Source organism: Solanum dulcamara, chromosome 12, assembly GCF_947179165.1.
Source record: "Solanum dulcamara chromosome 12, daSolDulc1.2, whole genome shotgun sequence".
Classification (NCBI taxonomy): Eukaryota; Viridiplantae; Streptophyta; class Magnoliopsida; order Solanales; family Solanaceae; genus Solanum; species Solanum dulcamara.
Genome location: NC_077248.1, coordinates 4280032 through 4335279, shown reverse-complemented (window position 1 = coordinate 4335279; position 55248 = coordinate 4280032). Strand labels below are relative to the sequence as shown.

Genomic DNA, 55248 nt, shown 5'->3' with positions numbered 1-55248 from the left:
CCTTTGATGGGAGGAAATACTTTTTTACTATTGTTGATGATCATACTAGATATGCTTGGATTCATATGTTGCAGCTTAAAACTGAAGTAATTGTAGTCTTGAAACAATTTCTTGCTTTTGTGAATACACAGTTCAACTGTAATGTGAAGACTCTTAGGTCTGACAATGGCACTGAATTCTTTAATCATCAGTGTTATGAGTTATTACAGGGTCTAGGAATAATTCATCAAAGTAGCTGTCCCCATACACCACAACAAAATGGAGTGGTTGAAAGAAAACACAGGCAGATTTTGGAAATGGCCAGAGCTATTAAGTTTCAGGCTTCCTTTCCAACAAAATATTGGGGTTTTTATGTCAAAACTGCAGTATATCTTATGAACAGGTTGCCATCCAGTGCACTGCAAGGCTGCACCCCTTATGAGTTGATGTACCACAGCAGAGCATCCCTTGATCACTTAAGGGTGCCTGGTTGTCTCTGTTTTGTTACTACCTTGCCCAGATCAGATAAGTTTGCATGCAGAGCTAAAGAAGCTATATTCATGGGTTTTTCAGAGACTCAAAAGGGCTATATTGTACTTGATTTATCTACTAACAAGTTCTTTGTTAGCAGGGATATAATATTCCATGAAGATGTCTTTCCTTTTTGCAGCTCTGCAGCTGAAGAAGATAACACATTTCTTCAACCAAGCCATGTTGAACCTTCTCCTATTCACATTTGCCAGTCACCACCTGCAGTAACAAGGGGGACACCTGACAATTCTGGTGCTGCTACAGCTACAGCTACCATAGATGCCATAGATGCAGTAGAAGATGTAGTAGAAACACCTATGGTTATTGCTGCACCTGCTGCTGCTGATGATGATCCTGATGTTGCACCTACTGATGATGATGATACTGCACCTGCACCTGCACCTGCTGATGATGATAAGGCTGCACAAGAGGAGGTTGCACCTGCTGTTAATGGAAATAGACCAGTTAGGCTGACCAAACAACCTGGGTGGCTGAATGACTATGTTGTCAACACTAGTCATGATCATGATCACATCTACCCTATAAGTAAATATTTGTCATATGCAGGAACATCAAAAAAGTACAGGAGTTATTTAGCAAAGTTCTCTACTTTAGCTGAGCCAAAAACTTTTAAGGAGGCTTCAAAAGATGCAAGATGGATAGATGCCATGCAGCAGGAAATCAAAGCCCTTGAGGATAATCATACTTGGAGGATTGTTGATCTTCCAAATGGAAAGAATGCAGTTGGCTCAAAATGGGTCTACAAGATCAAGTATAAGGCAGATGGAGAAGTAGAGAGATTCAAGGCAAGGTTGGTAGCAAAAGGATATAGTCAAAAGGAAGGTCTCGACTATCATGAAACCTTCTCTCCAGTGGCCAAAATGATCACTGTGAGATCAGTGATTGCACTAGCAGCATCAAAGGGCTGGAAACTCCACCAAATGGATGTGTATAATGCATTCCTACAAGGAGACTTGTATGAAGAAGTGTTTATGGAACTACCAGAAGGGTTCAAGAGGCAGGGGGAGACCAAGGTATGCAGATTATTAAAGTCTCTGTATGGCTTAAAACAGGCGTCAAGGCAATGGAATATCAAGTTAACTGATGCATTGCTAGCTGCAGGATTTACACAAAGTCTCCATGATTACTCACTTTTCACAAAGAAATCAGGTAACAACATTGTCATAATACTTGTATATGTGGATGATCTTCTCATTACTGGAGACAGCAACAATCTCATAGAGGCAGCCAAGCAGATCCTGCAACATGATTTTAGAGTAAAGGACTTGGGGGAACTCAAGTATTTCCTTGGTATAGAAGTTCTGAGATCACAATATGGTATCATTCTTAATCAAAGAAAGTACATATTGGAGCTTATATCAGAAATGGGCTTGGCAGGCACAAAGCCAACTGCCACACCTCTAGAACCTGGAATCAAACTGACTACAGTGGAGGATGACAAGGCAATTGGAGTCAGGAATGATAGGCCTTTAGAAGAAATCTCAAAATACCAAAGACTGATAGGAAGATTACTGTATGTCACCATCACTAGGCCAGACATCAGTTTTGCAGTCCAAACACTCAGTCAATTTATGCAGGAGCCTAAAGTTTCACATTGGGAAGCAGCTGTTAGAGTGGTTAAATATTTGAAGAATGCACCAGGTCAAGGCCTCAGTTTTAAATCACAGCCTACACAGGAGATAACATGTTGGTGTGATTCAGATTGGGCAGCATGTCCTAATACTAGAAGATCCATCACAGGTTATGCAGTGAAGTTCGGAGAGTCACTAATCTCCTGGAAATCTAAGAAGCAGCAAACAGTATCCAGGAGCTCAACGGAGGCAGAATATAGGAGCATGGCGGCTGTGGTAGCAGAAGCTACTTGGCTGCTGGGCTTATTCAGAGAACTTGGAGTGGAGATTCATAAGCCAATAACAGTGTGGAGCGATAGCAAGGCAGCAATTCAACTAGCAGTAAATCCAATCTATCATGAGAGAACGAAGCATATCGAGATTGATTGTCACTTCATAAGGGACAAGATAAAAGAAGGAACCATAAGGACTGAATTTGTGAAGACAAATAATCAACAAGCAGACTTGATGACGAAGGGATTAGGCAAGCAGCAACACATATATCTAATGGACAAGTTGGGAGTGTTAGATGTTATGCACCCTCCAACTTGAGGGGGAGTATTGAAGATAATTAGTTGTTAGTTATTAGTTGTTTGTTAGTTGTGATAATTGGTTGTTAGATTGGTTGTTAGTTAGCTTAATAGTTTGTTAATAGTTTGTTAAGATAGTGGGGCCCACACTAATTAAGGGTTGTATATGTACAGGAAAGAATGGATATTTTGTACACTGTTTTCATTTCCAATTGGAGTAAATCAGAGGAGCCCTAATTTTGCTCTCCGCCTCTCTCTTCATCTTCATCACTTCTCTTCATCTCCTTTCTTCTCATTCCTTCACGGTTCCATTGATCATCGAACAAGTACATTTTACATGATATACTTTTCTATATCTGAAAATAGAACTTTGAATTTTTTATTTTATCTCTATTGACATTCGCCTATAGTCACATAAATTGCATACCATGTTAAGGCCACAAATTCAAAATATATTTTATATGACAGGCTTTTTTATTTTTATTTTTTAAACGCTATACCTAATTAAACACATCATAAAAAGTGAAATAGAAGGAATATAGATGTTGAATGTGGAGATCTAAATTATAATGAGTTAAGAAAAGAGTACTATTACATACTCTCTTCATTTTATTTTATGAATCTTAGTTTGATTGTGTTAGTAGTTTTAAAAAGTAAAAAGTATTTTTAAAATTTTGTGGTTAATCTTTAATTAAAGATGTATTTAATGTACCTTTAATTTTTTGTGATTTTAATCATGCATGACAGTATGAGATATTAGAATTAAATACTAGTAATATGTAGTTAAATATAGAAAATAATTGTTTTTTAAAGACAAATTTGAAAAGAAAAGCAAAACACCATAGATTGAAAGGAGTAATATTCTCTCATTTGTAAAGATGGCTCAAACAAAGAGGAACAAGTGTTGGTGGTTGGAATTTGGAGACATTCCATACTCATGACGAAGGTCAATTTATGTCAAGTCATTTGAAATACAAACATTCTTCTAGGGACCCCAATATATACACAAACATTCTTTGGGTTTTCTTGAGATCCCACAAGTCGTTCTCAAAAGGTATGTAGCAAAAAGCCCACAAAAAAGGAAAAAAGAGAACTAGAAGAGTGGAGAGTATATTTTTCAAACAAAAAATAAAGGTAAAAAAATTGTGGATATCGTAATTTAATTTTACTAAATTTTTTGAATTTTTTTGCATGTCTAAATAATGTCATATATGCAGTGTCTGAAATTACATATGTGATATGACTGAAGTTCAGGCAAAGATGATTGAGCTTCAAGCAAAATATCTGAATTTCAGACAAAAATGACTAAATTCAATCACATATGATTGAAATTCATGTAAAAATGATTGAAGTTTAGCTAAAAATATCTGACTTCGATCATATGAAATTTTAGATATCTTGCCTGAAGTTAAGACTTCTAAAGTTATTCCAAAGTGGATAATTTTTTATTAATATGACTTAAATAGTACTATCAAAATCGAGTATCCGTGCACTTTGACCAGATAAAAGCTCCTTCTATAAATTACTTTAGGGTTTGAGAGACCAAAAGCATTCTACCTGAAATGATAAGTTAATTTAGGGATTTATATGAGGATCTCTCGTTAATTGTACTGTACAAAAAATGCATATATTACTATACATTTTATTAATTTGTTGATTTTGTTTCTCTATTGGTTTTAGCAAAGGTATATACGTTGGATTCGAAGTGGAATATAGCTCTCCTTTATATGGTATATCTCACGCTGAAAAAATGAAACCACTAACTTATGGCATGGTCCAAGATTAAAAGTGAAAATCACCCCTACTAACTTTCTTAATTTGTTTTTGTTTCACCCGATGTACTCGATTTACGGTTCAACTAATTTAAATTCACCTCGAAAAATTCTAATTTGGAGGCAAAGTATATGTATCCTTAATTAGCTCGAATCAAAATTTTTAATTAAGAATTGATGAATACATATTTATCCCTCAACTGCACGACCTTTAAAATTTACACACAACTTATCCATTGTTTGACTAATATCAAATTTAATACATATATGTTTCAGAAATAATTATGTGCTAAACATGAGTGGGTGCTGAATGTTACTGAAAAGATTGCATAAGTAAATAAACAAATTACTGAAAGATGAAAGTAAAGACAAACGTTTCATATGAAGCCATATTAATTAACGGTGAAGTGTTAAATATTTTTTCATTTTTAATCAGAAGCCTCAAATTCAAGTTCTTCTGAATATGGAGTCATCTTTATTAGGCAACACTTTATTCACTTTTCGATGCAAATCTAAAACTGGGAAGGATTAATTAATGAGTCTTAATTTATCAGTAGTATTTTTAATAGATAGATTAAAAATTTAAATTTGATAGGTTCTAAACTCAAAACGATGAATAAAAGGACTTCAATTAATAGTAATAGACTACTAATTATTACATGGACACATGTCTAATAATTTATGCATGGACACCCTTCCAATTACATCCCAAAAAACATCTATAGCTATACATTAACATTAGATATAATGTAGACCTAAATATCTACCAATTCAGCTTTTCACTTTATATGACATTTAAGAAAGTTTTTTTTAAAAAAAATAATATGTAATTTAAAATAATTTATAAATATTATATGGCTATATAAATTTATTTATTTTTTGAATATAAAAATATATTTTTAAAAAAATTAGACTAAAAAGTGTTATATAAATTAGAACAGAGTGACACAGAACAACTAATATTTTTCAAAACGTTAAACACAGATATATATTTTGTAAAGCATTTTTCTTTTTTGAAATTTTAATAATCTTTTTTGCCTTTTAGAAGGGAGAGGTTTGGAGGAATTTCCGTCTTTTGATTTAAAGTTATGTCTAGTCTAAGCTAGTTTCAATTTTAGTCCTCTTGCACCTTTTTCTCAAGATACATGTCAAAAATATCGTAAAAATTTATGAGTATCGAATACTTACTAAATCAATAAATACATATTCTACGTATGAACATACATAAGTTATATCAGTTTAATGTAACACTCTAAGCAGAGGAGTATTTGTTGAGTTATGATTAGAGATCAAGATTTTGTTGTTCCAAATGTAAAATAGATGCGTTGAGATATATCCAATAGTATAGTACTATATATCAGCTTTTATGAAATATAAAATAGGTAAAAGGGAGAGTTCCACTTCCACATTCCATATAGTCCTAAAAGTAGATTTAATTTGTTGCTATACATATATTCTACTAAATAAAAACAGTGGTAAAGCTGAATTGCCTTTAATACTGGTACAATATAATTCCTCCTCCTTGTCACCACATGCATTCCACTTTCCACTACATATTTTCCTTTCAACCCCAAAATTTTGCCCCACTTACAAGAAAAGAACACCCCCTAAAAAAAATTCCACTTTAAAAAAAAAAGAAACAAAAATACTTTTCGGTCTAATTTGTCTATTTCAAAAAGAATGTCATACTATTTTATTCAGAAATACTTTTATCCTCATTTTTTAATAGGATGATTTATAGCTATACAATTATTTTAATTTGCACCATTTGATTTAGAAGTCTTTATTTTTTCTATTAATTCAAACACCGCCATATAAATTGACATATAAATAAAACCCTACCCCCTTATACTAATTCCACTATGTTCTTCTTTCTCTCTCTCTCTCTTTATCTATACAATCCTAGAATAGATTTCATCTTTAGTATACACTTCCCAAAGGCTTGTTATTAGGGTTTTCTTGAGTTCTTGGATCTCTTCTTGATCAATTCCACTCAAACACCACATAAATTTTCTCTAGTTAATTTCTTTCTAACTTTGTACACATGAAACCAATATTATTTTCACTTTCTCAATCCTAATTTTTCTTATTCCTACTTCTTTCGAGTTGAATAATTCTTCATCATACAAAAACATGAGAACAGGAGGCTGTACAATACAACAAGCTCTAACAACAGAAGCAACAAATATTGTTAAACAAGCTGTTACACTAGCAAAACGTCGCGGCCATGCCCAAGTAACACCTCTTCATGTAGCAAACACCATGCTCTCATCATCAAATGGTATATTCAAAACAGCTTGTCTTCAATCTCATTCACATCCTCTCCAATGCAAAGCCCTAGAACTTTGCTTCAACGTGGCACTCAATCGTCTCCCTGCTTCATCTTCTAGTCCTATGTTATTGGGACATCAACATCAAAATCATCATCATTCTCAGTATCCTTCTATTTCTAACGCGCTTGTTGCTGCATTCAAGCGAGCCCAAGCTCATCAAAGGCGGGGCTCGCTTGAGAATCAGCAACAACCAGTTTTAGCTGTGAAGATAGAACTTGAACAACTTATCATATCTATATTAGATGATCCTAGTGTTAGTAGAGTCATGAGGGAAGCTGGCTTTGATAGTACTCAAGTTAAAACAAATGTTGAACAAGTTGTTTCTTTAGAACTTTGCTCTCAAAATCCTAAAGAAATAATTAACCATAACAAAGTGTCTCACAAAAAAGTTGTTTGTGTTAAAGATGAGGATGTGATGAGTGTAGTGGAAAGTTTAATGAACAAAAATAGGAAAAATATTGTTTTGGTTAGTGAAAGTATTGATAATTTAGAAGGTGTGATTAAAGGGGTGATGAGTAAAGTTGAAATAAAAGATGTGCCTGAAGATTTGAAGGAAATTAAGTTCATAAGTTTACCACTTTTGAGTTTTGGTAATATCCAAAGAGAAGAAGTTGACCAAAGAATAGGAGAGTTGACTTGTCTTATTAAGAGTTTAGTGAAAAAAGGAGTTGTTTTGTACTTAGGTGATCTTAAATGGGTTGCTGATTATAGAATTAATTATGGGGAAAGGAGAATTATTAGCTATTATTGTTCTGTGGAGCACATGATTATGGAAATTGGGAGATTGGTATGTAGTTTTTGTGAAAATGAGAAGTTTTGGCTTGTGGGAATTGCAACTTTTCAGAGTTATATGAGATGCAAAAGTGGTAATAATTCATTGGAATCTATTTGGAGTCTGCATCCTGTTACTGTACCTGGTGGAAGTTTGGGCCTCAGTCTCAACCCTGACAGGTAAAAATAATTTAATTCAGCACTGTTCAAGTTATCTTATTGGAAGGATAATCTTATCAGACATGATTTTAATATCATGCATATTGGAGAAAAAAAAATTGTTTTGACATTCTTTTCAATTGGAGTCTTGATTGTACATAGGTGTTTGAATAATATTTTGTTGAAGTTGAAGTTATGTTAGAATATGTTGAAAAATAAAAGTTGAATTTAAGTTTTGTGAATAAAAATCAATATTCCACTTGAATCCAAAGCTATATTGCTCATATTGTCAGATTTTTTGTGTCAGATCCTAAAAAAATGTATTATTTTTGAGAACTCAATGTGCATCCAACGATATTTTTAAAGAGTTCAAGAAACATAGATTCATAGACTGATAGAAGCTAGAGTTATTGGAATTCTTTTGATAAAGTGAGCAACTCAATGATTTTGTGGTGAAACAGAGAAAGAGAAAGAACAAAAGCAATATTCTCTTTAGTTCATTAGATTTATTTATCCAAGTGTTACTCAAAAGCTAGTTTTTCTTGCATGTATTTAATTTCTTAATAGCAATGTGTGTATCAACTTATATAATTCATTTTTTTTTGTTTTTTGTGAATTTTCTAAACAGTGATACACAAATTGAACTTAGAAGTAAGACATTTAAAGGTGAATTCTCATGTGGAGAGGAGAAGCTGCAATTGACTAGCTATTGTAATAGTGACTCTACATTGTCAAATCTACCTTCATGGCTTAAAGATGAGAGGCCAAAGAAATTCTATAGCACTTCTAATCATCATCATCATGATCAGGTTATTTTCCAATTTTGTACTCCATCCGCTTCAATTTATTTGTCTAATTTTAATTTGGCATAAAATTTAAGAAAGTAAAGAATAGTTTTGAATCTTGTAAAGATATGTAGAATGTACCAAAATATTTTTTAATGTTGTGGTCTTAAATATGTCATGTGGAAAATTTAAATTAAAAAGTTATCAAAAAAGAAAAAAAAAACATTCTTTTTGAAACAAAGGGAGAGTTACTCTTTAATTTTTCGAGCCGGTATATATAGCTTATACACTGATCATATGCATATTATCTATGAATTATATATATTATACATTTGCCTATTTTTAGTTTAATCGGTTAGGTGAACGACTATTTAAGTTAATTCTCTAATATTTTTATTAGTTTTTAACATATATTGCTTGAACTCTTTAAAAATGACAACGAAGGCTTGTCAAATCCTTCAAAAATAATTATTTTTAAAGGATTCTTGTACACAAATGTGACAACATTTTAGGAGAGAGTAAGCAACATATTACATACTAAAGCAATTCCTTCTTCTTTTCCTTTCTCTTTTTTCAAGAAAACTAACTTTTCTTTTCCCAATTCAGGACTGTGCATCAGTCAAAGATCTACACAAGAAGTGGAACACAACATGCCATTTGCCATTTTGGGCCAATAGAAAAACATGTGAGACAAATTCTAGTACACCTAATTCTGCTTCTAATTCAAGTGATGTGATCATGGAGATGGAGTACTCTGTTCCAAAATTTAAAGAATTCAATTCTGAAAACTTGAACATTTTGTCCAATGCATTAGAAGAAATTGTCCCATGGCAAAAGGGAATTATTATTCAAGAAATTGTTGCAACAATATTGCAATGCAGATCAAGAATGATAAGAAGAAAACAAAAGTCTTTAATCAATGAGGCAAAACAAGAAACTTGGTTATTTTTCCAAGGTCCTGATGTTCATGCCAAGGAGAAAATTGCTAGAGAATTGGCCAATGTTGTGTTTGGATCATACTCGAATTTCTTGTCGATTGGTCTAAGCAATCTTTGTTCTAATTTTAGGAACAAAAGGTCAAGAGATGAACAAAGTTGGTACATTGACGAATTTGGTCAGGCAGTTTCTTGTAATTCACATTGTGTTTTTTACTTGGAGGATTTGGAGGAAATTGATTATTGTTCACTAAGGGAAATCAAGAAAGCTATTGAAAGAGGAACAATTACTATTTCTTCAAGTGGTGAAGAAGTGAGTCTTGATGATGCTATTATTATTTTGAGTTGTGAGAATTTTGGTCCTAAGTCATCAATAGCTTGTTCACCTAATGTGAAGCAAAAAATTGAAGAAAAAACTACAAGTCCAAATTGTGTTTCTTTGGATTTGAATCTCTCTATTGATGATCAATTTGGAAGTGGTGATCAAGATTTGTCAATTGATCATGATGATGATATTGGGCTTCTTCAAAGTGTTGACAGATGTATTTTTTTCCAAAATTCAACAACTATAGTAGAATAGGATTTTTTACATTATTATATGTTGATGAGGTGATTTACTTAATTTCTTTCACTTTTTCTTTTCTTCTAATGTTAAAATAGTAGGTCAAAGAGTTCTAATATCTCTTTTTTTTTTTTATGTACTAAAGTTTTGTAAATAGAACTTCCAACACAATTCCTTAATGCTAGTTTTCTTCTTTTCATTTCAAGATCCTTTTTCTCCTCCATTTTTTTCTTCCTTTTTCTACTATGGCAACCTGAGAGATTTATATGTCACTAAAAAATATTTACAAAAATCAGTATTTCTTTTTATTTTGAATAATATTGATCTAAGATGAATTTATATGAAGTATACGATAAGTGAGGATTTCTATCAGGGATGGAGTTAGCATTCCTATTATAGGTTCGGCAACATTCAATAGCTTTGGCATGTGTATGCACTACATCAAAAATGATCTTTAGCGATAATTATTGAATGACAATAGCTTAATTGCCGCTAAATATGTTTTTTTACTGGCAATTAACACTATTTGTAAATGTCCATAAAACTTATAGCGACATTAGACCCAATGACAATTAACTATTACCGCTAAAAGTAATTTTTGTTATAATGAGGCTTTGCATTTGTGTTAAAAAGTTAACTTGATATGTATAAATAATTTGTCGAGAACCCAATAACTTTAATTTCTTTTATTTTTTTCAAATCTAGAATCTATAAATTCAAAATTCTAACTTCGTCTCTGATTCATATAACCGATCCAACTTATAATAAGTTTGATTTTTAATGTTCTTATCATTGAATTTATTGTACTTTTGAAAATTACAAGTTAAAATTTTAGTATTTAAAAATATTGAGTTTAGTTGAACGGTAAAATTCATATGTCATCCATCTCCAAAGTGCATGTACATAAGAATTAAAAGAAAATGACTATAGATATCACCACAATATAATGGTGGATATCATTATTATTGAATGATTTGAAAGATACAAACAATATTATAGCATCAACTCCTTTTTTCTATCTAGAACTGACTAGTGAACTTATGGAAGTGGACCCTCTCCATTACTGTTCTTGCCCTGAATGATTCAAGCATATCACAATGCACAGGAAAAAAAAAGTAATAAAAATGCTATGCTTCTAACTAGGTTGTATCTTTTTACAAAGACAATAATTATGAGACTTGAACCATACTCCTACTTACTTTGGGGGAACAATTAGCTAGTGTTTGGTGATGTACTTCAAGAATGGCATTATGACATTATCATGGTGAAGTCTATCATGTTTCACCTTTTAATATTGTACCAATTGAATTTTCAATAATAAGACTGACCATATATAGTTTTATTTTTAGTTTTTTTTTATAAGTCTATGATATTTGAGTAAAATTTATAAATAGTCATATTTAAGTCTCTATAATTAAAAAATAATCATTGTCATTAGTTTCAAATTTCAATAACCGGGATTGGTAGAAATGTCGCCACTAGCCATTTTACAACTCTTTTAATTGAAAAATAGTCACTATCACGAGATTTAAAATTTCAGTATCTGAAACCCTTAATCCAACTAATCCAAATTTATACAGATGAAGCCTTTATTGAAAAATGTCATCGTCATGGAGTTTTAAATTTCATTGATCGAACTCTATGATAATCGTTATTTTCTAATTATAGAAACTAAAAAGTTCGATAAATGAAATTATAGGCTCCCGATCGAAAAATGCTTTTAACCAGTCATTTCTCCATTTTCACGGCTCGAATTCTAAAGGAAAAAAGGTGCAAAAGTTAGGTTGCTGCTTCTAATTTAAGTTCTAACACTTCTAAAGCTGTACGTTTAAGATTCTTTTTAATTTTTTTTTTTCTTATTATGTTGAGCTGTGTGAGATGCTCTCTGTCTTTGTAATAATCATTGGCATCTGAGGATTGTAAACTCATTAAAAAAGTAAAAAAAAAGAGAAATTTAATTTCATTATGTCACCGACATTTTTTCTCATTTTTTCCCCCTTTTTCTAGACTTTGGAGAATAAAAGAAAAAGGGTAATAAGGTTTCCTTCTTTACATTGAAATACAAATTTTGTTCAAATACGTTTTTTTTACAGATCAAAAGTAAAAGTATTGCTATTTTCACCTTTGCTTTTTCCTCCCTCTTTTTTTTTCTTTTACCTTTTTTTAGTTTGCTTTATTTGCTTATATATATGGTAGAATAAATAAAAAGACAAGAGACTATAATTATGTTTTTTGTAAGATTCTAAAATGTAGTAGTCGTAATCATTTTCTTTTAGCATCTGACTTAGGGATTAAGGAAAATATTTCCTGAAAAATAAAGAATAGAGAAGCAATCGATCGAGTAATGTATATGCCAACGTAGAATTACTAATATTCACGGAAACTATTAAAATTCTCGAATTTCTACTAGATATCAGGACAAGGACTTTTAATGGACTCGTTGAGAATGATTCTGATTTAGTTCATATCCTATTAGAAGTAGCAAGTAGAGATGCAATGGAAATCTTGACGGAAAGAAAATAGTTACAGTCAATTTGATAATGATCGAGTGACATTGTTTTAGACATATTTGTTGTTATATTTTCTAGGAGATTATTTGTAATTTGAGTGACTTTATTGTGATAAAAAAATAGTTTAATAACTTTTATAGAGAAAAACTATAATTTTAATGATCATTTGAGGAATTAACTCAAAGTTTCATACGTGAATAATATTGTTTTTCAGTCGATTATTATTATTTATGTATATAAAAAAAACTACACCTAAAATAATCAGGAAGAACTTATTTATATGAATTTTAAAACTAACCAAGGAAAAGAATAGTCTTGATATAAATACTCGAATGTGGGTGACACACGATTAATATCGAAATTAGTTAATGACTTATGATGGATGGTCATGTGAACTTAATTTAACTATAAACAAAGCCCCACATAAAAAGGGGGGGGGGGTTACTTACAAGGTGTTATATACTCTTTATATAGAGTGAGTCCTTGAAGAAAAAATTGTATGACTTGATCCAAAAAGAATAAAAATATTATATTCAAAATATCTGTACTTAATTTTAACCTAACAAAAACTAAAATTATGTTATGATACGTAACATATGATGATATGAGATTGGTAAAGGAGGATTAACTTTTCCACTTTAATTTGTTAGAAAGCAAAATAAGAAAATGAATGAAAATCCAATAAATCTCAAAAGAATTAGCACTACTTTTCATGTTTTATTATTCGTTTTGGTAAAAAAAGAATCACTTTAATTTAACTTACTTTGATCTTCGTAAACCCAACATTCTTATCTCTAAAAAGCATTATGTAAAAAGTTAGTAGTAGAATATTAGCAACGTGTTATTCCCAAAAAAAATATCTAATTTAAAATAATCCAAATTGATTTAATTTGAATGAGAGTTTCGAAACAAAAAAGGAAGTAAAATTTTCTAAAGAAGAATCTCTTAACTTTAAGATGTGCTGTTTTTCTTTTTCTCTCTTTTCTTGTTTATTTTTCTCTTTTGAACTTTAAAATAAAATTTTTATTGCGCCAAAAGCATATTCTATATTACTTTAAATTAAATCTATTACTATAAGAATGGAATTTGTCGGATAATACCCGGCTTTTGAAAAGGGCTTACAGAGTCTCAATTATCACTTCACTTTTTTTTAAAAAATAAAAAATAAATTAAACTGATGTAAGAAAATAACATCAGTGTATCTTTTATTTCTTAAAAAAAAAAAACTGTTATAACTAGTTTCTAAAATTTGTTTAACATGATATTAGAAGTAGGACCCCTGATATAAGTTCCAGATAGATTGTCCACACTGATCTATAACAATGATAAAAGAGGTCTTGCACTTCCTTATATAGTACTTTTGATTGTCTTCTCCCGTTTTCATTAGGGCAAATTGGGCAATGAAAAAAAAAAGAGAAGGATTTTAGTCTTTTTTCCTCTTTGTTGATAGGGCATTTTTTTTTTTGAAAATTGAAAAAATTTATTATTAATAATATTAAAGTCATAGTATTCTAGAATAGTACTCATGATAAAAGTCGAAAGATACTCTAAGCAAGTTTGAATAATTAAGTATAGCAGCAAATTACTAAACCATCTAGAAGTCAGTGATGAAATTAAAACCTATAAAATTAAAATATAAAACCTATACTTTTCCAGTTTCTAGTTAATTTGAGAAGTTTTACACTATTGTAAATAGAGCTTCTTTTACCTATAATTAATAGTATCATAAGCAAAGAATTATAAAGATCATTCAAAGAAATAAACGATATTTTGAGTAAATTACTTTTCTTCATATCTACTTCACTTTTATTTTAATTCCCAAATTACTCAATCAATCATGACTAATTGTAGTGTTTATGTGGGAAATTTGGATGAAAGAGTAAGCGATCGCGTATTATATAACATTTTAATTCAAGCAGGATTTGTTATCGACTTATACGTTCCTCATGACAAAGAAACTAATAAGCTTAAAGGTTTTGCCATCGTTAAATATGAGTCACAGGAAATTGCAGATTATGCTGTGAAACTTTTTTCTGGGTTAGTGACACTCTACAAGAAAACATTAAAATTTGCAATTGCTGGGCCAATAGCAACAACACCTACGTGTTAGGGTTTGTTCTGATTTTCTTACTTAGTTTGAATTTTTATTTTCTAAATGAAATAATTACCATAATGCAATTAAGTGAACATTTTGTATTTTTCCGTGTTATTTTTTCTATTCAATAGAGGTCTTTTCAGCCATTTTTACTTTTCCTAAAAGGAGAATTAAAAGTTTTCCTACTTTAATAAATTGAGAATCTACAATTAGTCCATTAGGGTTACGAAGTTCACCTTCTTTATGAATGTTAGGTCAATTGATCAATTTATATTATAATATATATTTTTTTTAATACAGTTTTATTTTATTTTTAATTAATTTATCTCGTTTAAGATTTTCTTATTAACTTTCATATGATATGTTTTAGTTCTATTTCTTATCTAATATATTTTTCTTCCCCTCCCCTAATATATTTTTCTTCCCCTCCCCCTTACTTTTTAAAGTCAACAATTATAATAATTGTTTTCTTATTCTGGAAAATTCTTAACACTTCAAATAACCTATACAACAACAACAAATCCAGTATAGTCCCACTATGTGGGGTCTGGGGAGGGTAGAGTGTACACAGACTTAACCCACCTTGAAAGGTAGGGCGGCTGTTTCCGAAAGACCCTCGGCTTAAGAGAGAAGAACAAGGGAGGAGAAACAAGGAAAACAAGACATAGGTCAGTAGAGCCAAGCATATAGAAAACAATATAAAAATATAAATAATGAAAGCGATAAAGTCAGGGTAGGAAAGATCGGAGATAAAGGAGCATTAACTATTATAGATAAAATAGGATACCCAAAGTAAATTGGGCCAACAAATATAAGCAATAATCACATGCAAAAATCAAATGTTAATAAACAAATGAGCGCAACTTCGAATAACCTATAGATCGACAAATTATTTTGAGGCATAATGTCGATGCAATGATCTAAACTCAGAAGTTAGAAACGTTCTAATTATTGAAACAAAATATGTATATGTGCACCTCTTTCTTTAAAACTTTCCTAATCTAAAATCTATCGGTCTTTTTCTTTGACCTATTTTCATCAGCCTGCTTCTATCATGAAAAGGCATATATACCTTACCTTAAGGACTAAGCTTTGTCGAAATCTTTTAATAGATATGTTTATATAAATAATAAACAAAATAAAAACATTAAGTATATATAGACCAAAAAAAATGACACCATTTGTTATTGAAGTGTTTTATTTATTTAATTGATTTTTTAACTATTGTCATATTATATATGAAAAGTTCTACATATGTAATTGATCGTAAATGTTATCACTTGCAATCATATTTTCTATATATAACAATATTTCTTTATTATATATGTATTTTATAATAATATTTTGCTATAGCTTATAGTAACCAAAATAGATTTATCGTAAAAGAAAAAGGGGAAATGGTCAACATAAACTATACAAATAGAGAGCTAGCTGTTGTATCTTGCAAGGAAACATTATTGTTTAGTTGAGAACAAGTTATCTCAGAATTAGTTATTCTAGTGTAAAATAACTTATTCCATCATGTATATGGGATAACTTATTCCATCACTATGGTATAGACGGTGGAATAAATTATCCCAAATTTGCCAACAAAATAAGATATCAAAAATTTATCTCTAAACTATTTTTATTCCAAAACTATTTATGTTAATCCTTTACCCAAACGACCTATATATATATATATATATATATATATATATATATATATATATCCATTCAGATTTTTGAGATGTGAAAGAATTTATATGGAATCTTTAGATTATCCATTAAAAGTAGAGAAGCAAAGTGAGATCCTCCACCATGCATGAACTACATATATAAATATTAATGACTGAAATATTCTTTATAATAAAGTATTAATATTGCAGAAAGTGGACAGCCCTTTTAACACCAAAAAAAGTTGTTAGCTTTTTAAACTTTTCTTATCTCATGGCACAACTTTTATTTATGCACCTTTTCACGTACCTTTTAAGTGTTTCACCTTTTTTCAACTTTTCAGATCATCTTATCAAAATAATTATAATAATTAAAAAATAATATGATAATAATGATATTTATCAAAGAAAACAACATATACATATAATTTTTCTTAGCACATCGACATTTCAGACACATCTGCTTTTAGCCCAATGAAATTGAGAAACATGAAAAGCAATAGTAGGCAGAATCATTTTCGGTTTTCTTTAGTTGGCGTTTGGACATAAAAATTATTGTTGTATTTTGATTTGAATATAAATTAAAAAAAAATTTGAATTTTTGAGAGTAATTTAGAGAATTATGAAAACAATAATTGGCGTTTTTAGTTTCCGAAATTCAACTTTTTCTAAAAATTATAACAATTTTAATTTATGTCCAAATGGTTTTTGAAATGAAATTCCGAAAAAAGTGAAAATTATTGATCATCGTCAAATGAGCACTTAATTTTACGGAGAATCTATGAACGAATTTTTGAAAAAACTATAGTATAATTATTTATTTTTTGAATTAGGTAATTATCCAGTTTATAGTGAATCTCAAGTTCCTCGTTGAGAGAATATATTCCCTCACGTAAGAATATAGGAAAATATTTGATTCATATGTAGTATATATTCTCATGAGTAAAAATAATTTTGATGTATTTCAAATTAAAAGGAAATAATATTCTACTAGAAATTCATGGAGTAAAACTCTCTAGAATTGTCACGACTCAAGTCCATGTGAACTTTTATTATACATATGCCTTATAAGGTGTTATGCGTATCTTTTTAAAAGTTTATCGATCTAAAAATCTAATAGTTCTTTTCTTTGTGATCAACCAACCCTCCATCACGATCATCACAAAAATATACACATACTATTTGTTTATATAATTTTTAGGATTGAAACAAATTAAATCAACTTCTTATTTTCTTGAAAATATTCCTTAAATAAAAGATGAATTATTTTGTCTATAGAAACTTCTGTGTGAAGCCTAGATGGAGTATAAGACATCATCATTGTTAGGCAAAATCTTTTTGCTCTTTCTTTCTTTTAAAAATATATATTTTAATTTCATTTTTTAATTTTAGGAAGTTTCTCACCTTTTAACTTTTAGGAACCTTTTCAAAATTCCCTCCATTATATCTACATTGCTCAATAACTTTTTAATGAAGAGTCACTATAATATTTCCTTTTCAGAAATATATTATTAACATTCTTTTTTTAAAATATATTTAAAATAAGTAACTTTGGCAAGTAGATTTATGGTTTATATTTAAATGCTTTATAATGAAGTTTTTTTTTTAGTGTTTGATTAAAAAATTTATTTGTTACATAAATTAAAGACTAATGACCCCAATTTAGTGACTTGCAACAGTAATGGACTTAATAGTTAATGGGTTCTGTATTGAGCCCAACACATCAATTACAGTGTATTTACTCAGCCCAACAAAGTTCACAAATATGCACTTTCAGGATTCATATTTAAAAACGTAGCCACATTTATGTGGAAATTTAGACACTTCAAAAGAAATTCCTGACATACGAGTCTGAAGTTTCCAAGATATATGGGTCTGAATTTCAAACTAAATAGCCAATGTATCGATATTGTATAAAGAGTGTATATTCATATATAGATTATGTATAATTATATATCGAAGATGTATATACATTATTGATATAATAAAGTATACATTGCAGATTAATATTTTTTTTTTCTTCAATTCCAACCAACTAAAATCTTCTCTAAACAATTCCAAAATTTAGATATGAACTCCTCTCAATATTTTGAGTCTTTTTATATATTATTCACTAAAAATGATTCACGTTTGCGGCACGTTGATTTTAAAATTTGAGCTTTTGAACATGAAGAAGAAGAAGGAGGAGGAGGAAAACAACGAAGAAATAAAGAGGAAGAAGAAGAGAAAAAAAAAGGAAGGAAGGAAGAAGAAGTCATTAATGGATGGAAGAAGAAGATCAAAGTAGATGAACAAGAAAGCGTGAATAGATATCTATGGAAAAAATAACGATGTAGAGGGCGACTGAAAAGGAGGCTCGACCTACAAGAAATTCGAAAGAGAGAGGAATCGGTCAACTCATCAGGCTCATGACCTGAAGATTGGCATGTCCTTGAACGCTGGCCCTTAGTAGTCTAGTCCATTTTTACTCATGCTAGTGCCCCTAGAAATTCTTGAATTTCTTGCAATATGAGATTGTTCTCAATTTCTCTCTGGGATTTTGGTTTTTAGTGTCGGGGGAGAAAGATGAATCAACGTCAAAAGTGCAGTTACAATTGCTTCAACTAGAGCTGCGATAATTGCTTTAGTTGCCCCACCCGTAAGTTCCTTTGTCATTAGGGAAAAAAAAATCACTTACAATTGAATATTGTCTAGTGATATTTTTGGTAAAAATTGATAATTGGGCTATTACAACACATGTGAGCACCTAAATGTTGTCTACTTCTAGACCAATTTCATATAACTATAGAAAACATATAATGTGTCCTAGCAATTACTCTTTTCGTGTTTATTTTAAAGTGGAAACCTGTTACCCATGCCTCGCCCTAATGAATAGAGTATTTGTCGAGCATGATTTTAACGAAGGTTCGATTCCCAGTATGTAATAACCTCACCTACCCCCAATTTTGAAAGAAGAAAAGAAGAGATGATTATAAAATTTATAATACAAAACAACGGCCAATAAAATAGGTTCTCCACTAGGTCACGAGTTCATTAAAATTTAACTCAAACTATTTTAAAAAAAATCTATTACAAAATCGCTGCTAGAGCAATGATATTATTCAGATTTTTTTTTTGTTGAGAAAATTGAATATCGGGCGTTAAAATCAAAAAGGATATCGATCCCTGAAGAGAGAATTGTCCCTTTAAGTTTTAAAAAATAATTGAGTGGCTCTTTATGTAATTTTAAGGGAAAATGACTTTTTTGGCTCCAAACTCTGTATAAGTCAAAGTTAATGTTGATCGCTCGACCAAAAATGATTTTTATCCCATCCATCAAGTTAAATTCTGTTTATTACTTACTGATTAGAAGAACCTCATGGACTATCCATTAACGTAACGTCATTGATCTCTAAACTAAAATGCCTTGTTTGATTAGGAAACCACTAACATTACCAGATAATGAAATTAACATTAAGAGTTACTCCCTCAATCCCTTTTTAGTTGTCAATTTACACAATTAATAGAGAAATGATTATCTTTTTTCAATCTTGCCCTCAGATAAAAATTAAATAATGAATAAGGGATATACTAATCTAACAACACTTTTAATTAATTTTTTCTTAAGAATTGTGTTAAATCTTATCATGACAACTAAAAATGGACTGAGGTCGGACAGAGTAGCTCTCTGGCAGGTAATGATTTGTTGAATTCCTATCAAGAAATAGTAGTTGGTGAATCCAAAAGGAGGAAAATATAACTAAAAAAGCGGTACAAGTGTAACTTTCTTGAAATGAGAGGGAGTTTATGTGCAACTATTACTCTTCTAGGGGATTTTCTTTTCAAACTTATCTATTGAGCAATCAAATTTCTGTTCTTTTAGATGAAAAATTTATGATCAAACTAAAATATAATTTGTTTATCTTCAAGGCCAAAATTTGGTATACTATTTTGTCATGTCAACATCGGGACCTACATCCACTACAGCATTGAGCAGTAATGGACAAAATAGTAATGAAAAGGATCCTTTCTCGAGTTGAAATTCAGAGAAGAAATTGAGAAGAAAAATGAATATTATTTATTTCACAACAATAACCAAATAACAATAAAGCATATGTCCATGAATGCTAAAGTCCAAATAGGAAAAACAAAAGAGATAAAATAAAATAAAATAATAATAATAATAATCTAAAGAATATATGGTCTACCAATCAAGATGACATCTAGTTTCCTCAAAATTACCATGTCCGCCATTTGACTCCAAAGGAACCTTAAAATCACATTCAATTTTAGGCTTAATTTTGTGAGTTTTAATCCAACCAATCTTAAGCCTAATACGCATATTAAGCTTCACTTCAATCTCATAAACCCCTGAATTCTTCTCATTAATGTAATTTGATTTCTCTCGATCTCCCAGTAGAACCGAACTCTGTCCTTTAAACACTGGACGCAAATTGCTAGTATTTTTGTGACCCTGATAAAACGGTTCCAAATTTTGACTAGCAAATCTCTGGCCTCCATACATAGCTCTTGCTTCGATCGAATCGTAGTAAATCCCAACGCGCTTGTTGGGGTTCCTGATGGTCATGTTGAGGGCGAGACCATAGTAGAGGGTGTTGTTCGTGGTTGAATAATCGAATTGTGTCAACGTGGCATCAGTCACATAGAATTTGACTTTGTTAGGACGTAAGACAAGCCACAGGACTAATGCAATGACTCCAAGGATGATAAAAAGGGTGATGATTATTTGGCAAATACAAGTACAGAGACAATTGAAGAGACAGCTACATGGGTTGCAACAGCTGCCACCGCCGCGGCTACGGTGGTAGGTTTTGGTTGGTGGTGGAATTGAAGGGCCATAATAGGCTCCGTTCAAGTTAGGTTCTGGCATAGCTTAATAAAAACAAGAAATATAAAAATGTCTTGAAGTTTTGTGGATGAATATGAATTATGAGTACTTTGGTACTGTATAGATATATATAGGTGTAATATGGATGTGTGTGTGTTTTGTGTATATGATTAAATAGAAGAAAATAACGTGTTTTGATGTGTATTGGAGTTTGAAAGACGCCGTAGTTTTTGTATTTGTAGCTTCTTAGAAATTCATCAGATTGCATTAAAAAAGATTGGGCCTAGCAATTTCGTATATCAAGATTATACGTCATTGACTTTTAGTTTTTATTCAAGTCTTTTGTTAGACTCCTACGTAGGCTAAAGATGGGTATTTAGTCAAACTTTTATGATTTTAGGTAATTATCATGACCTCACCAGTTAGTTTTCGAGATTAAGTTAGATTTAAGGTTCATTTTCTTAAATCGTGGTATTAGAGTCAGATGCATCTTTATTCTTGATTTTATTCATTGTTGGGCCCTTGTAAACTTACATAAATCTCACTAGTTCAGGAGTTGAATATTTAGTTGCACATGGTATGAATGTATGTCTAATAAGGTAGTTTTCCCTTATATTAATAATATTACCCACACTCTAAATGTCTAGTTCTAAATGTGCGAAAGATGTAAAAGTCTCATAGTTGTATTTTAAGTCGTGGAGTTGCATTCGACATATCAATAACATCAGATATGGAATCCACAGCCAGAAGAACCAATTTGATCGTGAAAATCAAACACGAACAAAATTTATTTAAAGTGTTAGCGCTATGCCGATTTGCATAGAAGATTTTGGATTTGATTAATGCTAACATAGTAAGAAAAGAAAGTGAGGGTACTCATTCGAATTGAATAGATAAAACTATCATGACTCCTATTTTTCTTTTAAGAATAGCCTTTTAACTCGTTTTAAAACATTGAAGATTGGGATAAGTTGAATTTCAATGCCACAATTATACGCATAGGTTCGTTTGGTTTGAATACAAGTTATGATTGGATTAGTTATGACGGGATAAGTTATGATGTGATTAGTTATAATAGGATAAGTTGTGATGGGATTATTTCTTATTGAGTATTTGGTTTGTTGCATTCAAAATAATATGTATTATATAAATTTTAAGAATAAATTATTTATTTACAAAAATACCTTTTATGGATGTGAAAAGTGATGTATAAAAAGGGTTTAAAAGGATATTTTTATCATTTACCTACTTTATCCCGGAATAAGTTATCCCGAGATTACTATACCACCAAGAGGAGGAATAACTTATTTCGGTATTAATTATTAATCCCGAGATAAATTATCCCAGACTTGCCAACCAAACGACAAATTAAATGACATTATTATTTAATTCCGAAATTATTTAATGTTATCCTTCACACCAAACAACCCCATAATGTTGTGTATGGGATTTGTGATAAATTGGAATCTCAATTAGAACTTTGATGTTTTGAGACAACTCTTGTTGGGCAGCTGTGCTGTCTATTTTTGCTCCACTTCCCAAATATGCAACAACACATGAACATTATCCTAGCAAACTCTATTTTCGTATTCATTATGAAAAGGGAAAATGTTACACTTATCGATATTTATCGATTTTACGACCAATTAAGGTTAATATTATCATAATAATTGAGTTTACAATTAATTATATATAAATATTTAATAAATTTTAAAATTGTGATAAGTAAAAAGGAACGAAAGAGTAGTTTAGAAGTGTTTAGCATAGCAACTGATTCTGTTAGGTAGCAATTGTTCTGTAACATTTTATTTGATACATAGCTCTTTAGTTAGCTACATTACTTAAAAACACACATTTCTCTTCCTGAATGAGCTTTCGATACTCGAATTCCTTGTGAATTCCTGCAATCAATTATCTAAAATATGAGTCTAATATCGTATATTTAGGAAAAAATTTCTTTTAATCCAAACGGACTTTAGCCTTTTACGCAGGTAAAGTTTCAGTTTCATCTCATAAATCCATGAACTCTTCTCATTATTGTAATTCGATTTCTCTTTTTATCTCCACGCAGAACAAAACTCTGTCCTTTGGATACTGAACGCAAATTGCTAGTATTCTTATGACCTTGATAAAACAGTTCCAAAATTTTGAAATCGAAAAACTTAAATTGGGATGGAGGAAGTAGTACATATTATTATTTTTTACCTTTTTTTTCAAGTAACAATATAATAAAAAAAAAAATCACTTAAATTACGTATCTCTTAAATTATACTCTAATTTTGTAATTTACCTCCAAGTAAAAGTATTTTTTTTGCCGACTTAATTTGGATTTACATCATGATCTCAAATTAAGGATGAAATACTTTCAAACAAAAGTAACTTCCTTTACTGCTTATCTCTCCACCATAATTCTTTTTGGCGATCCATCATCACATCCACATTATCCTTTTGCAAATTCTGCTTTCATATTCATTATGAAGCCAAAACATGTTAATTTCACATGCCTGGTCTTATTGCAGTGCAAAAATTGTCACAATCAAGACAGACTTTTTGGTAAATGGCTATTGGCTAGTCACATTCACCAGTCTCCATCATTTGTGAATTGAAAGAAAAAACAATGTCATTGATTGATCTTATACTAAAATGTCTATGATTAATTTCTCAACGGATGATTAATGAACTTGACCTTAAGAGGTAACTCTGCCTTGAAGTGACTTGAACTCATACATACCAAGTAAATATAGTTGAGCTATTTGAGAACGTACACTACATACTACATATATTGGTGGATTTATAATTTTCACTAAAAAATAACGAAAAAAAAAATATAGTGCTCGAGATATGAACTTAAAACCACCGGATGAAGTTTGAATCCTATAAACCATTCAGTTAACCTCTATTATTATGTTCAAGGGATTCATCTATATATATATATATATATACATAAAAAAATTACATTATATATACGATGTATTTTTTGTTGTGTTGGTTTGGGTGATCCCTCAAGACCCGTTAGACCGCCCTGACTACACAAAGGAAAATTTACAAGTAAAGGATTGTTTGATTAATTGAGTCTATGCATGTGAAAATATCTTACTAGGGAGATTTTTTGAAATTATCTGTATGACTATATATTGGATAATGAAATGTGTGGATTTCATTAACCAGGCCAGCTATCCTTACAAAGGGCCGGAATATACCAAATTAGAATTTGTATCGAAAAATCGATTAACACAAGTTAGAAAACTCTTTTAGAACTTCCACAGATATTTAGTATTAAGGGTATACTCTCTCTATTTCAATTTATGTGACACTATTTGATATCGAAAACAAAATATAAAAGTAAAAGAAAGACTTCTAAAGCAACCAATATGTCTTTCTGTAATGTCAACCTTGCCTTTTCTTGAGCTTTACTCTATTTGAAAGGAAAATATCAACTTTGCCTACTCTTCTAAATTAACAATTGACTTTAGTATCTTCTATTCTTCTTAACCCACATGCCCTCATACACTTTAATCAACTTCCAAACTACTAACTTATTAAACAAACTATAGTATCCAAATTCCAGAATAAAGAAAATCAGAAAAAAATAAAAATAACTCATTATTTATTAACAAACATATATATCCAAATAACAAAAAAGGAGAGAAATCTCCTCATCAAGAACATCTACTAATGTGATCCAATGAATATAAGAAATACAATAAATCACAAAAAACAAAAACAAAAAGCAATCTACCAATCAAGATGGCACCTAGTTTCCTCAAAATTAACAGATCTGCCACTGGACTCCAAAGGAACCTTAAAATCACACTCAATTTTGGGCTTAATTTTGTGTGTTTTGATCCAACCAATCTTTAGCCTTATACGCATATAAAGCTTCACTTCCAACTCATAAATCCCTAAATTCTTCTCATTATTGTAATTTGATTTTTCTCTATCTCCCAATAGAACCAAATTCTGTCCTTTAAACACTGGATGCAAATTGCTAGTATTTTTGTGACCTTGATAAAATGTTTCCAAATTTTGACTAGCAAATCTCTGGCCTTGATACATACCCCTTGCTTCGATCGAATCGTAGTAAATACCGATTCGTTTGTTGGGGTTCCTGATGGTCATGTTGAGGGCTAGATCGTAGTAGAGGGTGTTGTTCGTGTTGGAAAAATCGAATTGTGTCAACGTGGCATCAGTCACGTAGAATTTGACCTTGTTAGGACGTAGGACAAGCCAAAGGACTAATGCAATGACTCCGAGAATGATGAGGATGGTAAAGATAATTTGGAAGATGCAATTGCAAAGACAGCCGAAGAGACAGCTGCACGGGTTGCAGCTGCTCCCCCGTCCATGACGGTGGTAGGATTTGGACGGTGGCGGAATGGACGGGCCATAATAGGCTCCGTTCAAGTGAGATTCCGGCATAGCTTATAACAATAACAAGAAACTTAAAAATACGTACAAGTTTTTTTTTTTCCTTTGTTCCTTTGGTGTAATATAGGATTAAAAAAATTAGATGAGATTTATGATCTTATAGGGTGAGTTGAGGATAAATATATATATAGGTAAAAATGTTGAATTGGTAAGCAAAAGCGGATTGATTTGTAGAAAATGCCGTGTTTTTATATGTTCTTTGAAACGACGCGGTTGCTTCTTTGCAAGACTTGATTATGTAGACACTCTTAAATTTGTTAGTACCTAAATTTTACTTTAACATTTGAATTATGATTTATTTTAATTAAGTATCTAAATATATAATAAAGTTTTTTTATTAGATTTTTTTATTTAAACTTTAGAAAAAAAATTATGCGTGTTTCAGTGTCCATTACAAAGATAAGTTAACCATTACTATTTTTTGTGAGTTCTCAGTATCGCGTTAGCTTGACGTCATTAATTGATCTTATACTATTAAAAATGTGTTATATTTTCTTTGGCTTGGAAATCAATGAGTCATAAGAATATTCAAGCACGGAAGGCTTGCTTGCTAAGTATTTAATTTCTTATTGCTAAAATGGTAAGACACGTAAGTTCGAAAGAAAGAACGTTTAAGATAATGAATAAAGTCAGAAAGAAAGAAGGTTTTCTGATGAGGATGTCTCAAGTTCAATTAACTACTTTAATCCTATTTCTATTCAAATTAATAAATAAATAAAACACAATTTTGAGTTATACTGTATTAAAAAGAAGAAATTGGTTTTCATTTAATTTTTTCAGGCAACGTACGTCGATAACTTCTCCAATTAGTCAGTAAATTTCACTTTAACACTTAAAATACGGTATGTTTTGAGCACCTGAATATTTGACAAAATTATCCTATTAGACAATTTCGATTTAAATTTAGAAATTCTTTTGCAATCTCCTATTGCGTAGATTAGTCAATCACATAAAATATATGATACTTCTAGTGATACACTAGCCTTAATTGGAACGTGTTTGAGATTTTACAATTTATTGAAATTAATGTGTATCATTACGAAAAAATGACATATTTTAAGTAATAAATTGATTTACATAATGTGTTTGGTTACACCGCAAAAGCTTATCCAAATTGGTCGAAAATATCTAATATGGATATTTTATGATGAACTATTCAGTTGCTTAAATAAAATAGACCATAACTTAAATATCTAATTAAAATTTATAAAAAATTTAAGAGATTAGCAACGTATTTAATTATTTTTTAAGCTTCAAATCATGACTTTCTTATTGACATCATCAGACAAACCACGTGTCCTACTAAACTGCTTAAAATTTTCAAATAGCATCAAACATATCATTCCAAGAACAGAAATTCGTAGAGGTTTCCACTGTTTTTTTTTTCTTTTTTATTTCGTTGAAACTAATTTTTTACGCGTGACAATTTTTTTAAAATAACAGTGACCTTTGAAATACCATGTACACAAATTTCAATATCTTATGTATATTTAGTTATAATGAGACTTTTCATTACCTAATCAACATATGTATATATAATACCTACAAGGACCATTAGATTTTGACCATTACAAAATCTGACATCTATTTTGTTTGAAATATATTTTGTATTTAATCCGAGTGGTTAGGTTGGAAAATAAGAAAATGCAAGAGAAATAAATTTAAGTTAATTATAATTAAAATCTAAGAACAGTTAAAAGACCGTTTAATGCACAAAGCATCTAACGAAAGCGCATGATCCGAAAAAAGGTCGCACCACAAGAAATATGATGTAGATTGTCTATCATAATGCAAATATTAGTGATTATTTCCACAACTCGAATTTATAACTTATAAATCACACGAAGATAACTTTATTATGACTCCAAGTCTCCTTTTCATTTAAAACTAAAGAACCATAGATTAAGAACGTCATATAAGAAAGAGATCGAAGACACATGAAAAAAGAAAGACAACAACGTAACCTCTGTCTTTATATAAAGAAAAAAAATCTTCTTTTTATTATGTGAAAATTTTTGATGGAGGATTTCTCGGAATAATGTAAACAATCTTCTATGAAACATCGGCACAATCCTATGTAACTCAGCAACAATTTAGATTGTAAACCTTTTCTTTACAATTTGTATTTATACAAATGTAATTATATATATTCATGACTACAAACACTACGACAAACACATCTTTGAGTGACAATAAATATGCACATTAACAAAAAGTGTTTAACCTTCTATCGACATTAGTTAATTCTCATTGTGAAAAAAAAATTAAATGTCATATTTAATATAAGAAATTTCGAGTTGTGACAGTAGATTATAACTTTCAAATTGTAGCAGTTAAAAACTTTCAAGTTATAACATATTTTAAAATATTGTGCATTAATTAAAGAATTAATAAACTAAATAAAGAAAATTGTAATAAATTAACGAAAAATGGTAATAAATATATTAATGGTAATACAGAATTAGCATTTAATTAGGACTCTAATAACTGATTTTGAAATTAAATTTCTTTATTTTCTCAATCAGTTGAAAATCTGGTGAGATATATTCCAAAATGAAATTTTTATTTGAATTATTTTCCCCAACGTAGTCTCTCTCTCCTCCATTCAACGACTTTTCATTATTTTGAATTTTTTTTATTGAAATTATCATGGAAAGGGAAAGGTTTTTATCAATACTTGTTCAACATAGTGGAAGATGGGATTCTACAGATACGTTATTCAGTATTTTAATTTTAATTTTCATTTAAAAAGTTTGTTTGCGATGAAAAGTTTTATTCGTTTTTGTTGAATGTATAGTTTTGACATTTCATTATTTGTAATGTAAAACTCATTTTAATGTATCATGAATTTTGTACTAATTTAGTGGACGTAAGAGTTAATAATGAAATAGCATTTTTGACATAACGTTAGTGATAAACAATTTTTTTTTCATTCATACTGTTGAAAATCGGAGTTCAGTTTATGTCTAACGATAGTTGAAATAATTTGTGTGAATATAGTGTGTATTAATATTGTATATAATTTGATTAAATAATAAGTTGTAAGTATTAGTTGTGTAAATTTGATATGATGTGATGTTAATAATTTGTATGAAAATAATATGAATTTTGTATAATATATGTTTCTTGTTTCTGTATATCCATGGTATAATAGTGTTTTTTGTGTTTTTAGTTTGGAATTATGCATGATCGTTACTTTTTTAGTGATAGTAATATTTGTATGAATTTGTAATTAAATTTGAGTTTAGATACAAACGCATGCATGAAGCAGATTATTGCTCTCCGTATTACAACAATGTAATAAGTTTGGTACGAACATAGTTTAAATTTGAAATTTAATTAAGTTTGTATCCCGTTTGTAGGCTCAATAATATATTCGTGTATTATGGTGCATGAAATCTAAATCATAAAATGAAATTTAAGTATAATAATATGTAAAAATATAAATAAAATAAAAAACTTTTTTTTGGTATCACACTTGCATACTAGTTGAAAAATTCTTAGTGGTAACATAACAAGAAACTTAATTGAAACAATGTATGAATATGATATCCTATATCAGAAATGAACTGTAATAGCATATAAAATTTGTATGAAAATTGAATTATAATAAAACTTTGAGTATTCTATTTGTCACGACCCAATCCTAGGGCCTAGATGTGACATGGCGAATGAGGAACCCGAAAGTACCTCAATCAAGCCTCTTAGCATTCTTTTAGCCTTTCATAGGTAATGATGATAAATAAACAAGCGGAAATCATAATAGTAAATCTTCAACTTACATATGTCCAACAATACCTCTAACTATTAGATTTAACGGGGCTAAGACAAGTCCCTAGCTCACCCTCAATCATAATAGAAAAAATGCCATAGTAAAATATCTTAACATATCATAAGCTAGAAAGATAAAGGAGTATTATTCCCGGAACATGGGAACTCACCAAAAGTAGTCTTCAATGGAATATCAACTAGCCACGTGGAGGAGAACGAGGAGGAGCACTGATCCCTACATGGTGATATCATGTAGGCAAAGAGTATGTGTTAGTACTTTGAATGTACTAAGTATGTAAGGATGCATGAACATTGAGGAAACATTAAAAGTTTATGTAATATGGAACATAATTTAATGTATGCATAATAAATCATATATATATCCTTTAAAACATTCATTTTGTGGGAAATTAACCATAACCGACATTTAAGACCATGCGAGCTATTACATGGAATCCAACATAACCCCCTACGTTGGCCGGGGAGACTACTTGCCAAGTAGAACTCCGTCAACTTCATTCATTTCTTTAACTTTAACTTTAAGGGCTATTTATGGATCCATTAGCCTAAGCCTACAAGGGCTCCTATGTTGGCACATAGTTAATGAGACAAGGGGTTGCTACTAGGATTCCCTTACCGAATTCCACCTCAATGACCCATTCGGTGCTAAGTCAATCCCACGGAATAGTTTAATACTTTAAAATAGTCATAACATATAGCTTGAGAATTCAAAACATCATATTCGGTAGAATAGCTCATTAAAACATTTGGTAATTCAAATATGCAAGAATTTTCCTTATTGCATAAAGAATCCATCATTCATATCATTTCATCATTCTTTTATTTCATAAGACTCCCTTTTTGATCATAGATATTGCTTTTATAAACATTCATTTGGAGTCAAAGCTTTCAAGTCAAACTTTGTTAAAAACATAGTAAAACTAGGTGGGATCAAATCACTTCAACTTGCAAATATGTATGTAAATAAATATACATAAATACTTTAAAATTCATTAATTAAAAATCATGATTTAAACAACCCACCATGAATTTCAAGAACCTTTAAATAGATAAATAGAAGAATTACTTGCAAACCATCAATTCATACATATGAAATTATGTTGCATCGAAATAGATCAATAATCATTAATTTAACCATAATTCATACTATTAAGTTAAAATAAAAATTACTATAAGAAAATATTACTTGAAATCAAGAGACTTAATTGAAATAGATTTTGGACTATATGGATGGAAGAACTCATGGATAAACACCCACATAACTTAGAGTAAATCTTAAAGAAAATAAATATAATTTATCATATAATCAAAATAATTTAGACATGAGAGTGGAAGGAATACTCTCATTGAAGCCTTACATACCTGGAGACCGAAGCTTTAGTTGGTACCGAAAGACTTAATGAACACTCTTGAGTCCTAGCTTCTCTCCTCGCCTGAACGTTTTGTGTACTACCCGGAGTATATGAATCATCAGAATAGTATTTCTTCACTACTAAGAACTAAAACTATATTTGAGAATGTGTAAAGAAGTGTATAGAGAGAAGATTTGCTTGAGAAAGCTTGATGAATAAAATGAGGAAATAAGGTGGGTATTTATAGGTGAGAAAGAGGGACCTAACAATAAATAAAATAATTATAAAGAAAAATCTGAAAATTTAGTAGAATATATTGATGTCATGGATGATGTTAAATGGAGGACAATTTATGTCATGAGTGATGTCAAATGTATCTAGATCTTTCTATGGTAGGTGAAATGAGTTATCTTTGACAGAATACTCGTTTTGGAAGCTGCGTTTGAATAAGATAAATTCCTTATTAGGATTTGGTGTCTTCATAAGAATTGTAGATATGAAAGTCTAGTTTCATATCGTTTAGGAATCAACCAATTTGGATAAACCTACAATGAGATATGATTTTTCTTCTATAAACACTCATTTCCGTCACAGCATCCTACCTTACAAAAATTAATTTATTTGACCTACTTAACCTCTGAATCTTAAAATATGGTCTTCATAAAAGTTGTAGGTAATGATTTTGTGGTTACTCAGAAATTTGAATCACTCAATTTGGATATTCCTATGAAAAGTGATGCCCAAAATACAGAGGCTGTATCATGTTTAGGCGAAAATTGAAACATCGTATACAACGTTTTTAGGGGATGTTACACTATTCTATAAAAAAAACTGAACTATAATATTAATATGAAACCTGTATGCAAATTGAATTCTAATAATGTCATGTGATCTATAATTCCAATATGAAACCTGTAGGAAAATTGAAAGTTATAATTTCAAGAAACCATTGTCATATAATTGAAAAACATAAGTAACAGTTGATTTTTTAAACATCAAAAATCATACTACGAATGAAGAAAAATGTACTAACCTAAGAAAAGAAAAGTGACAGTTGATTGTTTCTATCAAAAACCATGCTACAATTAGAGGAAAAGGACTAATAAAACAACAAAACAAAAGTAACAGTTGAGAATATCCTTCATCTGAAAACTGATCGTCTTGGCTTTGGCATTGGTAAATTGGTGGTGTCCAGAGCCTGCTCTCTTGATACGCGTGATCTACTAAATTTTCTGGCAACAGTCCCAGTTATCTCGCTTCTCATTTTTTTTACTGATATTTGGATTAATATATTAAAACTTGGTGGCTCAATCTCTACCATAACTTCGTTCTTTGTAAATCGGGGACTCTTCCGAGGTGTATGATCAACTTTTTGAATTTTCTTCATCATACAAAACTCCTCTATACACTAATTGAAAATGGTTGTTTTAAAAAAGGTGGGGACTGAAGAAATTTTGAGAAAGATAAATGGTATTTTCTTTGACTATCTTTGAACAAATTGAAAAAAGAGAAATTACAGAGAAATTGACGGAGATAGTTGTATTAGAGACGTGGGAGTTGGCTGCGGAGGGGGGGATTGTGCCAGTTAAAAAAGGAAAAGTGATTCCTTGATTGTAGTGAAGATTATTACACATAATTAATGCTCCATTCTTTACTTTCTCATTCTTATTAACTGTGAAAAAATTTAATATGTTTAAATAATTAATTTAAATAGTTGAATTATTAAAATATTTTAAAGCCCGTGATTAGTAATTTATAAGTACCAATTGCACAAAAATCCATTTATAAGCTATAATATAAATCCTTAAATAGATGTGTGGTGTGATTTTTCCTTGTCATTAGATACAATGTCGCTATAGGCTTTAGCGACATTTACAAAGAATGCTAAAATATAATTGTCACAAGTAATTGCCTCTAAAAAAGTATATTTAGCGATAGCTAAGCTATTTGTCGTTAAGTAATTACCGCTACAAATTACTTTTAATGCAGTGTAATTAAAGTAAGTCAATAGATACCCTAATAATTATTTATCAAAAACTGTCTAATCATCGAAAGAAAGAACATTTAAGATAAGAGACAAGTATCAAAAATACATTTAAATTATCTTCTTTTTTTTTAGTTTCATACCTAAACTATCACTTCTTATTTTGAGAAACAAACATCTCTCTTTAATCCACTCTCACCATGGTGTATGTGCTACACTCTCTCTTTCATTTTAAAAAATTTGTCACATCACACTACACATAGACAAAATATTCCACCTAGAAAAAAATTAAATAAATTCTTAGAATTAGTTATAATAGTTATAATTAAAGTATTACTATCCCACCCTAAAAATATATATATAAAATAAAATCTTTTTATTACCCCACTCCACCACTTTTTCTCACCATACCCCCCACCCCACCCCACCCCACCAAAAAAAATTATTTTATTTTTATTTTCTAAATTTCTTTTATAAAAGTTTTTTTAAAAAAATTCTTACTTCATCTTTCCCTCTCCCCCCCTCCCCTTCAAATAATAATTTACATATTATTTTTATATATTTTTCAAAAAAATAATTCTACCCCGCCACACCTAATCCTCCGCTTCCAATTTTGTTTTCTCATTTTGTGTTAAATACATACATATGAGTGAGAAAAATAACTTTTTTAAAAAAATAATTTCAGTTTTTTAAAAAATAATTTCTTATTTTGGAGATAGAAATACTTTAGTTTTAACTTTTAACTAATATTAATAGTTTATTTGATTTTTATCAATATGGAATATTTTAGCCACGTGGCAAAAAAATTTCAAAAAATAGAGAGAGTAGAGAGAGTGTATTACACACACCACTGAGGTATGTTTCTCAAACTGAGAAGTGATAGTTTAGGTATAAAACTCACACTCTCAATAGTTTAGATATGAAACTCAAAAAAGAGGGATATAGTTTAGGTGTATTTCTGAATTTATCTCTTAAGATAATGAATAAAGCAAAAGATTATTTGATGAGCTAATATTGATGTCTAAAGTTTAATTAACTACTCAAATTTTATTATTTCTATTCAAATTAATAATTAAGAAGTAACAACACAATTTTAAGTACCGGATTGATCATCTATACGGTATTAAAAAGAAAAAAATGGTTTTGATTTAGTTTTTCCAAGCAGTATGTCGATATAATTATCACTCAGACGCTAAAAATACAACATATTTCGATAGAACACATGAATATTTGATAAAGTTATCATATAAGATACTTTCGATTTAAAATTTAGAAATTATTTTGTATGTGTGCTCTTATTATCTAGATGAGTTAATTAACCACACCAAATATGACACATCTAGTTATACATAAGCGTCAATTGGAACATGCTTAAAGTCTTACAATTTATTGAGCATAATGTATATAATTAATTAGGAGAAATGACATATTTTAAGTAATTAACTTATCTACATAATAAGCGTCGAAAACACATGCAAAAGTTTTTTTTCCAAAATTGAACGAAAATGTGTCACGACCCAAAATGGGCCCCACACTTAACTTCCTAGGTGGGAGAACCAACGATACAAACCCCAACTAATAAATATAGCAATAACGTGAAAGCTCAATTAAATACGTTTTCTCAAAACCTGAAAGTCATCACATAAAGGACATCTAAATTCTAAAATTAAGTCTGAAAATATCAATACCAGAATAAATAATTAACATAGTCTGTCCGAAAACTAAATACACCATGCCATGACAAGAGATTCCATCGCCAGCTAGAATGATAGCTCACCCTGCAATTCGATGAATTGGAGACTGACTAGAGCTGAGGTCGAGTTGAAGCTGATAGAAGACTCGCTGCACACCACAAATAAAACAAAAAAAGATACAAGTAGGGGTCAGTACAGGACAACATGTATTGAGTAGGTATCATCGGCCGACTCAAAATAGAAATCAATATGCAATAAGTAATAGCGGGAATCAATCGTAGCACTTAACAGGTGGCAACCAACAAGATAAAGATCAAGTGACAACACAATGAACAATTTCATAACCAATCAACAATATTAAGATCACACATGAGGACTCATGCCTCCACATCATACTCTTTTGGAAAATGAGTTATTGGAGATTGGGTCTTATTAAGTCATTTTAATTTTTTTCCTTTAATATTACCGTATCGAAAAGTGACACCCGATCCAAATATAATTAATTTATCATTCTTTATTATTACATTCCACTTCATTAACAATATTTCATCAAGTCTTCTTTATTCAAGGCACCAATTTTTGATATGGCAAGTTCAAGATTATGGATTTCATGGCCTCGAAATTTTAGACCAATCACAACAACATATCAATCATCCAAACCACAATAATTAAATGTGTAGTAAACTTCACACATTACTTAATGAATATCAATCACTATTAAGAGTCTATCTATGATATAGAATAAAACTATAACCTACCTCAACCGAAGAACCGAAATAAAGCAAGTTAATCCACCAATGTCTTTCCTTTCTTCAATGCCTCAAACCAATTTCAATCTATCAAATATATAATATTTATAAGTAAACTAATCCGTAAACACCAATATTATATATATGTTTAACCTAGACCCAACAACTCACTCAATTCTATAATCAATTTCTTAAAATCTCAAGACTAGGATTAAGTCATAATTCCTCCAAATAACATAAATTTATTAATATTCATATGATACACTATACTTAATATTTAATTATTTATCTCAATATATTAAAACTTGAATTAAGATTTGATATCTATAAGAAAATCTGGAACTTGTCCAGAAAGCTGCTCATATACCTTTTAGTCAGAAAGTACAAAAGCACTCCAAAACAAAACTGACTCATAAACATGGACTACTTGCACATTTTTTATTTTTTTATATGTTATTTAATACACACATTGATATACTCCCTATCATTATCCTCAAGTAACATTGAACCAATGGATTGTGAACATTGTTACGTATTCAATCAATTGGAAATTCTGAAACACTTACCTGGCAGTCGCTCGGGTTGATGCCGTCCGTAAGTTTTTCTCCAGTTTCTTTTCTTCTAATTAATTAGGGCAACTAATCATGAATTAATAAATAAATAAAAGCTAAACTCTATTAATATATTTTTATATGTATTGAACAAGTAATATAGGATATTAAATAAATTATCACTTTAGCCTGTTAACTATATTATTTATCTAAAGTTACTCCTTAATTATATAACCGTAGTTGTCGAATAGCCCAAAATATCAATTAGAATTTTACCAGATGAATCATTTATAAAATAAAAAAATCTAGTATTCGAAACGACCTAATGGATCGTTACAAAATGTCTAATAGAAACACTTCACTTAGTTGCTCAAACAAAATAGACCGTAATTAAAATATCCAATCAAAATTTATTACAAATTTAAGAGATTGTTAACGTATTTAATTTTTTTTAAGCTTCAAATCTTGACTTTCTTGTTGACATTATCAGACAAACCACATGTCCTACTAAACTGCTTAAAAATTCAAATAGCATCAAATATATCATTTTCAAAGTACAGAAATTGTCTTCATAGAAGTTTCCACTCTTTTTTCTTTTTCCTTTTTATTTCGTCATGAACTAAAAATTCAAAAACATATATCATACATGTATGAAATTAATCTTTTACGCGTGACAATTTTTTTAAAATAACAGCTATGTATATTTAGTCATAATGAGACTTTTCATTACCTAATCAACATATATAATACCTACATGGAGTATTAGATTTTGACCATGGTCATCTATTTTATTTGAAATATATTTGATATTTAATCCGAGTTGTTAGGTTGGAAAATAAGAAAATGCTAAGAAATAAATGTAAGTTAATTACAATTAAAACCCAATTAAACATGTCCAACTCATTTCATGCTCAACGCACTCCAATCTTGATGTTAAAAACTTTGACGTGGGATTTCTAGTAACAACATAAACAATCTTCTATGAAAAATTAGTACAATCCTGGCAGAGTCGCAGCTACAATTTAGATTGTGAACCTTTTCTTAACGATTTATATTTATACAAATGTAATTATATATACTGAGGATCGACTAGTAATTAAAGTAAATTAATGAATACCCTAATAAGATCTATCAAAACAACTCTCTACCTTATAAAAGGTAAAAATAACAGATTTGCGCACATTTTATTTTTTTTAAACTTCATTTGTGGAATCAAATTGGATATATGATGTTGTTGTAATTAGGGGTGTGCATGGACCGGATTGGTCGGATTTTTTACAAACCAAACCAAATCATTTGTGTCGGGTTATTAAATCTATAAATCAAACCAAACCAATAAAAGTCGGGTTTTTCGATATCATTTTTTCTCGGGTCTTTCGGTTTTTTTCGGGTTTCTCGGGTTTTTCATAGTATCTAATAAAAATCACAGAGCAGTGCTTCTTAAAAAGAGTTCTAGTACAAAATATCAACATATAAGATGGAGGCAGAACACTGTTTGAAGTTTTAACTTTAAAATATAACTTTATAAGATGAGTTTTTTTTGTATATTATTTAGATGGGCTTCTCAAGTCCAAATCTAAATGTAAGAAAGAAAACAAAAATTATGAAAAAAAATTTAAAATTACATTTTAATAAAGATTTTTATGTATAACATAATTTAAAAGTGTATATCTATAATCGGATCGATTTGGGTTCGGTTTGACTTTTTTTAGTTAAAACCAAACCAATCCTATAATGGTCGGGTTTTTTTTTCAAACACCAAACCAAATCAAACCAAACCACTAGTCGGAATTTTTTTCCGATTTGGTTCGATTTGTCCTAGTTGTAATGAATATCCTAATGAACTATGTGCTGTTGATTTTTCCGTCTGCTTGAAATTAGACAAAAAGGAAGAATGTTCTAACGTCCCTATCACAATATATATAATTTCAATTATTATTACCACTTTATTCTTGTAATGATATCCGTTTCACATTAATATCGTCTTAACTAATTAAACACCATATATATATAACACAATATGAAGAAAATACTTTAAAAAATAACAAAAAGTGTTGACTAAAACTTAACTATATCTTGATTGGTAATTTCTAAGAAAAAGTCTTATTATCTTCATTCTTCAGTATGACATTGACAAAAAGAAACCGTGTCTTTCAAATTAAAAAAACACGCCTTTTGTACTATTCAAACCACTTTTGCTTACCAAATCCTTTCTACACAAATAATATCTAACACAATAACCAAAGACTAATCAACAAGACACCTATATATACATTCATCTCAACTCACCAAAAGATATATCATTCTCAACGGAACAAATACAAACCAAAACAAAAATATAAGTAGTTGTACTCAATATTGACTTTCTTATTTTTGTTATAAGTTATGCCGGAACCCAACTTGAACGGAGCCTATTATGGCCCGTCCATTCCTCCCCCGTCCAAATCCTACCACCGACATGGACGGGGAAGCAGCTGCAACCCGTGCAGCTGCCTCTTTGGCTGCCTATGCAATTGCATTTTCCAAATTATCTTTACCATCCTCATCATTCTTGGAGTCATTGCATTAGTCCTCTGGCTTGTCCTACGTCCTAACAAGGTCAAATTCTACGTGACTGATGCCATGTTGACACAATTTGATTATTCCACTGCAAACAACACCCTCTACTACGATCTAGCCCTCAACATGACTATCAGGAACCCCAACAAACGAATCGGAATTTACTACGACTCGATCGAAGCCAGAGGTATGTATCAAGGCCAGAGATTTGCTAGTCAAAATTTGGAAACATTTTATCAAGGTCACAAAAATACTAGCAATTTGCATCCAGTGTTCAAAGGACAAAATTTGCTTCTATTGGGAGATAGGGAGAAATCAAATTACAATAATGAGAAGAATTTAGGGGTTTATGAGATTGAAATGAAGCTTTACATGCGTATAAGGCTAAAGATTGGTTGGATTAAAACACACAAAATTAAGCCCAAAATTGAATGTGATTTTAAGGTACCTTTGGAGTCCAGTGGCAGAACTGTTAATTTTGAGGAGACTAGGTGCCATCTTGATTGGTAGATATTTTTTCAATCATCTTCACATTTATGGAGTTTATTTATTATCTTCTTTTTTTTTTCTCTATTTTCTTTAGATTTATTATTATGTTTCCTATGTTCATTGGATCACATTAGTTGATATTCTTGATTAGGGGATTTCTCTCCTTTATTTTGTTATTTGGATATATATGGTTGTTAATCAATGATGAGTTCTTTTAGTTTTTTTATTGGTTTGGAAGTTGATTAAAGTGAATAACCGAAGGTATGCTAAGAAAATACTAAATCCAGTTAGTTAATTGTTAATTAGAAGAGTTTTGACATTTTCCTTATTTTGACCAGCCTGAATGGTATTGGGCTGGATTGAGTCGCCTAGCACAAGGCCATTTCTCTGTTCAACCGGCCCAACTATTACCAGCATTTCCTAGTTTTATCACTAGCCCATTAGATCAAGAATATTACTTAGAAAGTTAAAAGGCTTAATATAAGCGTAATTTACATAAATCCTGTTCTGGATACATCAACAGACATCCGGCTATATATCATTGTTATATATGGTGGATAAGATAGACATAACCAAAACTCTGCCTAAATCTTGAAACTGTTGAGCCACATGCTTTCTATGGGAAACTCGAGACTCTTTAGAATTGTGAATTTCTGGGAGATGTGTATCCGAGAGGGAATAGGGATAGAACATCTAGATACATAAGGAGGGATGTGTTCGAGGGGAGATGGATGGATCAAAGAGGGGACGGATGTATCCGAGAGGGGGTATAGAGATGTATCCGCGAGAGGGGTATAGAGATGTATCCGCGAGAGGGGAGTAATGTATCCGAGAGGGAATTTTTGAAATTTTTTTAAATAGTAGAAAATTTTAGAGATTATGATAAAATAAAATGTGTATTTAAGTAATTTTTCCATACATATCTGCTCACCCCTAAAATTTGTCAAAATATTTCATTAAAACACTCAAACTAAGCGTTATTTAAATTGAACTCCTTATCTCCTAATAAAATATTACAATTAGACACTTTATTTCAAATGTTAGAATATATTTTTTTGCGTATCTTCACATTTATTTATTACCTAGTTTAGTTAATTATATAAAAAAAGTCATTTCCTTGAATTGATACACTCACTCTCAAAGAGAGAGTTGTTTCATAACCATACTACTTTAATACCACATTGTTACTATTCAAGCTCAACTGTCAAGGACTCGATCCCTCTGAATCATCTCAATTTTTTTTAATCAAGCAATTTTATCTCCTTCTCAAAAATTAATAATTGAATTGTGAAATCTCCCTTGTAAGGGTCCAACTTTTTGAGTTCATCTGCCACTTGTCCTTCTTGGAGTGTTATAGAATTGGTTTGTTGTGTTTTTGGACCATGAAAACAAGCAGCATAAGAGCCAAAAAGGGCCAGCCATTATTGGATGTCATATAATAAAATAGAATACAAATACTCAATCAATTAGAGATGGGACATTATTAGCTCATCCACCCATTCTTCTATTTTAGTCACATCTCTTTCTTACACGTTACCCATTTTTGTCTTCTCCTCAAAGCACTATATATATAATCAACTTTTTTATATATGTACAATGCATTCCATTCCAACTTCATCATAATTACTTGTCTCACTAAATAATAGTTCTCCATGCTTCTATTTTGTAAGTATTGTATTACAAAACTTGTGATATTTGAGTTGCGTTTTTAGAAATAATTTTTCTATCTTCATAAGATAGGTAAAGGTTTATATATATTCTATTTTTTAAAAATTTTTATTTGTATATTATTATTGTTATTGCATGAAAAAGCTATCATGCATACTTGTAATTACTTTATTGATATTTTATTTATTATAAATTCTAGCTTTATTATAATCAGACCTTTTTATAATTATCATTTTAATAACATTTTACTATAGGGTCAAGTTTTTTGGAATTGATAATTGTGCATGTTATGTTCGTATATGTTTTATAATTAATATAAACAACATTATTATAGGGAAAGTTTGATCGTACGACTTTTTTGCTAGTTTCTTCCATTTTTGTCCCATGACATAAAGCCTCATATAAATCTTATCTCCTTGATAATCAATTTTCTTCTCCATAAATTAGTAAATTTCACACTTTCCCACTAAGACACCAATAATTAATCCACCAACTGCTTAGCACTTTTATAAAGTACCAAAAGTAAGAAAAATAATTACAAAATAATATTATATATAAGAAATAAATATAGAGGGACATGAATCGTCGGGATATATATCATATATAGCGATTTTAAATTGTCATGATTAAAGTGTAATTGTTATTATTATTATTAAATCATAAATTATACTAACTAAAAGAAACTCGAACTAGTTCTTGAAACTAAAGTGATAATGACATCAATGATTTTACATAACACAATAAATATAAAAATCAAAAAATAATGATCATCCCCTCCCCAATTACACCTAACTTGTAGCAGATTTAACATACGAATTCACAAAAATACAATTTTCATAATCATTAAATTCCAAATTCGTCACTGAATTCAATAACCTTCCACAAAAAAGTGTCTATCATGTACGTTTGAAATTATGGTAAAAGGAAAAAGAGATTATTCGATCGTTTCATCACCATACTACTTTAATACCACCTGATACTATTCAAACTCAACTGTCAAGGTACTATATGTTTTGACTCAACCCTCTGAATCATCTCAAAATTTTTCAATCTTGCAATTTTATTTCCTTCTCACAAAATAATAATTGAATTGTGAACTCGACCTTATATTATTTCCCTGCCATTCCAACTTTTTAAGTTCATCCGCCCACCTGTCCTTCTTGGACTGTTATAGAATTGGTTTGTTGTGTTTTTGGACAATGAAAACAACGAGACAAAACGGGCCAGCCATAGGAAGAATATTATTGGATATCATATAATATAATAAAGAATCAATTATTTAAATAATATAACATATAACATTAATTATAACTTTTAATATATATTTTATCTGTATCAAAATAATATTTTTCTTATTCAAAATAGAAAAAATAATTAATTATTATTTTTAAAGGAGAGAAGAGAAAGAGAAAGAAAAATGGAAAAACAAAAAAAAGAGAGAAGAAGGGAGACCACGCTGGTTAGAAGGAAAGAGAAAATTGGAAGAAAAAAAAGAGAAGAAGGGTGAGGGAGAAAGAGAGAGAAGATTAATAAGGTGATTTTAATTATTAATTAAGATAAATATGTTATATATTGTAATAAAAAATATTTTTTTTAAAATAATTATTAATTAAAAAAATTCCTAAAATAAAATACAAGTAACTAGGGTTGTACATGGCAAATCGATAAACCGCACCAAACCGATAAATCAGACCAAATCAGAAAAAAAATCGACTAGTGATTTGGTTTGACTTGATTTGGTGTTTGAAAAAAAAATCCGACCATTATAGGGTTGGTTTGATTTAAACTAAAAAAAGTCAAACCGAACCCAAATCGACCCGATTATAAATATATTACTTTTAAATTATGTTTATACATAAAAATATTTATGAAAATATAATTTATAAAGATATTTTTAAAATTTTTCATAATTTTTGTTTTCTTTCTTATATTTAGGTTTGGACTTGAGAAGTTCATCTAAATAATATATATAAAAAGCCCATCTTATAAAGTTATATTATAAAGTTAAAACTCCAAACAGTGTTTTGCCTCCATCTTATATGTTGATATTTTGTACTAGAACTCTTTTTAAGAAGCACTGCTCTGTGCTTTTTATTAGATATTACGAAAAACTCAAAAAAAAACGAAAAAAATCGAAAAACTCGAGAAAAATTGATATCGAAAAACCCAACTTTTATTGATTTGGTTTGATTTATAGATTTAATAACCCGACACAAATAATTTGGTTCGATTTATAAAAAATCTGAACCAATTCAATCCATGTACACCCTACAGGTAACTATCAATTAGAGATGGGGACATTATTAGTAGGAAAAATTACTTGATTGAGTGCTTTTTAAAAATTAATTATTGATTTTAGCGATATTTTTTATTTATTACCATTTATAGCATTATATAGCAATATTGTGATAAATCTACACTTATATTAAAAATAATTTATGTATACAATATAAATGTATTATAAATATTTTAAAATATATATTATGTTTGTGTAGTAAGAAACTAACATAATGTATTATAAGTCTATTAAAATATGTGATAAATGTATTATCCATCTATAAAACTTGTATTACATATATTTTATAAATAGTTCTCTGCAATATGTATTAAAACTGTATTATAAATGTATTATAAGTGTTCAGTAAAATTATTTTTTTATTATTATAAATAATAAATATTTTTTTAATATTGTATATTTATATAAGTTTTTGTTATTAGTATGAGCTCATCCACCCACCCATTCTTCTATTTTAGTCACATCTCTTTCTTGACGTTACCCATTTTGTCTTCTCCTCAAAGCACTATATATAAAATCAACTTTTTTATATATGTACAATGCATTCCATTCCAACTTTATCATAATTACTTATCTCACTAAATAAATAAATAACAGTACTTCATGCTTCTATTTTGTAAGTATTGTATAACAAAATTTGTGATATTTGAGTCGAGGGACTGACTTATAATTTCATTTTTATATTTACATTTTATTTTATTTTCAAATTTTACTTATAATTTCACTTATTATTATTGCATAAAAGAGCTATTATGCATGCTTATACTTATTCTATTGACGTTTTATTTATAGTAAATTTTAGTTTTATTATAATCTGATCTCTTTATAATCGTCAAGTTTTTGAAATTGATAACTATATATGTTATGTATATGTTCTCTTATTGAAATAAAGGATATTATTATAAGAGAGTTTGATTGTACTATTATCAACCAAGTAAAATGGTTGTCCACTTAAAATGGTGAATAGTCTGTTTACTTTTTAAGTGGGTAAATTGTCCACTAATATTTTCCTCCACTTATAAATATGACTATAAATATAGCCTTAAACTTCAATGTAAAAACACACAAAACACATAAAAGAAGAGAATTACTATTACTCTCTCCATATTATTACTCTCTAAATTAATACTTTCTATATACATATTCTCTTGTTTATTTATAAAATTATCAAGTTAGTTAATTTATAACACGTTATCAGCACGAAGCTCTAATTTTTCAAAAAATTAACTTTTATATCAGGTATATCTACTAAAGAAATTTAATTTTTAAGTTATCTTTGTTACTTTCAAATTAATTTTCATCATGTCAAACTTGTCAAAATTGGAATTTGTGGCACTTGATATTTCTGGTAAAAATAATTTGTCATGGGTACTTGATGCTGAAATTCACCTTACCGCTAAGGGTCTTGGTGATGCTATAATTGAAGAAAATACAGCATCAAGTCAGGATAAAGCAAAGGCTATGATTTTCCTTCGTCATCATCTAGATGAAAGCCTAAAAATGGAATACTTGACAGTGAAAGATCCACTTGAATTGTGGAAAGACTTAAAAGGGAGGTATGACCACCTCAGGGCAACGGTATTGCCAAGGGCTCGTTATGAGTAGATGCACTTACGGTTTCAAGATTTTAAAATCGTAATTGAGTATAATTCTGTTGTATTTAGAATAACTTCCCAATTAAAATTATGTGGGGAAAATATAAATGATGAGGACATGTTAGAAAAGACACTAACTACTTTTCATGCCTCTAATATAATATTACAGCAGCAATACCGTGAAAAGGGTTTTAAAAAATACTCTAAATTGATATCATGCCTTCTGGTGGCGGAGCAACATAATGCCCTTTTAATGAAAAATCATGAAGTTCGTCCCATTGGAACTGCTCCGTTACCGAAGGTAAATATGATAAAAACACATGGCCAGTCTGAAAGAAGACAAAATAAAAATTATGGCCACAATAATATGCGTAGACGTGGCAATGACAGAAGACGATTTAATAATCGTCGAGGTGGTGGTCAACATAAAAGGGAGAACAATATCAGTTCTCAAAATGGCCCTTCAAGAAGTAACTGTCATCGTAGTGGCATGAAAGGCCACTGGAAAAATGAATGTCGGACGCCTGAGCATTTTGTAAGACTTTATCAAAATTCTTTCAAAAGAAAGGCAAATAGAGGCGGTGCCTCTTCTTCTAATTCTCGGATAGAGTCACACTTGGCGTTCGAAAATAATGTTGAGGCAAGGCCTTTGAATAATGATAATATTGAAGCAAATCTGGCTTTAAGGGATGATGATTTTAATGACCTCAATGATATTACTCATTTGGAGGTTGAAGATTTTTTTAAGGATCTTAATTGATGTTTAATTTCATGTTTTTCAATATGTTGTCATGTACTTCAAATTATTGTGTTTTTACGTTTATGTATTTGAAAAAAAAATAAAAACAAATCAGAGCCATATTTTTATGATAATTGTATATTGTTTATTACATTGTGCTATTTTACAATATTGTAATTAATTACTATTAGTGTGCTATTATTTAATCTTAATATCATATTGTTACTAAAAATAATATTCGCCTTATTTAATGTCATTATACTAATTGTTTATTCTTGTTTATGTTTTAGACATTAATAATATATAATGATTGTATTATTTTTGTCAATAAACAAATTATCTATACATGATGAATAATATTATATTAATGTTTTATAATATTTTATATTTATTTTTAATTCTTACGTATAATATTTATTTAAGGTTAATAAGTATATAATTCGATAAACTAAATTATTGTAACATTCATCATAATTGAATCATATAATTTTTTAAATTCTAAATAACCATAATTTAACTTTTTTTAAAAAAAAAGGGGGGACTTATGTTTTTCTAGCAAAATTGTTACTTATTTTATTTCTTACAATGCATTTTTATTTTATGAAGATAAATAAATTTATCAGTCTTCAATTGGATTCAAGATGAATAATGGAGATATGTGCATTTTGGATAGTGTCACAACTCATACGATATTAAAAGAAAAGAAATATTTCTGTCATTTGATTATGAAAAAGGCCTATGTTAATACAATATCTGGTAGTACAAAATTAATTGAAGGCTCTGGAAAAGCAGCTTTATTACTACTTGGAGGAACGATATTGATAATTGATAATGCATTATATTGTAGTAAGTCTCAAAGAAACTTGTTAAGTTTCAAGGTTATTCGCCAAAATGGCTATCATATTGATACTGCAAATGAAAGAAAAGTTGAATACCTTTATATTACTACAATAAATATGGAGAAGAAAATTGTGCACGAAAAATTACCTGCACTTTCTTCTGGGTTGTACCATACAAATATTGGTACTGTTGAATCACATGTCATTGTAAACAAAAGGTTTACTGATTCTAATGATTTTATCATTTGGCATGACCGGTTGGGCCATCCCGGTTATAATATAATGCGCAGAATTATTGAGAATTCACATGGACACACTTTGAAGAATCAGAAAATTCTTCAATCTAAGGATTTCTCTTGTGTTGCTTGTTCCCAAGGAAAACTGATTATCAAACCATCAACAACTAAGGTTGGGATTGAATCCCCTGCGTTTCTGTAACGTATACAGGGTGATATATGTGGGCCAATTCACCCTTCATGTGGACCATTTAAATATTATATGGTCTTGATAGATGCATTTACAAGATGGTCACATGTGTGCTTATTATCAACTCGCAACATGGCTTTTGCGAGATTGTTAGCTCAAATTATAAGGTTAAGAGCACAATTTCGAGATTATGCAATAAAGACAATTCGTCTTGATAATGCTGGTGAATTCACATCTCAATCATTTAATGATTATTATATGTCGGTTGGAATAAAAGTTGAGCATCCGGTCGCTCATGTACATACTCAAAATGGTCTAGCAGAATCATTGATTAAACGCCTCCAATAGATAGCTAGACTATTTTAATGAGGACAAAACTTCCTATTTCAGTATGGGGGCATGCTATTTTGCATGCAGCAACACTTGTGCGCATAAGGCCAACAAATTATCATGAATTTTCCCCATTACAGTTGGCGTTTGGAAGGGAGCCAAATATATCCCATCTTAGAATATTTGGGTGTGCGGTATATGTCCCAATTGCTCCACCGCACTGCACAAAGATAGGTCCCCAAAGAAGGTTGGGAATATATGTTGGATATGAATCTCCTTCTATTATAAAATATCTGGAACCTATGACTGGAGATTTATTTACGGCAAGATTCGCTGATTGTCATTTTGATGAATCAGTATACCCAATATTAGGGGAAGAACATAAGGAGTTGAAAAATGAGATAGATTGGAATTCATTGTCACTATCTCATTTAGATCCTCGAACAAATCAATGTGAGCAAGAAGTTCAAAAGATGATTTATTTGCAGAATATTGCAAATCAACTGCCAGATGCATTTACTAACCTTCCACGGGTTACTAAATCGCATATCCCAGCTGCTAATGCTCAAGTTCGAGTTGATGTCCCAGTAGGATAACTTGTTCAGGCAAATGAGTCTAGACCACGCTTAAAACGTGGAAGACCATTTGGTTCCAAAGATAAAAATCCTCGAAAAAAGAAAGGAATAAATGATCCAGATGATCATAATTTGGAGGCGAGTGCTCAAGAAGAGCCCAGAGACACAACAAATGGTGATACCACCACGGAGGTCCAAGTACCTGAAAATAATAAGAATGAAGAAATCTCAATAAGTTATGTCTCGACAGGAAAACGGTGGAACCGAAATGATATTGTGGTCGATAATATTTTTGCTTATAATGTTGCCATTGAAATAATGCAACAAGATAAGGATCTTGAACCAAAATCTGTCGATGAATGCAGACAGAGAAATAATTGGCCAAGATGGAAGGATGCAATTCAAGCAGAGTTAACTTCACTTGAAAAACGTGAAGTTTTTGGATCAATAGTTCGAACACCTGAAGGTGTCAAGCCAGTAGGGCACAAATGGGTTTTTGTGCGTAAACGAAATGAAAAAGGTGAAGTCGTAAGATATAAAGCAAGACTTGTAGCCCAAGGTTTTTCGCAAAGACCTGACATTGACTATATGGAAACATATTCCCCTGTGGTGAATGCAATTACTTTCAGGTATCTAATGAATTTGGCAGTTCATGAAAAGCTTGAAATGCACTTAATGGACGTGGTCACTGCCTATTTATATGGCTCATTGGACCACGATATTTTTATGAAAATTCCTGAAGGGTTCAAAGTGCCTGAAGCGTACAAAGATTCTCAAGAAAATTGCTCAATAAAACTTCAGAAATCCTTGTACGGGTTGAAACAATCAGGGCGAATGTGGTACAATCGTCTTAGCGAATATTTTCTAAAAGAAGGATATAAAAATGATCTAATTTGCCCTTGTGTGTTTATGAAAAGGTCTGGATCTGAATTTATCATAATAGCAGTATATGTTTATGATTTGAATATTATTGGAACTCCGTAAGAACTTTCAAAGGCAGTAAAATGTCTGAAAAAAGAGTTTGAAATGAAAGACCTTGGAAAGACAAAATTCTAGACCAGATATAGCTTTCTCAGTAAACTTGTTAGCAAGATTTAGTTCTTCCTCAACACGAAGACACTGGAATGGAATTAAACATATATTCAGATACCTTCGAGGTACCATTGATATGGGATTGTTTTACTCAAATGATTCCACGTCACAATTGATCGGTTATGCAGATGCGGGATATTTATCTGATTCCCATAAAGGTCGATCGCAAACAGGCTATTTATTTACATGTGGTGGTACATCTATATCATGGCGTTCAACAAAGCAAACTATGGTTGCCACTTCCTCAAATCATGCAGAGATAATAGCCATTCATGAACCAAGTCGAGAATGTATTTGGTTAAGATCAATAACTCAACACATTCAAGAAACATGTGGTATTTCTTTGACAAAAGACGCTCCAACAATATTGTATGAAGACAATGCTACATGTATAGCTCAACTGAAGGGAGGATACATCAAAGGAGACAGAACAAAACATATTTCACCAAAATTCTTTTTCACTCATGATCTTCAAAAGAAAGGTGAAATAGATATCCAACAAATTCGTTCAAGTGACAATTTGGCGGATATGTTCACCAAAGCATTGCCAACTTCAACCTTTGAGAAAATGAGATATAAAATTGGAATGAATCGTCTTCGAGATATTAAGTGATATTTTCATCAGGGGGAGCAAAATACGCGCTGTACTCTTTTTCCCTTAGTCAAGGTTTTGTCCCACTGAGTTTTCCTGATAAGGTTTTTAATGAGGCAACACTCAAGGCGTATTATCAGATGTGTGTACTCTTTTTCCTTCATTAGGCTTTTTCCCACTGGTTTTTTCCTAATAAGGTTTTAACGAGGCACAACATCTATGGATGTTCAAAATAACAATGTATATTATTTTATTTTTTGTAAAGTTTTAACGAAACACATTTCTCGTGGACATCCAAGGGGGAGTATTATCAACCAGGTAAAATGGTTGTCCACTTAAAATGGTGGATAGTCTGTTTACTTTTTAAGTGGGTAAATTGTCCACTAATATTTTTCTCCACTTGTAAATATGACTATAAATATAGCCTTAAACTTCAATGTAAAAACACACAAAACACATAAAAGAAGAGAATTACTATTACTCTCTCTATATTATTACTCTCTCTATTAATACTTTCTATATACATATTCTCTTGTTCATTTATAAAATTGTCAAGTTAGTTAATTTATAACATGTACAACTTTTTTGATAATATCTTTCATTTTTGTCCGATGACATAAGCCACATATAAATCTTTATCTCTTTGATAATCAATTTTCATCTTCATAAATTAGTAAACACACTTTCCCACTAAGACTCTACCAACAATTCACTAATAATTAACCAACTGCTTAGCACTTTCATAAAGTACCAAAAGTATAGACTATATATAGCTCCTGTTTAATTAAAATAGAATTATAAAATAAGATTATGTTATAATAAATAAATATGGACGGACATGAATGGTAGGGATATACATCATATATAGACAGACGACTTTAAATTGTCATGATTAAAGTGTTATTATTATCATTAAAATCATAAATTATAATAACTAAAAGAAACTCGAACTGGTTCTTGAAACTAAAGTGATAATGACATCCTAATTTAGCACTAATGATTTTACATAATACAGAAAATATAAAAAACGAAAAATAATGATGATCCCTTCCCCCCATTACACCTAACTTATAGCAGATCTAGAGAGTAACACGCAGATTCACGAAAATACAATTTTCGTAATCGTTAAATTTTGAATTCAAAAACCTTCCATAAAAAAGTGTCATCATGTACATTGAAATTGTGGTAAAGGAAAAAGAGACGTATGAAACAAGTCAGTTTGGTAAACTACCTAAATCATGCTGTACATCGAAATTAAATTATATATATATCACATGGACTGCCCCCTTCTATATATTCCTACGCTAATCAAAAGAGGTCACATGTTCCCATTTTACCTAACCTTTAATATAAAAAAAATAAAAAATCGACAGTTCAATATACAAAATATTTCATAACCCACGGAATTTGGCAAAATAAGTCATTTCTCATGCTCCAAGATTTAAAACATTAAATAATTTAATTTAAAAGAAAAAGTAGAGAAGAGTAATCTTCAAACCCTCAAAGTAAGCATGAGAAAGAGGAAAAAATCAATTTCCTCATATGATCAATTATTTTAATTATATATAATTTTTTTATAATCTGAATTAAGTATTTGTGACTTTTTATAATACAATGGAATATCTGTCACTTTTATAGGCCCCTTTCATTGGCAATATACAATAGGAGAATCACCATATATAATTATTATGAAAATACTTTTTTCACGAAATTATTTTTTAAAATTTTTTATCCTTGATGTATTATATTCGCATTAATTCTGAATTAAAAAACTTACATCAAAAATAAAACATTCCATAATTAAATCAGCTTCATATTCAAGACTAGAATAACTCAAACCCTTTCGTTATAAATTAAGAAATACTTACTACTCAGCATACAATTATATATAGTTGATACATAAAAAAATAAATTATCTATGAACAAAATATAATAAAAAACTAATAACATAGAAGAGTAAAAGACAAAACCAAAAACATCTCACATGATCCAATATTTCACCAATTCCTAAAAACCTTAGCAAATCGAAAAAACATTATTCTAACAATTTTAATTAACTGATGAACATTTATTTAATCAAAAAGAGAGGTAGACAAAATTAATACTCCCTTCAGTCACGTTTACTTATCTAATTTTTAATTAATGATAACGATAAGAAACAATTGTAATTTATTTATATATATTATAATATAATAATAAGTTTCCAATATTATTCTTTAGCAGCAAAATGTACAGTTCATTCAACTTTATAGGACCAAAAATTAAGATAGAAAAAAGAAAGTGTAAATAGCAGGAAAATAAAAAATAGAAAATAAAAGTTGGCCCGAAAAGTAATTAAAAAGAGAAATAAATACTTCCAATGGCAATTAAACTCCCCTGCTTCATCATCTTCAAATTATTAAACACTCACATCACAGCTCCGGGCAAGTTGATACTTCATGGCGTTATTTCCGACCATAATTCCGCCGTCGCCGGGATGATTTCCGAACGGTACATAAGCCGTACACGTAACATGTAAATGGTAATGCCCAGTCGTAATCGTCCCAACTCTCCATTTCACACGGCCGACAATCTTGAAATCGATCCAAACGCCGCCGTTTTGCTGGTCTTCTTTCAGGTCTGGTCCATTTAAAGGTGAAATCGGAACATTGTTACTGAAAACGAACGGCGACCATATGTTAACGTCTTTATGACCTTGATAAACTGAAGGAATTTGGGTATAATAAGTGATTTGTTGATTGTGATAATTGGCGTATGTTTTCATTTTATCGTAGTAAACGCCAATTTTGTCGTTAGGGTTTCGGGCGAATATGGTGATTTGGATCGATGTAGAGAAGATATTGGGGGCGGAAACGTTGAAATTGAAGATTGTAGCATCTTGGAGAATGAATCTGGGTTTTTTGGGTTGAAGAATTGCCCAGACTAAGAGGATAGTTAAGAGGACGATGAAGAGGAAGATGAGTATTCCGGCACAGCATCGCCGGACTAATTTTCGTTTCCTGTCCTTGTGGTGGGTGCACTCCTTGACTGACATGGTGGAGTTCTCTCCGGTGGTAGCTCCGGTGGTCGGAAGAGTAGATGTGGAGCTGAAGATGTGGATAGTAGTATTAGTAGAGTAGAAGAAAAGGGAAATGAGTGGATATGGGGATTGGTTTATCTATATAGAGTAATAAAGTGAGAAAGGGCAGTGGGAGTGTCAGTAAAAAAATATAAAAAGATTCAGTATTCAAAATTTAATAATTTAATTAATTTAAATTTATATCGAATAAATATACGGTAGAGTAAATTATTCTCCACCTATCAATAGATTTTCAGTCCCACGATTACGCCTTAAAATCATTAATTAAAAATAAAGACTAGAAAAGAACTAGAGATGTGTAAAGGGTTTATCCAAATTCTATAAGAAGTAAAATTTATTATTTGTATGAAGTTGCAAATTATTATTTTTATGAATATATAGATGTATATTGAATTCCTCTTTATCTTTCTAATATGTTTAATTTCTTATATTTAAACCTATCCTACTTTAAAAAAAGGAGGGATAAAAGGCATGAGTGAGTTTACTTGGGTTTTTGTAGTTATAATTGGTGGTTGTAATCTACATGTATTAAAGTTTCTTTTTTATATATCTTTTGATCTTCATTAATATTAACCTTGACTATTTTTATTTAAACACTAATATGTTTAATAAACTTTCTACACTATATGATTAAGGGTAGTTGTTCAAGAAGAATTACATATAATTATCTTGTTATAAAAAGTACATGTAGTATTTTGACAAAGAAAAGATAAATAATTTAATTTTTTATCATGCGCAGAATTAAAAAAAAAGAGGTCAAATTATAAGAGTGTTGTACATAACTTAGGTGCTGTGATTTTTGATGGGTTATTTTTGAATGTCATTTGATAATAAACATATTCTGTTAAAAAAGACTCTATAACATAATTGATAATAATTTATATAAATTCTACTAAGTTTTCAATCAGAGTGAATGGAAATAGTTATGGCTAATTTTTACGAAGAGATTAATTTTACAGCCAAACTCATAATCTATTTAGCTTGTGAAAATGATTAGTAACAAATGTTTAAAAAGTAATTTGCAATATAATAATGATGGAAAGAAAGCGTAAATGACACGTTTACATCGTAAATAGGGCCCCACTTGCATGTTATGGGGCAAGAAAATTCCCAGCCAAACCCGCCGACAAGTTGTTGGTTCTTTGAATATTTTTTTTTTACCACAACTATTCTCGTACATGTAATATTAAAATATTTATTAATTAAAAATATAAAATATGTTAAGTAATAAATTACTTTTTCTGAAGCTCCGACCTTTAATTTATTTGCTCCTTTAATGACCGAATTCATAATTTTATGTTGGAGGTTAAATATACTTCACATTTGAACAATCTCATCTCATCTCATATGAAATATTAAAATTAAAAAGTTATTAAAATATTTTTTTATTCAGACTAAGAAAAAGATAAAGAAAATAAATTGAAACAAAAAAAAATATAAGAATGAAATAATAACTCATGTCGAATTAGTATAATAAACATACAAATGCAACAAAATAACTGAGTCATACTTGTTAGTGAAAATAATAAAACAGCATGCAATTAGAGAGAATATTCATTTAATCCTAAGTAACTCATGATTGTCTTTAGAGGCAAAGCTAGCAAGGGCTAACGGGTTCATCTGAATTTCTTTTAGAGAAAAATTACTTTATTTATATATAATTAAAATTATTTTATACATATATATAATAGGTGTTAAACCCTTTTTGTCTTTTCATATGTTTACTTTTTATATTTCAAACTTCTTAGTAGAAATTTTGATTCTGCTATTGAGTGTCTTGTGCCATATTTTTGAAATTTCCATTTGATGCAAGATACGTTTTTTTTGAGGGGGGGGGGGGGAATTTTCAGATATGGCAAATTTTTAAAGCATAATTACTTCATATGATATAGTTTTTCTAATTACTTATAATGACAAATATAAATTTTGCTATTATACAAATATTGTATTGAATTATACAATCGTTATACCCACGGATTATTTGTATACCAAAATGTACAAAAATGGTAGACATATATATTTGTATATCTGACAAGCGAGATTGAGAGAGAGGAGGAGAGAGGCGAGCGAGATCGATAGATGGAGCAGAGAGGCGAGCGAGAGGCAAATTATATATGTATATTTGTCAAAAAATTATATATATGTAACTGGTATACATATGTATTTGTATATCTAGCCAGCGAGATTGAGAGAGAGGAGGAACGAGGTGAGCGAGATCGAGAGAGGGAGAAGATAGGCGAGCGAGATCGAGAGAGGGAGGAGAGAAGCGAGCGAGATCGAGAGAGGGAGGAGAGAGGCGAATTGTATATATATATTTATCAGAAGAATTGTATAATGATAACTGATCTACATAAATATTGTATATCTGGCAGCGAGATTTGTCATACCGAGTAAATATGTTTGCTGCGAGCCGTAATTTTTTTAAATGATACCCATACCGCATAATATAATAGTAAGGTTTGTCATACCACGTAATTTTTCCTTTTTTTCCCTCCCCTTTCTTCCTTCTTTGGAAAAAATTAATTGGAGGCAAAATATGTAAATTGAAGTTAATTTATAATCATATCATGTAAAAGACACTGAAGATTATTTAACATGGAAAATTTTCATCTTATTTTTAACTTAATTGATTTAAGTACATGAACCCACAGTATTACGTACAATTATACTCTCCTAACCATAATCGTTATCAGAGATTATATTAACGGGTGGCTAATCATTATCACGAGGCTAATATCTCAACTAAATGTTTCTATTTTCATTAGTGAAATTGTTAGTAACGTCATTATTTAATAATCTCTAAAAATAATAACTCGCTCTTTTAATTTGCATGTAGGGATGTTTTCATATTTAATGTGAATAGTGAGGATGGTAACAGCCTAGCTAGACGATGAAATGTGAATGTTGTTAACGTTACAGATACGTACACACGAATTTAATAGCTTTCGTCCAAATTATATATATATATAAAATTAAAGTTTTATTATATATATGTAAATATTTGATTGTGTCTCAGTTATTACTAAAATATTAATTTGAAATCGTTATAAAAATTAATAAATTTCAAATTTGAATCCGCATCTACAATAATATATGTATAGACAAAATAAACTTAAATAATGTAGCCGACCTAGTGGGAAATGGTGCATCAAGGCCCCTACCCTTTGGAAGGTTCATGTATATTGGAAAAACATCCGTTGGTTGTCGGATACAGTCAATATCTGTGTCACGAGTCCAAAAGTTATGTTATGAGAAATTAATGAATGAATCATGAATTGAATTTGCAAATATAATCGATCAGAGAGAAGAATATATATAAGAGCTTGTATGATATATCTTTAGT

At 30.1% G+C, this 55248-nt stretch overlaps 4 protein-coding genes and 1 pseudogene across 4 annotated transcripts; 2 read left to right on the top strand and 3 right to left on the bottom strand.

Moving 5' to 3' along the window:
- The first annotated feature begins 6333 nt into the window (after positions 1 to 6333).
- On the top strand, positions 6334 to 10193 carry LOC129877863 (protein SMAX1-LIKE 3-like). Its single transcript, XM_055953394.1, has 3 exons — positions 6334 to 7727; positions 8335 to 8515; positions 9098 to 10193. Exons 1-3 carry the CDS (start codon positions 6577 to 6579, stop codon positions 10004 to 10006), a joined length of 2241 nt encoding a protein of 746 aa, XP_055809369.1. The 5' UTR covers positions 6334 to 6576; the 3' UTR covers positions 10007 to 10193.
- A 10089-nt stretch (positions 10194 to 20282) lies between these two features.
- Positions 20283 to 21237, bottom strand: LOC129876495 (NDR1/HIN1-like protein 3). The gene has a single exon (XM_055951946.1). The coding sequence runs from the start codon at positions 21116 to 21118 to the stop codon at positions 20432 to 20434; it is 687 nt and encodes a 228-aa protein (XP_055807921.1). The 5' UTR covers positions 21119 to 21237; the 3' UTR covers positions 20283 to 20431.
- A 3418-nt stretch (positions 21238 to 24655) lies between these two features.
- LOC129876494 (NDR1/HIN1-like protein 3) lies at positions 24656 to 25612 on the bottom strand. Its single transcript, XM_055951945.1, has one exon. The coding sequence runs from the start codon at positions 25493 to 25495 to the stop codon at positions 24812 to 24814; it is 684 nt and encodes a 227-aa protein (XP_055807920.1). The 5' UTR covers positions 25496 to 25612; the 3' UTR covers positions 24656 to 24811.
- A 12256-nt stretch (positions 25613 to 37868) lies between these two features.
- Positions 37869 to 38858, top strand: LOC129877777 (NDR1/HIN1-like protein 10; annotated as a pseudogene).
- A 12156-nt stretch (positions 38859 to 51014) lies between these two features.
- On the bottom strand, positions 51015 to 51972 carry LOC129877571 (NDR1/HIN1-like protein 1). Its single transcript, XM_055953089.1, has one exon. It carries the CDS (start codon positions 51858 to 51860, stop codon positions 51225 to 51227), a length of 636 nt encoding a protein of 211 aa, XP_055809064.1. The 5' UTR covers positions 51861 to 51972; the 3' UTR covers positions 51015 to 51224.
- Positions 51973 to 55248: the final 3276 nt, after the last annotated feature.

Bases quoted from the DNA above. Each gene is read 5' to 3' on its own strand.
- LOC129877863 (XM_055953394.1), top strand. From the start codon at position 6,577: ATGAGAACAGGAGGCTGTACAATACAACAAGCTCTAACAACAGAAGCA. The intron at 7,728-8,334 runs GTAAAAATAATT...TTTTCTAAACAG, and splicing joins CTCAGTCTCAACCCTGACAG to TGATACACAAATTGAACTTA. The intron at 8,516-9,097 runs GTTATTTTCCAA...TTCCCAATTCAG, and splicing joins ATCATCATCATCATGATCAG to GACTGTGCATCAGTCAAAGA.
- LOC129876495 (XM_055951946.1), bottom strand. From the start codon at position 21,118: ATGCCAGAACCTAACTTGAACGGAGCCTATTATGGCCCTTCAATTCCA.
- LOC129876494 (XM_055951945.1), bottom strand. From the start codon at position 25,495: ATGCCGGAATCTCACTTGAACGGAGCCTATTATGGCCCGTCCATTCCG.
- LOC129877571 (XM_055953089.1), bottom strand. From the start codon at position 51,860: ATGTCAGTCAAGGAGTGCACCCACCACAAGGACAGGAAACGAAAATTA.